The 72,089-nt window shown below is 36.2% G+C and overlaps 2 gene segments (V, D, J or C); both read right to left on the minus strand.

The window, feature by feature from the left end:
* Window positions 1-8,032: 8,032 nt before the first annotated feature.
* Window positions 8,033-26,234, minus strand: LOC120103443 (Ig heavy chain V region TEPC 1017-like). The segment is given in 5 exon segments: window positions 8,033-8,125; window positions 8,305-8,390; window positions 11,946-12,118; window positions 25,712-26,027; window positions 26,144-26,234. Coding segments are annotated over 5 exon segments (708 nt in total).
* Window positions 26,235-43,550: 17,316 nt separating this feature from the next.
* Window positions 43,551-44,083, minus strand: LOC691890 (immunoglobulin heavy variable 3-73-like). The segment is given in 2 exon segments: window positions 43,551-43,879; window positions 43,962-44,083. Coding segments are annotated over 2 exon segments (375 nt in total).
* Window positions 44,084-72,089: the final 28,006 nt, after the last annotated feature.

Genomic DNA, 72,089 nt, shown 5'->3' on the forward strand with positions numbered 1-72,089 from the left:
CCCATTTTAATTGGGTTATTTGACTCTAGGGTAGTGTAATTATTTACTTCTTTGCATATATTGGATATTAGACATTTATCGGATATCGGGTTGGTGAAGATCTTTTACAAATCAGTTAGTTGCCATTTTGTATGATTGACAGCATCATTTGCCATAAAGAAGTTTTGCAATTTTATGAGATCGCATATGTTGACACTTGATCTTAGAGCAAAAGTCATTGGTGTTCTCTACAGGAAATTTTCCCTCATGCCCATGTTGTGATGATGGATTTCCGTATATCAAACCATCCCTACTTCACTAGGATGAAGCCTACTTGATCATAATTGATGCTCATTTTTATGTGTTCTTGGATTCTGTTTGTATGAATTTTATTGATTAATTTTCATCAATATTTGTAATGAAAATAGGTCTGAAATTCACTTCCTATTTTGGTTCTTTGTGTGGTTTAGATACAAGCATAATTGTGACTTCATAGAATGAATTGGTGTAGTGTTCCTTCTGTTTCTATTTTGAGGAAGAGTTTGATAGGTATTTCTATTAGGTCTTCTTTGAAGGTCTCACAGATTTCTGCACTAAACTTATCTGGCCATGGGATTTTTTGGGGGGTAATGGGGGATTTTAATGACTACCTCTATTACTTTATGGGATATGGGACTGTTTAGATGGTTTATCTGAATGTGCTTTAACTTTAGTGTCGCGCCCACCTCGGCCAGCAAGGAAGACGCAACACGATTGGATTCTTCTCAACAGCCTTTACTGCAGGACACCTTCATTGTTGACACAGTGACCACGAGCGGCAAAGTCGCTCGCCTTATATACACAACAGTATGTTAATATTCTTTCAAGGATTGGTGGGGCACAAGTCACCTCACTATCACCCCACTGTCATCCCAGCTACTTGTCCTCCAGAGATTGGCGCATCATGAACCTCCCATTAGCATAGTACCGCCCCGGCCAGACTGACTCCAGGTGCAGTACTGTTGCTCACCACAGGAGGGCGCTGGATCATACAGATGCCCTAACGAGGGGACAAGCCTGCGCATGTGCGGTAAGTTGTTTGCATCCAGATGGGGCTGGCTGTCTGCGCCATCTTTACTTCGCCGCGCCGCTCACTACATCTCCCCCTTTTTTGTTTAATAAAATGACTGGTCTAGATCTGGATGTCATGTCAATCTTGTCATTGCTCCTGTCTTAGGTCGTTCCTGACTATGACTTTCACTTACCCGTCGTTGGGTCACCCTATCACCACCGGGCCCCGTGTCTTAGGTTGGTCCGAGTTCGAGGAAAGTTGCCCATCCCTGGATACAATGACCCCACATGACTGTGACAAAAATGATCTAGGGCGAACTCTTAATCTTTCAAAGAGGCCAGCCATATATTGGGAGAAGCACCATTGTCAATGTCAGTCATAGCCTGGTAAACAACCGCTTTGTGTCTGGCATGTTCTCTTTTTAAATGGCCAATAAGCCAGAGGCATACTCCGCATCCCAGGAGGACAATAGCTCCCCAGGCAAACATGCCCGCCCACTCCTTAGCATTCAGCTAAATAGCAGATTACACCAGAGCTATTACAATGTAAAGCATCATTGCTTACATTAGTACTTATCAGAAAGAAAAAGGGTGATCTAACACATACTGAAGTACTAGTGGCAGTATTATTTGCCTGGAGGTTATTATATTGAATATTGGTCAACCTAGTATCATTTTTTCTGGTAGCTGAAACATTATACAGCACGAACTTCTCACCCATCAACCTAGCAAAAGGGGTCAGGGATGTATATGCCCCTTGCTCATTGGACAGTACCCATTGAAACCAAGGCCAGAGATTATGCTTTCCAGTCTTATTCTCCCCCCAATCATACTGTACATGGCCAATAGGAGGGGAAAATTCAAATCCTGGTAGGAATTGTTTTGGTCTATGGAATGGACTCTGACATGGAGTAAAATCAGGTGGAAACTCTTGATGCAGGGGGCAAGCGGGTAAGACTGTATGACAGGTAGAGTTATCCTGTGTGTAGTTAACTTGCCCTGGGCGTGATGGAATGCTACAATTATGCATCACCATCAGTGTTGTAATTTTCAGATCAGCAGAACTATCAACTGACGTGTTCCCACTGGGTGAAGAGACTCCCTGGGTAATTTGACTCAAAGCAGCCAGGATGATCCCGGTGCTCATTGCACTGTCACTCATAGGATTCAACCAATTAGCTAATGTGGCTCTATGCAACCAAACACAGGGCAGGGAAGAGTCCTTAATGGTAAAACATAAGGTATGCAACAGAGAAACGTTAGTGGCAGCATACCGTTGGGGCATTTCTCTATTTGGCACTATACAGGGAACATCACGCAAACAGGAGGTAGAGAAAAAGGTTGGCAAAACAGTAGAATTGCTATGAACTGGCATGGGTACTGGCCAGGATCTGGCAATAGCCCACAGGGTGAGCGAATTAACCTGTATTACCATTCCCAGTAGTAATAGTAGGGTTCGTAGTCTCATCTTCAGGAAGAGCAGAAAGCAATTTTCGAGTCAAGCGCTCAGGTACCCAAATTGGATTTTCTTGATTCTTCAGAAAAACACAAACAGCTCCCCTAGATCTCGAAATCACGGGATCTGGGCCATGACATTCATCAGTTAAGACATCCTTCCACTTTACTTCTGCATTAGTTATAGGTGTAGTAGCAGCATGGTGATCCACAGCAGAGTGGCCATGCACATCCAAAATTAAGAAATTTAGCGTAAAAAGAGCTAAAGAAAGTTGTTCTTTTGGTGTTCGGCCACTGGCAATTCCCTCTTTTTGTTTTTTTGTTTTTTTTATAAGCCCTTTTAAGGTACGATGTACCCTTTCCACAATTCCTTGACCTTGGGGATTGTATGGCAATCCTGTGGTATGTTTGACCTGCATTGTCTGGCAAAATGCCGGAAAAGACTTTGCAGTGTAGGCAGGCCCATTGTCTGTCTTGAGACTATCAGGCTTTCCCCAGGCTGCCCATGCCTCTAAGCAATGACTAATGGCATTACGAGCCTTCTCACTAGTCATCAGAGTAGCTTGTATAATACAGGAACATGTATCAACAGAAACATGAGCATATTTTAAATTTCCAAATTGAGATATGTGTGTGACATCCATCTGCCAAAGTTTTATTGGGATCAGACCATGAGGGTTAATCCCCACATGAGGTGGGTGGTAAAATTGAACACAATTCTGGGAACTTAGCACCACATCATGAGCTGCAGCTCTAGAGATTTTAAATTTTTGTTGAAGAGTAAAGGCAGGTACATGAAACTTTTGATGAAATTCTCTAGCGAGATCAACCGGAGCGGCATGAAAAATAAACTCTCTACGAGTACTAGCATCCACCAGGTGGTTATTACTGGTCATGGAACCAGGCAAATTAGTATGGGCTCGAATATGTTGTATAAAAAATTTATTTTTTCTGGCCCAAATCAAAATTTGTAATTCTAAAAGAATTTGACATACAGTACTAGTCGACTGAATTGGCCCTGCAATTTCAAGTGAGTGCACCGCATTAACTACATAAGCAGAGTCAGAAATTAAATTAAAAGAATTATGAAATCTTTTGAAAACTTCCAATACAATTTTATATTCTGTAATTTGGGGGGTACCTGGACTGTACTGAATTAATACTGGTTCTTGAGAATCAATCATATAGGCACCTACACCTGTTTTGGAGCCATCTGTATAAATATCTAACACTCCAGACAAAGGCTCTGAGGCAGAGATCTTAGGAAAGATCGCTGGATATTCAGTAAAAAATTGTAGCAACTGATCCTTACGATAATGATTGTCAAACTCTCCATCAAAACTACAGCGTAATATGGCCCAATCATCTATCAAGGCACACAATGTTTCTATCTGAGCAGTTGTATATGGTATAATAATTTTCTTGGGTAAAATACCAAAATGCTGAATACAAGATTTAACGCCTAACACAGCAAGCTGTGCAACAGCAGAAGGGTAATATTCAAGGGTCTTATTAGGAGAAATATGGGGATATATACAAAGAAGTGTACCTTGTTGCCATAATACTCCTGTAGGCTGACGAAAGGTTCTTAGTATACACAAAAGCAGATCCTCCTTTTCCTTGTACCTTCTTAGCATTGCCTTTTCTAATCTTTCTTCTACTTTCCGCAAGGATAATCGTGCTTCCTTGGTTAAAACACAGGGTGAAGTAAGCTGAGAATCCCCTTTCAGGATCTCATAAAATGGTTATAAATCTACATTGGGGATTTTAATCTTGGGTCGAATCCAATTTATGCTTCCTAGTAATTTTTGAAAGTCATTTAATGTTTTTAAATGATCTTTTCATAATTCAATTTTTTGAGGGGAAATACTATGAGGAGTGATTTTAGTTCCTGAATAATCCCCCATTTGGTCCATTTGAACCCTTTCATGTGCTATGAACAATTGATTGTCTTTAAGCACCTTAACCACTTTCGCATAAGCCGCTTCTAGGGTGCCATGATCTTTAGCGGAAAGCAAGATATCATCCATAAAATGAATCATTCTTAATATTGGGAATTGGTCATGTACAGGCTGTAGGGCTTGTCCTACATAAAGTTGACACATAGTAGGGCTATTTGCCATACCTTGAGGCAAGACCACCCACTGATAGCGCTCATCAGGCTCCTCATTTTTCATAGATGGCAAAGTAAATGCAAATCGCACGCTATCTTGCGGGGCAAGAGGGATGGAAAAAAACAATCTTTAATATCAATAATAATAATAGGTCAATCAGCAGGAATGCTGGAGAGTAATGGTAAACCTCTCTGTATGGGACCCATTATTTGCATTTGAGAATTAATAGCTCTTAAATCATGTAATAATCGCCATTTTCCTGACTTGTTCTTTATAACAAATATGGGCATATTCCAAGGTGACCTGGATGGTTGAATGTGTCCCAATTGTAATTGGTCGAATAACAATTTGGCAGCAGCAATTTATTTTTCAGAGGATAGAGGCCATTGAGGAACCCATAAAGGCTCTTCTGTTTTCAACGTAATGGGTATTCCCCCCTCAACGGCCCCTAGGAAAAACCCAGACCCGTCCTGTCATGTTTTTGTTTTGACAGTACTGGGTCAACTCGTCCTTGTAAGTTCATTCCCAGACCCTTTCTAGGCACGTAGTCCATTTTTGCCATCATATCCTGGACTTGTGAGGAGTAATCATTTGTCAGTCTCATATCTAGCTCTACCAAAACATCTCTGCCCCACAGCATCACTGGAATGTCTATAACATAGGGAGTAATCTTTCCTGATCTCCCTTCTGTATCTCTCCACATAAATTCTCTGGAGCTCATTAAAGGAGCTATTTCGTACCCTAAACCACGCAGGGCCTGAGATGATATTTGTGTAGGCCATCTAGGTGGCCAGTCATGAGCAGAGATAATACTACGATCCGCTCCAGTATCCAACAGGCCAAGGAATGAACGTCCCTCCACAGTCAATGTTAACGTTGGACAATCACCCAGTTCCAATGAGATAAAGGCAAATAGGGAACCTGTAGATCCCAAGCCCCTATCCGTTCTAATCCTATTTTCAGCAGGAAAGCACTTATGCAAGCTAGGCAGAAGCAGCGTTTGAGCGATTCTGTCTCCCGGGGGAAATGGGACTGACTCCCTGGGGGGAGGCTACCAGCACTTTTACTGTGCCTAAATAATCAGGATCAATTACTCCGGGCACAATCTGCAAACCTTTCAGGGCAGAGGAGGAGTGTCCCAACAATAGCCCAACTGTATCTTTAGGGAGGGGTCCTCTAAAATCTGTGTCTACAGGCTGCACTCCCATTTGGAGGTTAGTATGAGTCTGGTGGTGGAGTGAAGGTCCAGTCCTGCGGAGCCTTTAACGGCTCTCCTCGGTCCTTCGGGTGGCGAAGAAAAGGCCAAGGCCTCTGTTTGTCCTGTCCCTGTCTGTCGCCCACAGAGCCCCATATATTTGAGAGCCCTGGGGACATGGGCCCCGTTGTCTGTTTTTTGGCCATGCACCACCATATCGTGTCACTAGGGGTCGGCCATCCAAGTCTTTCACAGATCGACACTCATTTGCCCAGTGGTTTCCCTTCTTACACCGTGGTCATAGTGCAGGCTGCTTGGGTCTATCGCTAATTTTCCCCCTACTCCTTTCAGGGCACTGTCTTCGATAATGCCCTTTATGGCCACATAGGAAACAGGTATCCGTGGTGGCGGTTTTCCCTAATTGAACTACAGCTGCTGCTAGGCCAGCATTAGTCAATGGTCCTCCCAGTTCCCTAAAGACTTTCATCCAAATCTCTAAACTTTATGTTTGTATGGTGTTATGGCAGTCCTACATTCTTTTGTACGTTGCTCATACACTAGCTGCTTAATGAGCGGCATGGCTGTATCAGGGTCTCCAAAGATCTTGGTAGCAGCCTCTATCATGCAGGCCACAAAGTCTGAAAACGGCTCTGTGGGTCCTTGCAGAACCTTGGTAAGGTTCCCGGAGACTGGGCCCCTATTAGGCAGTGCTTTCCATGCCTTGATGGCTATTTCATTAATTTGGCTATAAACTTGCTCTGGATAACCAGTCTGGTCCAGAACGAATCTCCCTAGACCCAATAGCATGTCAGTGTCCCAATGTCTCTGAGGGTCTACTCCTGAGGCCAGATAAATGGCAGCCTGAGTATTAGCATGTTCAAAAAGAAAAGATTTCCAATCCAAGTATTGACCTGAGGAGAGGCAGGCTTTAGCCAGACTCCGCCAATCCCCAGGGGTGAGGCAATACCTAGCAATAGCCGCAACTTGAGCCACAACAAAAGCTGCACCGACACCATAAGTCCTAACCGATTCTGCCAATTGCTTTATAGTCTTAAAGTCAACGGGTTCATGATATCATTGCCCATTGGCGTCCAAAAATACTGGGAAACTTAATCCCATTTCTCTGCATACGCCTGGGCAAAAGGAAGTACCTTTTGCAGGCTTCACATTGCTTTTATGTTGAGGGTTGTACGGAGGTGCGGTTGGTATAACCGGTTTCTTGCCTAATTGTCTGCCTCCTTGCCACGTGGCATTAGCATGTGGCCAGTCCGGATCACATCTCTCTCTCTCATACTGAGCAGCCTCTTCCTCAAGATCAGCCTCATCATCCTCATTAAGCTCTGACTCATCTGACATTTCTAAATCAAGGCTTTTTTTTTTATTAACTTGAGTATTTCTTATATACATTCCCAGTGTTATTCCCTTTCCCCGTTTCCGGGCAAACGTCCCCCTCCCCCCTTCCCTTCCTTATGGGTGTTCCCCTCCCAACCCTCCCCCCATTTCTGCCCTCCCCCCCAACAGTCTAGTTCACTGGGGGTTCAGTCTTAGCAGGACCCAGGGCTTCCCCTTCCACTGGTGCTCTTACTAGGATATTCATTGCTACCTATGAGGTCAGAGTCCAGGGTCAGTCCATGTATAGTCTTTAGGTAGTGGCTTAGTCCCTGGAAGCTCTGGTTGCTTGGCATTGTTGTACATATGGGGTCTCGAGCCCCTTCAAGCTCTTCCAGTTCTTTCTCTGATTCCTTCAATAGGGGTCCTTTTAAGGAGGGATATATCTTATTTATTTCCTGGTCCTGATTATGCCCCCTTTTTTTTATCTCTGCCTTCTCTCTGTTCCTTTTGTCTCCTTTTCTTTTCCTTTCTTCCTCTGGGACCTTTTCTCCCTCTGACATATTTTCTTGATGCTCTGCGTGGATTTTCTGACCTGTTCTAATGACTTCCTCACATCGCTTATCCTCTAAGCAGGCACGGACCATCCGCCAAAGAGGCTTTGATCCGGGTTTAAGCTTGCCCTCTGTGGCTTCTTTATCTAGATCTTTTCCCAATTTGTCCCATGCTCGCAAGGTAAGAGATCCCGATACTATAAACCATGGAGCACAACGATCGCATTCATCAAGAAAGCTTGACAGGATTTTCCTTTCAACTTTGAGCTTAGCCTATTAAGGAGCTCCTGGAGAGCTGTCAGGAGTGGGCTGGAATGTGAGCTTCCCATACTCAATGAACTTATTTACAAGCGGTTTTAGGAGCAGGGCGAGCTGGCCTGTTTGTTTACACCCAACTCCGTAGCCTGGCACTTGTTGGCTATTCCGAGCAAGTGCACTCTGGTCCGGGACTGTGGCAATTCAAAAGAAAGCAAATCCACAACACAAAGAAGAAAAGAAACAAAATTATAAATCCTGCCCACAAAGGATCAACTTGAAACAACATTGCTGCAGACTGCAGACCTTTTAGCCTCTAACCCAAGGCTTCCATCTTCTCTGCTTACCTCCAGAGAACTTTATCGTCCATTACCGGGAACTTTCCGACGTCGCTGTACTGGATTCGAAGAGTTCTGAGATCCACGAGGATGTCCTCAGGCCACCACTTGTCCCACCCACCTCGGCCGGCAAGGAAGACGCAACACGATTGGATTCTTCTCAACAGCCTTTACTGCAGGACCCCTTCATTGTTGACATGGTGACCACGAGCGGCAAAGTCCCTCGCCTTATATACACAACAGTATGCTAATATTCTTTCAGGGATTGGTGGGGCACGAGTCACCTCACTATCACCCCACTGTCATCCCAGCTACTTGTCCTCCAGAGATTGGTGCGTCATGAACCTCCCATTAGCATAGTACCGCCCCAGCCAGACTGACTCCAGGTGCAAAACCCCGTGCATGCACAGTACTGTTGTTCACCACAGGAGGGTGCCGGATCATACAGATGCCCTGACAAGGGGACAAGCCTGTGCATGCGCGGTAAGTTGTTTGCATTCAGACGGGGCTGGCTGTTGGCGCCATCTTTACTTCGCCACGCAGCTCACTACACTTTAATACCTGTATTTGTCTATAAAATCGTCCATTTCATCCAGATTTTCCAGTTTTGTTGAATATAGCTTATGTAAGAGGATCTCATGATTTTTTGAGTTACCACAATTTATGTTGTAATGACTCCTATTTCATTACTGATTATGTTAATTTGGACAATAATTCCTGTGCTCTCTGGACAGTCTGGCTAATGCATTATATATCTTCTTGATTTTCTCAACGAAAAAGCTCCTGGTTTTGTTGATTCTTTGTATTCTTCTTTATATTTTTATATTATAGATTTCATCTTTGAGTTTGATTATTTCTTCCTGTCTACTGCTCTTGGGTATATTTATTCATTTTGTTCTCGAGTTTTCAGTTATGCTGTCAAGCTGCTAGAATATCCTCTATGAAGTTTCTCTTTGGAATCACTCAGAGCTATGATTCTTTTACTTAACACTGCTTTCGTTGTGTTCCCAAAGTTTGGATATGTTGTGCATTGATTTTCATTATCTTTGAAAAAGTCTTTAATTTCTTTATTTCTTCAGTGATTCAGTTATCACTGAGTAGAGTATTGTTTAGCTGACGTGCATATGTGAGATTTCTGTCACTTTGGTGTTATTGAAGACAAGCCTTAGTCCATGTTGATAAATTAGGATTCAGGGAATTCTGTTAATCTTCTTGTGGTAACTATTGATTCTTGTTTTGTGACCAATTATTTGGTCAATTTTGGAGAAGGTACCATGAGGTGCTGAGAAGAAGCTACATTTTATTGTATTGGGATGTAAATTTCTATAGATATCCGTTAATTCCATTTTGTTCATAACTTTTTAGCTTCATTGTATTTATTTTATTTTCTACTTCCATGATCTGTCCATTACTGAGAGTGGGATGTTGAAGTATCCCATTATTATTGTGTGAGGTGAAATGTATGTTCTGAGTTTTAGTAAAATCTCTTTTTATGAATATGTGTTTCCTTGAATTTGGATGTGTTTCCTTTCCTTTGAATTTAGTAGTTCATAATTGAGAGTACTTTTTTTTTAGATTTTTCCTATGTTTTCAGTGTCATTACATTTTTGATAACTTTTAGTTGAAAGGTAATATTATTCAAATTGGAATGGCTATTGGACCTTGTTTCTTGGCCCCATTTGCTTGGAAAATTTTCCCAGCCTTTTACTCTGAGGTAGTTTCTGTTTTTGTCATTAAGGTGTGTTTCTTTCATGCAGAAAAATACTGGATCCTGTTCACATATTTAGTCAATTAGTTTATCTGTATTTGTTGGGGGAACTGATTCCATTAATCTTCAGAGATATTAAGGGCCAATGATTGTTGGTTCCTGTTATTTTTGTTGTTAGATGTGGAATTATATTTGTGTATTTATCTTCTTTTTGGTTTATTGAAAGAAATATTTTTCTTGCTTTTTCCAGGATGTACTTTCCCTCCTTTTGTTGGAATTTTCCATATATTACCATTTCCAGGGCTAGATTTGTGGTAAGACGTTGTGCAATTCTTTTTTGTCATGGAATATCTTTTTTTATTCATGTATCTTACCTGAGAATTTTGCTGGATATAATAGCCTAGGCTGGCATTTGTGTTTGCTTAGGGTCTCTGTGTAGGGTCTGTGTGGCATTTGCTCAGGATCTTGTGACTTTTCTAGTCTGTGTTGAGAAGTCTAGTGTATTTCTGATTGGATTTCCTTTATATTTTACATGACATTTTCCCCTCACTACTTTTAATATTCTTTCATTGTTTTAGGCATTTGGTATTTTGATATTTATGTGATGGAAGGAATTTTTATTTATGACCAGTATATGTGGTATTCTAGAGACTTTTGTATGTTCATTGGCATCTTGTTCTTTAGATTAGAGAAATTTGCTTCTATAATTTTGTTGAAGATATTTACTGGCCCTTCAAGTTGTAATTCTTTGCTCTCTTCTATACCAGTTATCCTTGGTTTGTTCTTTTGAGTCCAGAATTTCCTGGATGTTTGTGATTAAGATTTTTTCTTTTTACATTTTCTTTAACTATTGTGTCAATATTTTCTGTGGTATCTTCTGCCTCTGAGATTTCTCTTCAATCTCTTGTATTTTCTTGGTGATGCTTGCAAATATGACTCCTGATGCTTCTTTTCTGTTTCTGTCCAGGGTTTTCTCTCTTTGTGATTTATTTGTGGTTTTGATTCTAACTTTTAGATTCCTGACACCTTTTATCAATTCCTTCCATCCTTTGCCTCCTATTTGGTTGAGTTTTCCTCTAACTATTTAAAGGATGTTTGTGTCTTCCTCTTTAAGGGAGTCTACCTGATTTCCTGTGTTCTCCTTTATTTCTCTAAGGGTCATATTTAATTCCTCCTTAAAGACCTCTTTCATAATCATGATATGTTATTTTATATCTAAATCTAGATTTCAGGTGTGTTGGGATATCCAATAATTGCTTTGGTGGGGCAACTGAGTTCTGATGATGGAAAGTAGTGTTGCTTATGTTCTTGCACTTGCCTCTTAACATCTGGTTATATCTGATGTTAGTTGTTCTTGCTATCACTGACTGGGGCTTGTCCTTTCTGTGGGCCTCTGGTTCTGTGATCCTAGAATTTAGATTACTCCTGGAAGATCAGCTCTTCATTGCAGATTTGTGTTTAGAGGGTTTGTGGGACAGCCTTAGCCCTGGGTACAATAAGATATTGGAAGGAAGGGTCCTGTCCCAGGCTCCTTCATGCAGCATGCTTCTGGTGGGTCTCTCCTTGGACAGTCAGCAGAGTGAAAATGGGGTTGCATCTGTTCTCTAGGAGTCAGAGCACTCATGGGAGACCAGGTCTCTGTGGTTAAGTTTTTCACAGAGGGCTGTGGGAAAGCCCTAGCCCTGGGTGCAGATGAATATCGGAAGTGTCCCATTCCAGGCTCCTACATGGATCCTTTCCCTGTGAACTGCTTGCAGGCCTCTCTGTTTTCAAATAGAAGGGTTTGGTCCTATATTTGTTTTAATATTTGTCACTCGAAAGAGTGAACTCTAAACTTTATTTTTGAGATGTTTTCAATTTCTAGAGCTTATAGTTATAAAATTGAACAACCACCAAAAAGACATCAGATGGATAGTCCAGATACAACAATAAAGTATCAAATATGTGTGCAAGTAAATCACTACTGACCTGTGTTCTGTGTGTACTGAGTGCCCCCTGCAGGTAATGGGTATCTGAAATGGAGATTTCTGTCTATGTTGACAATAGAGTCTTTGCACTGTGCAGACGCACAGTAATACATGGCTGTTTCCTCAGTTTTCAGGTTATTCATTTGCAGGTAGACTATGCTTTGTGAATCATCTCTGGAGGTTGTGAATCAGCATAATATGTTACATAATTATAACTTTTCCTTCTTACTGCAGCAACCCATTCTAGACCCTTTCCTGGAGACTGCTGGAGCCAGCTAATGTCATAGGTAGTGAAGGTGAGTCCAGAGGCTGCACATGAGAGTTTCAATGACCCTTTAGGCTGCACCGATCCTCCACCAGACTCAACAAGCTGCACTTTACAATGTATACCTGCAAACAGAAAGAATACTGATCAAAAAAACTGTCACACATGCTAACTGTCATTCTCACATGTGACAACTCATGCATGAACTATTGTTTGTTATGCATAATTACTTTAAAAAAAAGGCAATAATGAAAACCAAGCTCAGTTCCAACATTATTCTTAATGTTCTGTTGTCCGTGCAGAACACTGAATGGTAAGAAAGTGCTTGAATTTTCTGCCTGGATTTCAGGTAAGGGCTGGGCTAATTTTAATGAGCAGGGGTGGGACTATTTGCATATCTTTCTGCTATTTCTAGGTTTTGCTTTGTGAGCCTTAGGGACCGCAACCAACAGTACAAATGTCTGAAAGAAAATGAAGTGACATTACTATGATTTTATTGAAGTATTCATTATGTATTTAAAATAATATTTTGAAATTATTAATCAGTACTTAATTATTATTTGTCTTTTTTAAAAATTAATTTATGTCTGAAATTTTTTGTGCATTTTTATTTTGACTATATGTGTGAGGATTTCATATTTCTTAGAGGGGACATAGAGTAGAAGACATTTCCAAGATTAGATGTGGATGATAGGAATTGGATGTGGGTCCTGTGGAAGAACAGACCTCACCCTAACCATTTCTTCTAAAATGTGTATATAAAAAGGTTAGCATAGAGCCCCTTCACTCAGTGATTCAATTTATAAATGCTTATTCAAATTTGTCAATCTTTCCATAGTAAATAGCTTACTGAAAGTGAACATTAAAATAATTTTGAATTTGCTGTTATGAGAATTTTAGGACAAAGAGAGTTTATCCACTTCCCTGAACACACTTGTTAGAGAACAGACACCGTTTATTTTTAAAAAAAAAAGATTGTCATTCCTGAACAAGTTTTAAAAGTGACTTTGGTTATATAACAGGAAGCCAGAGCTGTGAAGATAAAAGCAAATAGGAAACCCCAAAAGTCAGCAGGAAATGTGTGCTACCTCCAAAACTGATTTCTAAAAGAAAAACACAGTGCTGAGAACCATTCTCAAATATTGTATAGCTGAAAACCAAGGCAGTGTCAATATCCTTTTAAGCAGAGAAATAAGTGGTAGTATCTGTACTATCTACTCTGGTCATCTTGTAGTAATATCTGATTGTTGAAGCTATTTGAGTAAATTATGAGCCAGGTTTTCATGGAAAGTTTGTAATACTTACCATCATCCCTCCAAATGTATATACGATAGTCCAGACCCTTTTCTGAGGGCTTACAGAATCAGGTCAAATCCATGCTAGAAGTAGTCAGTGATAAATCAGAGAAAATGTAGGTCAGAGTCAATAAGGACTGCAGCATCCTGGAGCAAGAGTCCTTCAGGTTAACACAAGACAAGACAGCTATATAAGGAAAAACATCAGAACAGAAGGTTGAAATAGGATGAGAAAAGAAAAGTTCATCCCTTACAAAGCATGCAAATGAAGGGACAATCAGCAGGAAGAATGTGGAAGTAATTCTGTCCATGGCTATACACAATTGAAAATCCAGGCCCAGCTTAGACTTTTGAACACAGGATCAGATGAAGCCATCAGAGTTTTGCATTCCCTTTTCAGGTGTTGACTCTGATCCCAGACTTAACTTTTATTAACTTAGGAGGATTCATTTTGTGATAGGAAAGACAGAAGATCTCACAAAAGTTCACTTATGATTCCTATGGAAAGTAGTTCTACACTGCAAGACCTAGGTATTTAGTATACAACAAATATCACAAGTATTATATAAATACACCAAGGAAGATTATGTGCCATCTGCAGGTTGGCATTCGATAATTACATGAAAGAAAGTGATATTTCATTAACTTTACTAATGTTAGTTTTCTGTCTCATATTTGAAATTTCTATTTATTCTACATCAGTAGCTTCAACTTTATACTGCCCTCTGTTTCTGACCACTTTATAAACAGCATCAGATAACAAAACCTCTGGGCACAGTAAAATGGTTTTTCTGCACAGTTCTAACAGATGTTAAGCATCTGGGAGTAGGGCCTTGTGGGCAGAGGATGCTGGAAGTCTTCCCTTCCTGGAAATTATCTTTAATGCTTCAGAGATATTAATGCAGAGAGAATTCTTCTTTGTTCTTGTTCACATGGATGTTGTAGAAATTAGAAAGAATATGAATAACATATCTTTGGACAGTGTTCATTGTGAGTTTTCGAAATAAACATGACTGAATATAGGGAAAATTTTTGAAAAAACTGCTGATTTCATTAAACAAAGTTACACAAAAAATAGGCACAATTTTATGATGAAAACATTTTCATATTTTCAAAAATTTAACAGATAATGATATCAAGATGTATCTAAAACATGAACATTTATGTACCACAGCATTGTAGCAACACTGTAATAAAGTAATCTGAATGCAGAATGGGGCAGGTCAATTGATTACACAGAATGCTTAGGGTATGGTATGTATGAATACATGCAGTAAAGCAAGGCTTACATTTTTTTTAAGGTTAAAGAGTTGCAATGTCATTTCATCTACGATTAAATTAAGCATGTTGTGATAAAAATAACACTTGACATGTAGTCCATGAGATTCAAATGTCATCACAAATATCCTCAATAAAGAAAGGATAATAATATTAAGGTTCTACAAGTGGCAAATAATCCTGGAATGGATAGTGTTGATATCTTTTTAGCTACTTTATGACTTATTATATATTTACATACCTTTCAAACTTTATTGTAACCTGATCATTTTCAATACATCAACAATCAATAAGAGAAAAAGAAGGTTAGATGAGAAAGGAGAAATAGATTTCTTTAGGCTATGAACTTTCATGTTGATACAGATTGTAAGGCTCTTGCAGCAGTCCAATACTCATATTTATAATGTTTTCTTCTTCTAATCTCATTGCTCATTATTATTTGACAAACATCAAGTAAAGCAACCAGGAGCAACAGGGACCAGGAGCAGTTCAATGAGAGCAACCAGCGCCCTCAGGGCTCTGGAATTTATTCTCTCCCCGACAGTCTCTATAATTATATCTAAATCCAGCAAAATCATGCCCCTCATAGAGTACAAGAGAATTATTGAAAATGCCTGAGGATAAACTTAACATACCCACATCAAATAATTGGGATTAAAAGAAAACATATTCACATGACAGGGATTAATTAAGAAACCAAAATTCTTAATAAAGAACAATACAGAGCCTGAACTGCCAGATTTAGAAGTGGCCAGAAGACCAGAGGTGCAAGGAATCCTGGTTCCTTCACATTGGAAAGGCAGTCAACAGACTCGACTGAGAAAGAATTTCATCTATAACTAAGATGTTGCATTTTAAATGCTTTCTCCATGGAATACATAAAAGGAAGATGTTTCAAATCTGTGATACAAGATGCAATGAATGTAGACATTTTTCCTGAACATTTTTCTGAAGTCCCTGAGAACAAATCTGGAAATGTGGACTATGTGGTTTTAAAATTATTTGTGTAAATTTAATCCAACAAAACTTTCCACAAAGGTAGATAAAAAGCACTCTGCCAATACAGGCTAAAAAAAATAGAAAATATTACCGTAAAATTGGATCTAAATAACCCAGCACTCCTGAATATTCTACTGAACTGCTTTATAGTGCTCCAAATTGTAGCATCCTTACTAACAAAGAACAAAGGTAGAAATTACTGATCTGCTTTCCTCCCAGGGACTTGATGCCTGAGGACTGTGCAGTATTGACCATACTCAGAGCCTGGATAATGTGTAAGAGCTGGCCCTGGTGGCAATAGGACAGGATAGATGACCTCATGCATGGGAATCTGCACTACTCAGGGGGGCAGGCCCCACACATTGTGGAAGTGGCCAATGAACAGGCGACTAGGATATAAGCATGGGAAAGCTAGCTCTGTCACTTGTCTTCTTTGGTGTGGTGTGAACAAGTATGAGACCTCCTCCACCCACATCACCCCTCTTTCCCTGCAGGAAGGGAGAGAGTTGACACTGTGATTATGAGATCAGGAGCGCTAGCCTCACCATCACCATCTGCAATATTTGGGAGGATGCTCCCTTTACCACACCTTGGCAGCATAGTAGCAGTGGCCCTGTATTTGGGGTTGCAGGTGGGCTGGTACTTAGTGTGAGAGCTAGAAAACTGGTGGCATGACTGGGAAAGAGACCTTTCATTCCCAGATGATGTGATTTAAAGTGATCCACTACAACATATACCCCATCAAAGAACTGCTATAATGCATGGATCTACAGGAATTCCATGACACAGGACAAGAATGGGAGTTATTGCGCCAAAGGAGAGGAGTTCTAATGAGTTTCTAGTGTTTGTTTGTAAAAAAAAAGCTAGAGATTTTACCTCATACAAGGTCAACAAGTAATTGCAGTGAACACTTGCAAGTAGAGAAATGTGAACAAAATGGTACTGTGGGTACCACAACTGCAGCATTTAAACAGAGACATTTTCTTTTTAGAGGAAGAATGTTGAAAGCGCAAAGGGCTTGTATGAAGGTTGAGGGAAATGTGTGAGATTTGGATGCATGACTTGAAATTCACAAACAAACAATAAAAAGGTGTTTTTATTTTTAAAATACAGATATAGGCACTGTGAGATTATATTTAATGTGTATTTCCAATAGGTGTTGCAGGCCAATAGGGTCTTCCTGCTCATCAAATGACATTGGGGACAAATTCAATGCAGAGGGAAAAACTGTTAGAAAAAAATTAAATCATCAATTCATGCTTCATAATTTCACAAGCACCAGCAAACTAAATTGAGAACTACAAAATTTGATATCCAGAGTAAATTGAGAATGGATGTAGAGTCTGCAAGTTGGTAGGATCCAGAAAGTACTCCCTGAGAGGCAGATTAAGTATCCCTGAGGGCATCCAAAAGAGTGTCATGAAAAATCTCCTTGTAGAATGCACAAGGACAATAAAATGACATAAAAATGGGGAAAGAATCACACACACAAACACAAACACACACAAACACAAACACACACACACACACACACACACACACACACACACAACTACACCCATTGTCTGGATGAAGCAAACTTCACCAAAGTCCAATGTGCATGCAAGCTTCAGCAAATTCACTCACACACATAGGTACAGACATAAAAACATACATACATACAAACATACATACATACATACACACACATACATATATAGATTCAAAACATTCACTTTTTGAGTAGACCTAGCAAAGCTTCACACAATTTATATACATGCATCTGCACTCATGTTTGGTAGATGGAGCATACTCAATGATCTGGGTCAAACAACATTATTTCCATGACCACTGCCCTCTTACACAGAGTTTTCATGTCCCAACAAAATCTTTCAGTATTATGGAAATTATAATGTGAATACATTTCATTTTATAACCTAATGAGTGATTATGGAAAAAAAGAGTATGCTCCCTAACAACTTGACATGAAAAAACATTATGTACTACAGGTAGAAAAACAAATTATTCACCATAATACACATGCATGCATAACTAAGCAACTTTTTATAAATTAACAAAGTATAAGCAGTACAAAATTTTGCCAGCCAGGTTTTCTTATAAAAGTCTTAAAAGAATAAAAAAATTAAACTTTTGTATAGAAAAAAATCAGTCACTTCTGCTTTATATCCTCAGAATGCATATCTACTCATCAGTATAACAAGCCAAAGGTCGATCAATAACAGCATGAAGTCTGAAGGACACATAGTCTTCTGTGCTCCTCTAAGCTCCCTATTTCATGTCTTTCCTGTACAAGATCAAAATTATTTTTAAATTATCCCTTAAAATAATAGCACATATTTATAAAATAGCTGAAAACCATCTATCCAAATGTAAGAGATTAGAACAACAGTCTAGTTAAAATAGTTTCCTGCTGAATTGGAGTGGAAATTTTCTGTATGGGGCCCAAAAGGAAATTGAAAAAATGGTAAGTTAATATAAAACTACTTAGCTTTACTTATTTGTCATTCAGTCATAAGGTGTTAAGAAATTGCATGGCTTAATTGAAGTCCTGACTGGAAGCCTCTGTAAAACTGGATGAGCCAAGGTCATCAGATTTTAGCATCCCTTAGGGAAGCTGTTCCCAAAGCAAGTCACTGGAAATAACATCACTGGAGGCAGAATCATGCAGGGACCTGGAGCAGCAGATCATCATACCATCTCCAAGGATAAATCCTGTCCCATCTTCCTTCTTGAGGTTTCATTCTCTGATATGTAAACTTCACAACCAAAGTTTAGTTGTATAAAGGTATTTGCATGGGATGGACAAGCTGCACAGGTCAGCTAAGGACGAACATTTTGCTCCTTGTTTCAGTGGGCAAAGGACTTGTTTATAAGGTAGTTTGATCATATAAGTAAATTGTAGTATAAATCTTCATTAATGTTTTATGAAAGGATGAATTGATGAATCTTGAGGACACTGTGGCCAACATGATCCATTGCCGTTTTATATAAGAAGTTCTGAAAAGAGATATTTTTAGGTCTTAGCCAGTTTCATATAGGTGAATCAGCAAAGCATGTTACCTGTACTGTTTGTTCTTCTAAATTTTTTTCTTTTTGTTTGCAGCCATGGTTTTCAGAAGGTCTTACCCTCATCTATACATATTTCTACTCCTAGAGAACCCACAATACCCCACCACAGCTCTAAATCCATTAATTTTTAACATATAATTACATGAACTATTAGTTTTTTCTGGGTCTGAGTTACCTCACTTAGCATGATGTTCTTTTTCTGGTTCTATTCATTTACCTGAAATATTCATGATTTCATTTTATTTCTTTTATTGAATTTTCTCTTTATATACATGTTTTATAATAAGGACAGCACTTGTATTGGTTTGATCAGTTTCTATACAGAATGCAGAAAACATATATTAAAATCATGTAGAAGGAAATACAAAGTGTCAGTGATTGGTGTACACTTGAATGTGAGACTGACTCTCAGTCTCAGATTCTAATAGCCATTGCCAGCACAGGGCTTAGAGAAATTTCAAATTTTATCCCATTTCTCAGATTCCCCTCTGGAAACCCATGACCCTATCTCCCTTCCCTGGTTCTATATGTGTGCTCTCTCCCCCCACAAAACTATTCTGTCCTGACACCCGCCATGGCTTTCCCCTAAACTGAGGCATAAAGTCTTCAAAGGAGCAAGAGCCTTTTCTCCCACCAATGCCCTAAAAGGACATCCTCTCCTAGATATATGGTTGGAGACATGGGTCACTCTATGTGTACTCTTTGGTTGGTTATTTAGTCCTTGGGAGTTCTGGGGAGTCTTTTTGGTTGATTCTGCATCTCTTCCTGTATGGTTGCAAAACCCTTCAGCTCTTTCAATCCTTTTTCTAACACCGCAATTGGGGACCCCATTACTACAATTGTTTGGCTGCTAGGCTCTACCTGCGTATTTGTCAGGCTCTGGCAGAGTCACTCAGGAGACAGCAATATCAGGTGTCTGTCACCATGCACTTCTTGGCATACACAAAACTGTGTGGGTATGGAGACTGCATATGGAATGGATCCCGTGGTTAACAGTTTCTACATGGCCTTTCCTTCAGTCCCTTCTCTACCATTTTATGTTGCTGTATTTCATCCCATGAGTATTCTTTTTCCCACTCTAAGAAGGACTGAAGCATTCACATTTTGATTTCCCTTCTTCTTGAGCTTCATATGGTCTGTAGAATGTTTCTTGGGTATTCTGAGATTTTGGGCAAATATCCACTCATCAATGAGTGCACACCATGTGTGTTCTTTTTGTGTTCTTGTTTTAAGCTCACTCAGGATGATATTTTCTAGCTAAATTGATTTGCCAAAAATTTAATGTTGCCATTGTTTTAATAGCGGAGTGAACATTGTTTAAATGTACCATATTTTCCTTGTCCATTCCTCTGTAGGAAAAAAAAACATCACTGTTCTTTCAGTTTCTGGTTATTAAAATAAGGCTGCTATGAAAATAGTGGAGAATGTGCTCTTGCTATATGTTGGAACATCATTTGTGTATATGCCCAGGAATGATATAGCTGTGTCTTAGAATAGTACTATGTTCAATTTTCTGAGGAATTACTAGACTGATTTACAGAGAGGTAGTAACAGCATGCAATAACATCAAACCTGGAGGGGTGTTCCTTTTTTTTCCATATCCTCACCTGCATCTGCTGTAACCTGAGATTTTGATCTTAGCCAGTCTGACTGTAGTGATGTGGAATCTCTGTGTGATTTTGATTTGCATTTTCCTGATGACTAAGAATGTTGACATCTCTTTAGGAGCTGCAGGGCTATTCAATATTCCTCAGTTGACATTTTTTTAATTAGCTCTGAACATAATTTTAATAGGGTTATTTGATTCTTGGGAAGTCAAACTTCTCTAGCTCTTTTATATATTGGATATTAGTGCTTTATCAGATATAGGCTTGGTGAAGCTATTTTCCCAATCAGTTGTTTGCTGTTTTGTACTATTGACAGTGTCTTTTGTCTTACAGAAGCTTTACAATTTTTGAGACCCCATTTGTTGTCTCTTGATCTTAGAGCATACATCAAGGGTGTTATGTACAGGAAAACTTCCCACATGCTCATGTGGCCAAGTCTCTCCCCAACAATCTCTTCTATTTATTTCAGTGTATTTCTCTTTATGTGGAGGTCCTTCATGTTCTTTAACTTGAGCATTCCACAAGGAAATTAGAATTGGTCATTTTGCATGTTTCTACATGGAGAACACTGACAACATGTTGAACCAGAACAATTTGTTGAAAATGCTGGTTTTTTCACTGCATGGTTTTAGCTACTTTGTCAAAGATCCAGTGACCATAGGTCTATGAGTTTTTTCCTGCATCTTCAATTCTATTATGTTGATATACTTTCCTGTCTCTGTACAAATACCATATCGTTTTTATCACTATTGCTCTGTAAAACAGCTTAAGTTCAGGGATGGTGATTAGTAGAGACAATCTTATATAGCTGAGAATAGTTTTGGTATACTGGGTTTTGGGATATTTCAAAGGAATTTGCAAATTGCTTTTTCTAATTCTATGAGGATTTGACTAGGAATTTTGATGGGGATTGCATTGATCTATAGATTACAGACAGAGGGGTGGCTTTTTTTTTATTATATTAAACCTGCCAAACCATGAGCATGGGTGCTGTCATCCAACACCTTCAATTTCTTATTTCAGATACTTGAAGTTTCTTTTCATGAAGCTCTTTCCCTTGCTTAGCTATAATCACACCAAGGTATGTTATATTATTGGTGACTATTGTGAAGGGTATAATTTCCCTAATTTCTTTCTCAACCTGTGTATGTTTTGAGTAGAGGAAGGCTAATGCTTTGAGTTAATTTTACATCAAGCCACATTGTAGAAGTTGTTTATCAGCTGCAGAAGTTCTCTAGTGGATTTTTTTTGGGGGTCACTTAAGAATACTATCCTATCATATACATATAGTGATTATTTTGAATTTTTCCTTTCCAATTTGTATTCCTTTGACCTCTTTGTGTTGTTTAATTGCTCTGATTAGGAATTTGAATACTATATTCAACAGGTAGGGGGAGAGTAAGCAGCCTTCTCTAGTCCCTGACTTTAATGAGATTGCTACAAATTTCTCTGCATTTTGTTTGATGTTGACTTCTGGTTTGCTGTATATTACTTCAGTATATTTAGATGCGGGCCTTGAATTCCTGATTCTTCCATGTCTTTTAACCTGAAAGGGTTTTGGATTTGTCAAATGCTTTCTTAGCATCTAATGGGGTTGTTTTAACATGTGGGTTTTTTCTTTAAGTTTGTTTATATAATGGATCATGTTGATGGATTTACATATATTGAACCACACCTACATCACTGGGATTAAACCCTCTTGATCATGATTGATGATTGTTTTCACATGTTATTGGATTTTGTTTGCAAAGATTTTATAATTATTTTTCATTGATCTTTGTAAAGAAATAGGTTGGAATTTCTCTTTCTATGTTGTGACTTTGTGTGACTTAGATATAAGCATAATTTTGTCTTCATAGAATGAATTGGAATGGTCGTCTTTCTGTTTCTATTTCGTGGAATAGTTTGAAGAATATTGGTTTTAGGTCTTCTTCAGAGTTCTGATAGAATTCTGCACTAAACCTATTTGTCCTGGGTATTTCTTGTTGCGAAACTATTAATGACTTTTCCTATTTTCATAGGGCATATGAGCCTGTTCACATGATTTATCTCATCCTGCTTTGACTTTGGTAATTGATATTTCTCTAGAAACTTGTCCATTTCATCCAGATTTTTCAGTTTTGTTGACTATAGGCTTACATCTGAGGATCTGATGATTTTTTGAGTTACCTCAAATAGTTTTATGTCTCCCTTTTCATTTCTGATTATGTCAATTTCGATACTGTTCCTGTGTTTTCTGATAGTTTGTCTAAGGCACTATCTATCTTCTTGATTTTCTCAATGAACCAGCTCCAGGTTTTGTTAGTTATTTATGTACTTCTTTATGTTTTGGTATTTTAGATTTCCGCTCTGAGTTTGATCATTTCCTGATATCTATTCCTCTTGAGTGTATTTATTTCTCTTTGTTATAAAGCTTTCGATTGTGCTGTCAAGTTGTTACTGTATCCCCTCTAAGTTTCTGTTTGGAATCACTGAAAGCTATGAGTGTTTTTCTTAACACTGCTTTCACCATGTCCCATAAGTTTTGGTATATTGTTCCTTTATTTTCATTCAATTCTAAAATATATGTACTATCTTTCTTTATTTCTTTCTTGACCAAATTATAACTGAGTAGAGCTCAATGTATAAGTAAGATTTCTTTCATTTTTGTTATTAATTAAGATGAGCCTTAGTCTGTGTTGATCTGATAGGATATAGGGAATTAAGTCAATCTTCTTGTATCCATTAAGTCCTGTTTTGTGACTACAAATTTGTTCAATTTTGGGGACCGTACCATGAAGTGCTGAGAAGAAGCTATATGCATTTTTTTAAAGATGAAATGTTCTATAGATATCTGTTAAATCCATTTGGTTCATAACTTTTTAGTTTCACCGTGTCTCTGTTTATTTTCAATTTTCATGATCTGTACATACTGAGAGTGGGGTGCTGAAGTCTCCCACTATTATTGTGTGCGGAGCAATGTGTGCTTTGAATTTTAGTTTCTTTTCTTGAATATGTATGTCCTTGTTTTGGGACATAGATGTTCATATTTGAGAGTTCATTTTGGTAGGTTTTTTTTCTTTTTTGAGAATTTATTGGCCTTACTTTTTTTGGATAACTTTTGTTTGAACTTTTATTTGATTAAATATTAAAATGGCTGATCAAGGTTATTTCTTTGCACCATTTGCTTGGAAATACGTTCCAGACTTTTACTCTGAGATAGGACTTGTCATTTTCACTGAGGTATCTTTCCTTCATGCAGCAAGACACTGGGTCCTGTTTGTATATCTAGCCAGTTAGTTTATGTCTTTTTATTGGCGAAATGATTCCACTGATGTAGAGAGATAATTGGAACCAAGGATTGTTGTTTCCTGATATTTTTGTTGTTATAGGTAGAAATATATTTGTGTGACTAACTTTTTTGGGTTTTTTGAAAGAATATTGTTTTCTTGGCTTTTCCAGTTTGTAGTTTTCCACCTTGTGATGGAGTGTTTCATCTATTATCCTTTGTAGTCCTGGATTTGTGGGAAAATATTGTGCAAATTTGTTTATGTCATGGAATATTTTATTTCCTTCATGTATCTTAACTAAGACTTTTGCTAGCTCTAGAAGCCTGGGCTAGCATTCATGTTCTCTTAGGGTCTTTATGTAGGGTCTGTATGATATTTACCAAGAATCTTCTGGCTTTTAGAGTCTGTGCTGAGAAATCTAGTGTAATTCTAATTGGTTTTCCTTTATATGTTACTTGACCCTTTTCCCACACTGCTTTTAATATTCTTTCATTGTTTTGTGCATTTGGTGTTTTGATTTTTACATGACAGAAGGAGTTTCATTTTATGTCCAGTGTTTTTGGAGTTCTGTAGGCTTATTGTATGTTCATTGGCTTCTCTTTTCTTTAGGTTAGGGAAGTTTTCTTCTATAATTTTTTTGAAGATGTTTACTGACCCTTTAAGTTGGAATTCTTTGCTCTCTTCTATACCTATTATCTTTGATTTGGTCTTCACATTGTGTCCTGGATTTCCTGAATGCTTTGAATTCAGAGCTTTTTTGCTTTTGCATTTTCTTTGACTATTGTGTCAATATTTGTTATGATATCTTCTCCCCCTGAGATTCTATCTTCATATTTTTTTTCTCTTGGCTTGCATAAAGACTCCTGACCTTTTTCATGTTATGTATCTCTACAGGGTTGTTCCTCTTTGTGATTTCTTTATTGTTTATATCTCTATTTTAAGATCCAGTATGTTTTTGTTCAATTCCTTCTGCTGTTTGGTTGAGTGTTCCTGTAACTCTTTATGGGATTGTTGTGCTTCTTCTGTAAGGGATTATACCTGTTTATCAGTGGTCTCCTGTATTTCTTTGAGGAAGTTATTGAAGTTCACTGTAAAGTCCTCTTTCACCATTACGAGATGTGATTTTAAATCTAAATCTTTCCCTTACTGTGTGTTGGAATATCCAGTACATGCTGTTGTGGGAAAACTCTCCACTGATGATGCCAAGTAGTCTTGGTGTCTGTTGCTTATGCTATTGCCCTGGACTCTTGACATCTGGGTATCTCTGATGTTATTTCGTCTTGCCCTGTCTGACTGGAGCTTATCCCTTCTGTGGATGTGTGAGCCTGTGTTCTTAGAAGTGAGAGCACTTCTAGAAGACCAGCACTTCTCTGCAGATTTTAGATCTGGAAAGTTGTGGGACAGCTTTAGCTCTGGGCAACATTGGATACAAGGAGGACTGTTCCTCTCTCAGGCCATCCAGACTCTCTTGTATTCTGCATGCTCCTGAAAGATATCTCCTTGGATAGTCAGTGGAGGAAAAGTGGGCTTAATTGTTAGAGCACCCCTGGGACGCCAGGAAACTATGGATAGGTTTTGGGTCTGGAGTGCTGTGGGATAGCCCCTGCACTGGATGCAAATGGACACCGTAAGTGTCTCATCTGAGTCTGCTCCATGGTTCCTGTGCCCTCTGAACTCCTGACAGTACTCTCTGTTGTCAAATAGAAGGATTTATTGATGAATATGGTATAAAATATGATACTCAAAACAGTGAACTCTAAACTTTATATCTCAAGACGTGATCAAATTTGTAAAGTCTATTGCTGTAAAGATGAAGACCCACAAAAAGACATCAGATACAGCATGCAGATAGAACAGTAAAATATCAAATATGTGTGCATGTAAATTGCTACTGATCTGTGATCTATGTTTACTGAGCACCTCCTGCAGGTCATCAGTATCTGAACTGGAGGTTATTGTCTATTCTCACAATAAAGACCTCTCACTGTGCTGCTGTACAGTAATACAATGCTGTGTCCTCAGTTTTCAGGTTGTTCATTTGCAAGTAGACCATACTTTGTGAATCATCTCTGGAGATGGTGAATCTGCCTTTCACGGAATCAGCATAAAAGGTTGCATAATTATAACTCTTAATGCTTATGCCAGCAACCAATTCCAGACCCTTTCCTGGAGACTGGCTGACCCAGCTCATATCATAGGTATTGAAGGTGAATCCAGAGGCAGCACATGAGAGTTTCAATGACCCATTAGGCTGCACCAATCCTCCACCAGACTCAACAAGCTGCATCTCACAGTGCACACCTGTAAACAGAAAGTATACTGATCAAAAAAAAAAAAAAGGAAAAAACTGTCACACATGCTCACTGTCATTCTCACATATGAAAACTCATGCACTATTGTTTGTTACCCATATTTACCTTGAAAAAGAGCAATCATGAAAACCAACTTCAACAACATTATGCTTAATGTTCTGTTGTCAGTGCTGAGTGGGAAAACAGGGCTTGATGTTTCTGCCTGAATTTCAGGGTCAGCGCTAGGCAGGTTTTAATGAAGAGGGGAGGAACTTATTTGCATATATTTCTGCTATATCTTTTGTCTGCTGCATGTGCCATAGAGATTGCAATAAATAGTGCAAATGTCTGAGAGAAAATGAAGTATCATACCATATTTCATTAAAATATTCTTTATGTGTTATGAATAATATTTCTACAGCTTTAATTTGCATTTGTCCTTTTTAAAAATTAATTTAATTTTGAAATTTTATGTTCAGTTTTACTTGGCCTATAGATGTATTTCATATTTCTTAGAGGAGACTTAGAGTGGCAGAGATTTGCACGCTTTCACATGGATAATGGGAATTGAACATGTGTCCTCTGGAAGGCTAACTAGTACTCTAACCACTCAGCAATCTGCCCAGTCACAGTTTTATGCAATTTTTACATGCCCACTTTACTGTTTATCATACCAGGTATTTATGATGAATTCATTGAAGTTTATGGAATGAAAATTACAATTTGATAATTTTAGGGAAATGAATATAAAGACCAATGAATAATGGATTACACAATAAACTAGAGTAGCAAAACTGAGCTTCAGACATAGGATGGTGGGAGGGCATAATATGAAGAAGGCCTCAAGTTTTATATTAATAACTGAAAAGGCAATGTATATTAAATAAACTGTACTAACATAAGGGATTATTATTTGATCTAGAATGACATATTAAACTTTGTTCATTCATATATGGAGTATTTTTCTTTGGTCTGTATTAAGTAACATACTGGAGGTACATGCTATTTTAAATGTCTTCAATTAAGTATATATTCTTTTGCTGTAATTAGAATAGGAAGCAGAACATTCTTTACAGGGTATACAGGCTCATGGTTATAGGACCTCTACTCTCTCCAATTCCTCTAAGGATTTGATGGTTGTGGAACCTCTCTCAATTCTAGCACCATAGAAATAGTTATACCGGTATTATAAAGAAGAATTTGGGACTAATTATTTAAATTTTAAATTAATTCTACCATTAGAAAAACTGAGTTTGTTATGGCTAAGAGGTTTAATGTACAGTGACCTTATTTTTTTCGGCATTTGCGGAAAACAAATTTCATTTAAAACATCAAAACCTATTAAACTGTTGCTCTGAAGTCATTTCTACTGTGGCTTCTTTGATTATATTTCTCTTACAGGTTTTGTTAACTGAGTTATATGTGCCTACATGAAAGGAGTAAGTTCTGCTTGGAAACAGTAATCATCTTTGCTGTCCCTACTTAGCACCTGTTTTTAGGGTCCTGAATGGCTGAGAAATGGAAATCCCCATTAATGTTCCTCCTCATGCATTAAGACTGATCTGTTATGAATATTTGTTTCTAATCCAGAATCTGGAGGGTGGGCAGAAGTCATCCAGTACTAGAATATAGATATTGTAATTCTCCTGTATGGCTTCTTTTGAGCTCTTTACCCATCTTCACACAACCATGTCATCATCTGAATGGATTTCTTCTCGAAAAATTGTTGGACAATACTTATAAAAATCTGGACATATTTGTACTCTAGTAATGATCCTTGTAGTTGCATAACCACTGGAATAAAAATGAATGCACATAATGAACATAAGTCAAAAGACACCAGTGTAAAAACATAGTCCAACATGGCCACGGCAAAATGACATCACCACTGTACAGTTATCCTATGACAGCAAGATCTCAATATTTCCATGCACTGAAACACAGGTAAATGGCCTTAAAACTAAGTTATTGAAGATGGTTCTGAACCTTTAATAGTTTCTTAAGGAAGAAATGGAAATAACAAAAATGGGGAAAGCTAATAAGTTCTGTAAAGCATTAAAAAATGCACAAAAAAGGGGAGGGGGACAAACAGGTGAAGAAATTTTCAAGATTTGCCAATTGAAATAGAAGTAGTAATGAAAACACAAATTCGGGAAATTCTGAAAATGGTAAAGAAAGTAAGTGGATAGGAAGTACAAATACAAATATTAAAAAAAAGAATACCAGCAGGATAAAATTAATAATCATGATATAATATAAATAGAAGGAAGAGCACATTCCTAGCTCAGAGGTCCAGAAATTATTTTCAACAACATCATAAATGAACTAGAACTAGAAGATGAAGCCTTCTTTAATCAGAAAAATGAGATACTTATAAATGAACAGAAAACTTAGAGAAATGGAAATAAAGTGTATCAGGAAGTAATTGCCTCTGCCTAGTAATAATCAAACCCTAAATGAGAAGAATGAAGATAGAATATCAAGGATGCAAGGGGGAAACAAAAAGTAAGATATAAAGAAAGACTTATGAAAATTATTCCTACTTGTCAACAAAAACCTGAAAGACAGAAAGGCTTGACAAATGTATTGCAGACGCAGAAATAGTACAGATCACATCCTAGATTATTAAACACAGCAAAATTTGAAAATTTCAGTCACCATAGATGGTAAAAAAGAATATGCTCCACGAAAAAATTAAATGTAAACTGTATATATCTGCAAATCTAGACCTATAAACAACACTAAAAGAAAAACTCAAAACCAAAGAGGTTAACTGCAATAAAACACAAGAAATAAATAATTGCACTATATCAAATCCAAACAAAAGAAAGCAAGCAAACACACACACACACACACACACACACACACACACACACACACACACGCAAACTGCCAACACAAACATCAAAATAGCAGGGAATATCAATCATAGGTCATTAATGTTTCTCAACATCAATGAATTCAATTTCCCAATTAAAAAAAAAAAAGAAACAACAGTAACCATCACGACATAGCACAAACTAACAGAACAAATGCAAAAATGATCATGCTTCTTACAAAGATCAAACCTCAGCATCAAGAATAGGCATTACAACAGAGTAAAGTGCTAGAAAAAGTTTTTCCTAACAAATGGATAAAAAAAAGTATGCCGGTGCAATCATTGTAATATCTAACAAACAAACTTTCACCCAAAGTTAATCAAAATTGTTGGGTGTATAGGCATCAGATATTCTTCAAAGAATAATCCAATATAACATTTCAATTTTTTTATTCTTATGTTTTCTCTCCATCTTTATTAAATTGGGTATTTTTATTTACATTTCAATTGTTATTCACTTTAATGGTTTCCAGGTCATCATCCCCCTAGCTGCTCCCCCTTTCTCTTCCATGTATTTTCCAAAGGCAAGGGCACCCACATTCATCAAAGAAACATTACTAAAGCTTACAACACACATTCAACCCCTCAAATTATAGTGAGAGAATTCATCAACTTCACACTCACCAAATGACAGTTCATTCAGAAATAAACAGGGGATTAGTGAAACTAGCAGATATTATATCTCAAATGAATCTAACAGATACCTACTGAAAATTCCATGCAACACCAAATAATATGCAGCTTCTTCATCATCTCATGAAACATTTTCCCATGTTAGCCATATACTTCAATACTTGACCACCAATCAAGTCTCAACAGATAATGGTAAACTTAAATAACCATCTGTATCATATCAGATGTGAATATCAATCACATGTGGATTAATGCTGGACTTAAAAAAAACGAAAACAAAAATGGGAGAAAGTCTACAAAGTCAAGGAAACTGAATAATTATCTACTGGATAATAACTGGATCAAAGATAAAATAACGAAAAACTGGAAGACTTAAGAGAAATCAGTACAATTGAATGCAGAACATATCCAGACTCATGGAACACAATGAAAAGACTGCTAAGTTGGAAGATCCTACTATGAATGGCTTCATAGAGAATTTATTAATATCACATATTATATACTTTTGAAAACATTCTGAATCTCTAGAACAAAAAGAACCAAAAATCTTGAAAGGTGTAGTTGGCTGGAAATAATCAACTCAAGGCTAAAATCAATAAAATAAAAACAAACAATAGTATAAAGAATAAGTGAAACAAAGAGTTTTTTCTTTGAGAAAATTAACAAGACTAAAAATTCTCTATTCAAATTAACAAAAAGACTAAACATCCAATGGTTTTCAAAAATGTCAGAAATCCACAAAATTTGAGATTTAAAGTTATTTATCTTTTGTTGAGAAATATCTGCTCCTAAAAGTTCCCCTTTGGCAGATTTAAAGAAGAAATTGTACATCTCTACCTCCAGTTGAGCCAATACTTTGTGGCTAGGCAGCCACTGTACAAAACTGCGTGTTTCATCTGCAGACTAATACTGTCCAGAAAAGGACAAATTATGCAAAATAGTTGACTGATAAACTCTGCAAAGACAGGGTGATCAGCCCTTCAAAATCTGCTTTTCAAGAGTCTGTCAGTTGATTTTCTGCCTGAAGGCTGAAAATTTTTGTTCACATGTTGCTAACAGGGGACTGTGATAGTGGAGATTTGTCTCTACAACCTCTCAGTTCTGGAAGTTCTGTTAGGCTTCCTTTGTTTATACATATTTGGTCATTCTCAGATTTCTGATGGGGTTGAAAACTGATTATAGTCTCATAGCCTATCAATACATATTTTATTAAATAGTTATCAGATAATATACAAGCTAGCCAAGATATGATATAGATTTTAAGCCTTTCTTAAGCTGGAATGGATAACAAAATGTCCTGTTTAACTGATATAGTGATGGACTGGGTGTTGAGCATATCACATGTTTTATAAATTGTCGAATAGTAATAATTGTACTCAATTAATATACAGTGAAAAGGCTTTTTAACTTGACAAAAAGGAGAAAATGTTGTGGTTTGCCCTGTAGTTATCAGTATTTTGATGCTAATTCCACTGCCCCAAGGACTGCTGCCTAGTCAGAACTCAGGAAATAAGTTGACTTCACCAGAAACTTCTCCCCATTGAATTTGTAAAATACAGGTGGGGGGCAGGTACAAGATAGAAGGAAGTCTGTCATTGGAGGAGAGGGAAGAATGGGCAGGAGAGAAGTTTGAAGGTAGGGGAGGAGACTGGAATGGTAAGGAAGAGAGGAGAGAGAGAGAAGCCATGGCAGGATGACAGAGGCTGACTTTAAGATTCTGCTCTCTGTATTTACAGGTAGTTATTAATGTTCCTAAGTGATGGATGGTACTAGGCTTTGTATGTTTAGGTGGACAATTATATCTTATCAATTGGGTCAAAAAATACTCACAAACACTTGCTAACCTGCATAGTCTAGCCATATGGCATTAGCTGGGTATTTTTATCTCAATCAACAAAGCATCTCACCTGCTAAGCTACCAATCTCTATCCCATTCTGCTTACTGCTACTGTCTGAGCACAGCAGCAAACATTCCAGCCATCTAGTTCCCAAAGCAGGTAGCTACTAAGCCAGTCTAATACAGAGCCTGGCAATCTCATGACTCTCTTGCTGTGGACTCTGCTCACACTCCCAGGATCCTCCCACTAAATTTATAGTATCGGCTACTAAAAAACCATTAAAATAAAAACTCCACATCCTTGTAATTCAGCAATGAAATTTATATCTTAATCCTCATTCTACAAAATGTCAAAACAATAAACTCACAACCAATTCATAATCATAAAAAGCACCAACCTAGATAGGTTAAATTGACTTATAAAATCCATCACTTAAGAAATATTCATAACTCCCTGTGGCCATTTCTGGAAACATCGATTTGGGTCGTCCTACTCTACCTCTATCACACTTCTAGTCTTCTTCATTTTTTCTCTCCCACTTTAAAAAAACATTGCTCCTTCCCCACTTTCTCACTGTGCAATTGCAGGACCTGCCGATCCTGGGCCATTCTTCACCTCATAAAGACAACAATATCACATATCAATGAAGTTATAAGTCTATATTACTAACTAATTAGAAGATTTAAATGCATATGATTAAAATTGGAATGTTTTGAAAGACCATAGAGAGATATATCCAATTTTCTTAATGTGGGCATTCAAAAAATGGAAGTGTATTACAATAAATGCATAAAGAATATTTTCATTACAAACATAAAATATAATTTGATAAACATAGAGAAAGAGATATTGATCTAGATATAATTGTGCTACAAATAAAACACTAAATTGGAAAATAAAAGATGCTCCCTGTGAATTTTTATAATGGGAATATTTAAAAACACAGACAGTTATGTTTAATAAAATCATGTGTCAAAGTTGGAGGGAAAACACAAACTTTTCACAATGAAAATGGTTAAAGATACATATTTTTACTAACCCATCTCCACAAAGAAAAAGAAATATTTAACCTGAAGTGTATAAACACACTCAATGTCACAGAGAATAAGCAAACAACTCTAGACTAGTTAAGGCCCAGTTCTAAGAAAATGCCACCAAAAAGAAATTATAGGAATTATTATACTCCTTCTAAAAGCAATAATTTTTATTAAGAGTCTCAATTTTTTCAATGCAAAATTCAGACAACAAAATTATACTAGATAATGCCACCATTTTTGTTGTAGCCTCAGAAACACACTTTACCATTACAGCATGCTTAAACCTTTGTTAATGATTGTAAAAAGCTACTTGAAGCAAACTTAAGCAGCATAGCTATTCTACTGAGAAGTATAATTGACGTCAATGAAAAAATAATTACAAAGTATAAGTAAAATATTCTCACACACATTAAATGAAGAATACAAAAGAGATCATTACCCTTTTAAATGTCCCTGCAGCAAAAGATGCACCAATTTTCATTAAATAGAGAAACTGGTAGTTATAGACCCAGAGACTAGTGCCGATGCTGTGACTGTGCATGAATGCATGTAACTTTAGTCTTTTGCTGAATATTCCACCAACACATTCTAGAATACATTGTCCGAAACTGCACAGAGAATTTTCTTAAAAATTGAATAATGTGCTGTGTAGATTTAATGTCAACTTGTAAACGGCTATAGTCTTCTTTGAAGAGTAAACTTCAATGAAAAAATATTCCAACCACATTTGCTGATGGTAAATATTATGAGGTATTTTTTTATTAATGATGGAAGTGTGTGTCCCCTTTCCATAAAGTTGTGCTACTCCTGGATTGGTTATCCTGGAAGGTACAAATACCAGGCTGATTATATCATGAAACCAAGCCAGTAAACAGAAGTGCTACATGGACACTGCATCAATTTCTACCTACAGTTTTCCTGTCCTGACGTTTCTCAGTGATGGAACGTCACATGGAATTTGCTTTGGCTAGGATGTTTATTCATTGTAGTTGCCTGTGAGGGTACACTGCAATCTAATTGTTCTTATTAATGTTCATTGTCAGTGCTCACCATTGAACAGCAAATCCTGGGGTTCAAAGGCTGGGATTCTCTGCCCTAACTGCCATGTCATGACAGAGATGTTTTGCATGCACACTGCAGATGTCTTGTATGTCCTTTTCCCATAAGCAATTAAGTGGATATATTAAAGGAAAAGATAGACGTGATAAGAGGTTAATTTATTTTCATGAACAAAATTTTATTTAAGAAATGAAATAATTCATTTTAGCCGTGATGTAGGCAAATTTTTACATATCTATTAGCACTAACGGGGTTGATAGAGAGAAATCCAATTTAATATATGAAAGCAGCAAAGATAATTTTTAAAAAAATATGTAAATTGTTTATTGCATGAGTAAAAAATACCCATTCTTAGAGTATAGACAATAAACATTACTCTACTAGTTATACAATTATATAGATAGGCATATGTCAACTGTCTGTGAGCCATATTTATCAATTAAAAACTACAGACAATTTGATAGATAAATAAGGCATAAAATATGGTACATTTACAAATATAGTTCTCTAATCATCACTTAAGAAAAATAACATAATAAAATTTGTAAATAAATGAATGGAATTTGCAAATATTGCATTGAATGTGCAAAGCATGATGTGGAAAGAATACACCACACATTATTTCTTCTGGGTTGATTACATATCCAAATCTTTCAAATTCAGTAAATAACTGGTAGTAACCAAGAGAGTTTAGAGAACTGAAAGGGTCTGAAACTTCTGATGCCTTCCAGAAGTTGAAGATTAATTCTTATTATTGCAAAAACCACATGCCATGGACAAAGATTGGGGGAATTTATTTGGAGCAGACCTGCAAGCATTTCTCCCCGAAGACAGAATCTTCTCGCATTAGAATTTGTTGTACGAACTAGTGGTAGATCAAAGAGATCAATACAGCAATCACACAATGAAGACATTGAAGTACAACAATAGCTGCTCTTTTACTATATTCTCACAATGTAGCAGTGACTATTTCACATTCAGAAGATCCGTTATCTGATTGGACTTAATGCCTGAACAATAGAATGGAAATAATTCCAGTTAGAGTAAGGCTAACCAAGTACCTGTGAGTAGGGAGGTACAGAAATTACTATTACAATTATGGTAGACAAATGCAATATATTTTCTATTTTTATTGAATATAGGAGTTTACATTCAATAAAGTCTGATTATTTTTGTGTAAATTTTCCCAGTCCTCTATATCACCTCAAAACTAATTGTACATCCCTCCTTGTTTTCTCTCAGTAGGAAAAAAAAACAGGCATTTAATCAATGATAAAATAAATCACAATATAATTAAAAATAACATCCTTTCTGAGACAAAAGAAAAAAAATGGGTACATGATAGCCATGGAAACAGCAAAAGGAACACACCCAGACACAGAAGCAGACATATTTCCATGCAAAGCAACCTAATAAAAAACTCAAAACATGAAACCAGAGTGTGTAAGCAAAAGACCTCTAAGGAAATAAAACTTATGACAAATTATTAATGAAAAGATCTTCAAATCTACTTTTATTTTGTATTGTGTTGTTCATATAATGCTGGAAATTAGACTTCACATACGGATATTTTTATAACAAGTGAGACTTTTTTTTTCTTTTTCTTGGAGCTGGGGACCGAACCCAGGACCTTGCCCTTGCTAGGCAAGCGCTCTACCACTGAGCTAAATCTCCAACCCCCAAGTGAGACTTTTTGAAAATATTTATTTTCTTTTCCTTCGACTATGAATTGGTGAAAACTTATTTCTGAGAGACAGTGGCTTGTGTTCATTTCCACTCACAGCACTAGCATCATATCTGACCTTGTGCATATTGGGGCAGTCTTTGGGTTCATATATGCTTTAGTCATTATTTGTTTAGTCAGCCTGTATCCCTTAATGTTCTGTGTCCCTCATGATTCTTAAATTCTTTTTGCCTCAACCTCTGTAGGATTCTCTGTGTCCTGAGGGGAGGTAATTGAATATGATCTCAGTTAAGAATTGAGTGTTCCAAGGTCTCTCACTCTCAGAATAGTTTACAATTGTAATGTGTTTCCAGATCCCATCTTCTGGAGAAGGGAATTACACTGGAGAAGAAACATTACATTCACAGCAATATATGAATTTAGCAAAAAGGCATTAAGAGTCCTTTTATTGCTATATTTCCTTAGCAAAAGATTAGTATGAGTGCTTTTCCTAGGTCACTGAACTATCAAGAATTAGGTTCTTCATTAACTGAAAATTTTTGGAAATGGGATCGATCCTTTCGAATAACCCTGAAATATATTCATATACTGGTTGGTTACTTCAGAAAGCCATTAGGGGTACTACAAAAGTATAAAATTAAACAGCAGCCAACAATACCACAGTGAACTCTGATGGTGTCCTGCATGCAAGACATAAATATAATTTCTAAAAGTAATCTAATATCTTCCATGAAGTTTGGATAGAAATTTCCCATACACTCATCAAAGAAGTGTTTGTTTTTCCAACTGCAGATGAAGACTATCACAGAGATCCACTTCATGGACACCTGTGGAGAATGAATGACCAGGAAGAATCCAAGTACAGTATATACAGGTTCACTGCAAATCTTACAAATCAAACTCAAAAAAAAATCTTGAAGAGGGGGCAGAAATATTGCAAGATCTAGACAACCAGGATAGTACTATGAGCTGACACCTTCTACTCAGAATAGGAATGCTGAACCCAGAAACTTTGATAACAGTGCCTGAACAAGATGTACTTACTGTAGGTGGAGACCTCAAAGGTCTCTATCAGTAAATGAAGAGGTAAAGAAAATCAGTATCTGCTACAAGTCTCAGAATGAGTTTCTTCAAGTTTAAGCTCACTGACTAGTCAAAAATATCATATATATATATATATATATATATATATATATATATAATATCAAATACCTGAGCTCTAAACAGAAATGCATAGCTATAGCTGTGCTCTATAAATATTGAAGGACTGGGAAAGATTTTAACAATTACCTTGTAATCACTGCATATTTATATTTATGATGCACAATAAATATTTCCTTTTTTGTGTTTCTGGCCACAGAACAACCTGTGCCCTATTGCTCTGCACAGAATATTATAATGCATTGTTCATGAGTATAGAAAGAGTAAAAAAAAATGACCATGTTAACTGCTGATATTAAAAATTGTTTTTGGGGTTGGGGATTTAGCTCAGTGGTAGAGCGCTTGCCTACGAAGCGCAAGGCCCTGGGTTCGGTCCCCAGCTCCGAAAAAAAAAGAATCAAAAAAATGTTTTTAAGATTGCAGGTCCATTCTAATTCATACAAAACAGGTCATGTGTAACTCAACTTAAAAAAGAAAAAAACTATGTAAGCTTGAAATAGGGGTATTTTGTAAATGATTTTTTTAAAGTATAATTTTATTTTCCTTTTTATTTATCCTTTTATCTCATCCACATTTATGTAGCACTTCAAAACAGATGGTATATATGTTATAACTGTTTCCATGAGTTAACAGGAAATGTCGGTGACAACTTGGGGAAAGATAACATCCATTCTAAGTCTCTGCTCTGTTTTTTCCAGTTCAGCCTTTTCCCAGTTATAATAATCCATAATAATTGCCGGTGAGCCTCATCAGGAGGAGACTTGAAATTGACTCTCCATGAGAAAATATTGTCAGGTCCTAGTTTTTCTAACTGAAAAATGCATTCTACTATGAGACCCACAGTCTTCATGGGGACTTAAAAAGGGCTTTGGATTGTGTCATGTCTGTTTCTGTAGTTTCCCAGGACTACGACATGGATTTCAGAATTAAAGTGAAGTGCTCTCTGTTAAATCATGTGTCCCCCAAGGAATATGGAATAAGATCTTTGGAACTTGTGTATGATTAAATTGGAGGAATATCTCTGTGCAGACTCAGGAAACACACCTTCTCCTTTTTGCACCTGCTCTTCAGCCTCTGCACAATTAATTTCTTTTGTCCTTTTTCCTTTTCCCCTTTCATAGTACTACAGGTTATATAAACTTGGTGTCATTTGATATATACTAAATTAAACACTAATAACACATAATACAAGGTTAGAGAACATCATGGTAGAACAAGGGGAAAGATTGTGAGAGTCACAATATGGAGACAAAATTTATGAAATCCCATTGTAATCACTCAAAAACTGTGACAAACTGCCCAAAGAAAAGGCATGAAAATACGAAGGGCTAAGGTTCAATATGAAAAGGGACAGCAGGAATAATAGGTGCAGAAAAAAATTGAGTAGAGATGATTATATTCATCATTCTTTCTATATCCAACCAAAATGGTTAAAAATATATTATACGATTTCTTCCAGTATTATTTGTTTCTTTGTTCTGCTTAATAACTTCATTGCTGCACCTCTGTGTGTTCCTTGACATGCTATCTGTATTTGTAAAAATGTTACATAATGTTACCTGTTGTCACAACAGAAATTACATGGATTGTGTTATATCTCTGATTTGTTTAAATGTCAATTTGCTCCTTAAGGCAATTTTTAATATAAATATCTATAAAAATTTTAGAAAGCTCTAATATGTAAGGGCTCTGCTGTTGGTTCAGATGGTTCATGCTCTCACAAACCATTAGATAAGATTACAATTTCCCTGTTTTTTGAATGCCAACAAAACACTTAAGATCACACCCTTCTCAACAATACTGGAAAGTTTCTTTAAATACATCTAATGTGCTGACTAGTTTTAATGTCGACTTTAAAGGGGCTAGAGTCTTCATAGAAGAATAAATCCCATTGAAAAAATACCCCAAACAGTCTAGATGATGGTCAATCTTGTGAGACATTTCCTTGATTAATGATTGAAGTGAGTGTTCCCTTCCTATCAAGATGTGCGACTCCTGGATTGGTTTAACAGGGAGGTATAAAGAGCAGCCTGGTTATATCATGAAACAAAGACAGTAAACAGAAGCCCTCCATGGAGGACTGCATCAATTCCCACATAGAGTTTCCTGTGCTAACATTGCTCAGTGACGTATAGTCACATGGAATTTGCTTTGGCCATGATGTTAATTCATCCTTATTGCATATTAGGAAATACTACAAGGCAAAATAAGACATGTCTACTTAATAAACATGGGGTTGTCAGGAGTCAAATTTAACATATGAAAGCAGCAAGGATAACTTTCAAAATCTGAACGTTGTGTATTGCATGACCAAGTTATACCACACCTTGGCATATATAGAAAAATATTCATGCAAATAATTAGTAAAGTAGAAATGGAACTGCTGGAAATAAATAGACAATATTGTATCACGGGGATACGACGAGGACAGATGCTATGAAGGAAATAGGCACAGTATAAATAGATTCTTGCATAAAAATTTCAGACATGTAAAATTGCCATTTCCCTTTTAAATATTTTTGTTTATTCATTGAAATTTCTAGTCATGATTACTATATATTATAATAATATCCACCCCTACTACCTCCATCTGCATTCCCTTTGTATCCTTCAAAAGAAAAGGTCTCTTTCCCAAAAATTTTATGTTTTGTTTTATTAAAGAGTAAATCATTTATTTCAATTAATTCTATCCACATTAATGTGGATGGCATCTGTTCACTAGGTGATAGACAAATTCCAATGGTCCCCCTTCCAAAGGAAATTTATTCTAACTTACTGAGCAGCAATTTCATTAATTGTTCAGCTGCATGAAATCTAAGGAGGCCCTCATCTACCTGTTTATAATCTTTTTTAAAAATTTTTACAGTATTTTACACGGGACAAATGTTGCCTCCCCAATTACAAGTCTCTGGTACTTCCTGAAAATTCTCCCCTCTCAACCCCCTCCCATGGTTCAGAGTTCCATTAATTCTTCTGTTCCTATGGCCCTTTTTCCCGTCTGTCCCTCCACCTGATCTGCCACCTCCCCGACCTCTTTCCCCCTATGCTCTCCCACCTATTCCCTTCTTCCATCTGCCTCCTATGACTGTCTGTATCCCTTTCTACATGATATACAAACATTCTCACTTGAGTTTCCCTTCTTGTTTAAATTCTGAGAAAGGATCAGGGTTTGAGATATAAATAAATAAATAAATAAATAAATAAATAAATAAATAAATAAATATGCCATATTATTACAATTTGCTTTGACGTGGTACATGGCACACATGTTTCCAGACGTATCTGTAAGGCACAGGGGATATCTTATCAAATTAAGCTTTCTGCTTGCCTGTGGGTCTAAGAAATAAAGCTGATATTGTCAAGTTTGCTGCAGCCACCTTTTAATACTCAGCTGTAGTAATTTTCACTGGTTTAACTTATATGGTTCTTATGCTTACAATTATAGCAACTAAGAGTGCATGTGTTCAACAAGAACTGGTCAGTCCCTGAAGATTGCTCCTCATGGCTCTACAGCCCAGTTTTTTGATCTCATGTTCTTCCCAATTTCAGTTTTCTGATGGTCCCATCAGTGTTTAAGTGAGATTGATACATCTGTGGCTAAGTATTCCTGTCAATCATTCTCAGCACTTTGACTTTGACTCATATAAATAACGTAGGATTCATTGCATATTTATTATACACAATAAATGTTTACTTCATTGTGATTTTGAACACAGAAGCCTCTCTGCCCAGTGTCCCCACAGAGACATTTTAATGCAATGTTCATAATTAAAGTAGTATCAATGTTTGTGAATGTTGGCTGCATTTATTATAGATATAGGTTTAAAGAGTATAACCAGTTATGAAAAATTAAGAGATATATGTATCAAATAGTATTATTTTATTAGATAGTTCTGAGAATATTAAAATTTTGTATTTTCCTTTATTTAGTTTTATATGAGCCACTTTTTATGTAGTAAACCAATACAATGGTAGTCTTGGTTGACGGATGGGGTCACCAACCCACCTAAAATTTTTAACCCAGAAATATGTCTTAGCAAAAAAAGAACAGGGACAAAAAATGTAACAGATACTGAAGGAAGGGCCCACCAGGGACTGTGCTGCCTGGGGATCAATCATGTCTGCAGTCAACCAATCCAACATTATTGCCAAGGTCAACAGGTGCTTGCTGACAGAAATCTAGTGTGGTGTTTCTTGAGGAGGTTTGGCCAGCAACTGACCAATGCAGATGTGGATGCTTAGAGCCAACATTAGACTGTGTTCAGGGACCCTGGTATTGTTACTGGCAGAAGAAATGGTGGAGCAGAGGAAAATTGCAACTCCATTTGAAGAACCACATTCTGGCCAAACCACACAGTTCTGCCAGCATTCAGATCATCCACTAAGGAATGTACCTGTAGGAATCCATGTCTCCAGACACATATGGAGCAGAGTATTGCCTTGCCTTTCAGCAGTGGGATAGGAGGCCCTTGTTCCTTTGAAGGTTTGATTCACAAGTGTGGGGGATTGCAGAAGCAGCGGAGCATGCATGGGTAGGAACGTGTGTGGAGAAGAACTCTCATAGATGTATAGCAGAGATGGGAGGACAAATGTAAGATGAAGGTTTCATGGAGTAGTAACTGGTAAGTGGGATATCATTTGAGATGTCAACAAATGTGATGATTGATAAAAAAATAAAATAAAAATAAAAATAAAAAACCCAGAAGGTAGCTATGTTATATGAGTTTCAAAGCAATAATACATCATGCCTGTGACAACATGGGAAAACTGATCCTCCAATATAGGTGCCTGCTCTGATTTTTTTCACACAAATACAATCCTTCTACTTACCAGGTAAATACTCCATACAAATTGTGGGTGACTCTCAGCATAAAGAACATAGAAACTCCTTCTCCAAGAGAAAATATTGTTAGGTCCTAGTTTACCAATTGAGTAATGCATTTCACTATGAGACACACTGTCTTCCTACCGACTTAAAAAATGTCTTAGAATTGTGACATTTCTGTTTCTGAAGCTTCTCCCGAGGTTAACATGTATTTCAGGAAAGAACAGCAGTGATCTCTGTTAAATCTTCTATCTCACATTGCACATGGAATATGGTCTGTGGGGCTTACATATGGATAAGTGGGAGAAAAACCTATGTGCACACTCAGGAAGAACCCGTACCCTCACCTCTGTCCCTGTTCATCAGCCTCTGAACTATCAATTATTTTTTTTCCTTTTTCTGTTTCATCACAATGTTAAGGAATATATGAAATTTGTGTCATTTGCTAAATATAAAATGGAATATTGATATCTCTTAATCTAATATAAGGGCCCAAGATGTGAGATGAGATGGAAAGGTAGTAGTCAGAAGTATATGTAGGCACTTTAATCACTCAATGACTATAAAAACCTGCATAAAGGAAAGGCACAAGAATAGGATGGGCACAGGTTGAATATGAAAAGTGGAACACGAGGAGTGGTAGGTGGAGGAAGGATGCAATGATGATGATACTGCTTAATTCTTTCTTTCCCATCCAGAATAGTTAAATATAAATTATCAGATTTCTTCCATACGACCTGTTTCTCTGTTCTGCTGAATAGTTTTAGTTCTGCACATTCACATGTTTTTTTGGCATATTATGTGCATTTGTCACAATGTTATAGAAATTTACCTGTTTTCTCCACAGAAATTACATGGGTTTTTGTTATATTTGTGTTTAATTAAAATGTCAGTTTTCTCACCCTAAGGCCATTTTTAGTATAAATATCTATAACAAAATTTTTAGAAGACTCTAATGTATCTGGGCCCTGATGTTTTTTCACATACTTCCTGATTTGATAAACCATTAGATAGCATTAAAATATCCAACTTGTGTGAATGAACAAAAACGTTATTTGAGGCTTTCATGTACATTAGGGATCATATTCAAGCATATTCAGTCTTGTCCTATGGCAAATAAGAAAAATGTTACCTTTACATAATGAGTCTGGTGTTACACAATAATGGATGTATGGAATTAATTAATGGTTTTCTAAATTGTCTACAAGAAAAACGTATGAAGGGATATAGAAAATAAGCACGTATTTTAGAGAAAAAAATTGTTCTCACATAATCTTTGTACTGTATTGATGCCTGTTTCCTACCAATAATGGCATAATGAACTAAAAACAAGAAATAACTTCAAAATTAATTGTGGTGATGGCATTATTGTCACAGCAGTGTCTTATATTGAGAGTCACCTTGGAAATAACTTTCAAGAAGACAAACATTCAGTGGTCAGCAGCTCATTATTAGGATAAGGGTTTATGTGTCTGACAAATAATTGGACACTGAAGTCTGCAGACCACTGCTCAGCAGGAGACTCATCTAACACTGTTCCCAAAGTGGCACAAGTTTGTTGAACAGAACGGTCAGTCCTTCATCCATAGAATATTAATATTTAAAATTAGCACACAAGTATTTTTTTAACCGTGTACTTTTACAGTTTGTAATAGTGTCTATATCAGGAGACAAAAGAAGGAGTCAGGAAAATTTGGACCTAACATTTCCTAACACATTTCCCCAATTCTACACAAGCAATAGATCCTAGGCCTCAGATGAATTTAAGGTAGGTGGCTCTTGTCAGTGTTGAGAACATAGGTTGCATGTTTTTCTAGAAGAACAGAGACAACAAGAGAAAGTCATATCTATAATGAAGCAGATACAGACTAAGTAACTGAGTCAGGTTAAAACACAAATGAGGAAGAAATGCTATTGATATGCAGGGTTTTTAGGAAAAGAAGTATTACTTGAGAGCTCCTTGCATGTACAAATAACAGTGTGTCCCAAATTATTTTCATATTCTATATACCACTAAGACATTGCTGTAAATTTTCTGAAGGAGAAGCCTCACCAATACCGCAAATCTTTTTAAGTTTGATCATGGACATTTTATCATAATCATTTCCAAAATTAGAAGAGATTTTAGGATTCTTTTAGTTTTTACTGGGTGTATGTGAACTATCTGTGTGTGCCTCTTTACTTGTGTGTCTCTGTGTATTTAAATCAAGAAAACAAAAACTGTTTTCACAGAAATTACAATTTACCAAACACAAGTACATGGAACATTGTGTGGAGTCATTAGATGTCATGACAACAAATGTTAGCATTCAATTATGTCTGCACCTGACTCTACAGTGACTCTCATATCCATGTGGAATCTGTGCCCTCTGCAGGTACTGAGCATTCCTGCAGGGAGGTTTGTGTCCTGGTTTACTATCATGTCTCCTCATTGTGCATAGTACAGTAATAAGTGGCAGTGTCTTCCTCTTTTAAGCTGTTCATTTGCAAGTAAATGCTACTTTTGGAATCATCTCTTGAGATGGTGAATCTTCCTTTCACAGACTCCGCATACTCGGTTGCATAATTTGTAGATTTAGGTTTAATTCGAGCAATCCACTCTAGCCCCTTCTCTGGAGACTGGCGTACCCAGTTCATCCAGGCTGTACTGAAAGTGAATCCCGATGTGGCACAGGTGAGTTTTAGAGATTTTCCAGGCTGCACCAAGCCTCCCCCTGTCTCCATGAGCTGTACCTCACAATGGGCACCTGCAAAGACATAGAATCCATTTAGTAAACTGTCACTCACATCCACTCACACACTCAATATATCTTCTTATCTATCAAGTACCTTTCAAAAGTACAAGAAGGAAAACCCAGGTCCAGCCCAACTCCATGATGGATATTCTGAGTTCAAGCCAGCTCACTGAATGGGAAGAATGGTGACCAGAGATGGGTGACTCTGTTAAAGCTGTAGGCATCAGGGCTGATTTTCATGAACAGAAGAGGACATTATTTGCATATAGCCCTCCTATATTATAACATAATTTTTGAGAGCCTTAGAGGAAACAATGAATATAGTCAATGTCTGAGTAGAAACAAGGACTGAAGTTGTGCTTGTTGCATCAAAGTGTATCTAATTTTTCCAGGACACGGGAAAACTGTAGGGGCATTTTCTGATGCCTCCAGCATTGTGGTCAATTCCAGTAAAGAAATATGTTAGCAGAATGATGCATTCGATTAAAACATGGAATCTATGAAGTCCTGTCTCAACAAAGAAAAGAGAAAGAGAAAAGAAACTTCATTTTATTGTGGATTTATAGTCATTAACCAAATGTTTTGCATTCTTACTCTAATACACATGTGGAACTAAACTGCTGTCTTCATAATAATTATAAAATAAATTCACCATACAAACATAAACACTATCTGATATTATTCACTGATTAAGTAAAAAAATTGAGTTTCTATGTTTACCACTTAGCTTCACTAATGATGACCTCCTTATTTTTCCTATCATGAAGTTTTTATCATGAGTCTTCTTGTTAGTACTTGGCACAAGCACTCATGTAAAACACATGTGCGAGGAATGGCCAAGAATACAATGCCTTCCCATTTCAAAGGTAGTATTCCTGTAGAAATAACCTCTAGTGCTATATACAAGCATGACGTTCTAGGGAAAGAATACCAAAAAATGGTTATATCCTGTACAAACAATTCAAGGATATGTGAATATACATAAAGACTACGTTATCTCATCAATAAATACAACACAAAGGAATTGAACAAAATGCGAAAGACATCTAAGATATGAGAATAAAATAAAGGAAAGATATGCTAACTAATTAGAATCTGATATAATTCTTAAATAGAAACTTAATAACTATGAAATATATCCTCAGTGAAAGGACACAGTAATAGAATGAATCATGTCAAAAAACTGAGCATCCACACTGAAACATAATGTAAAGTTACATTGTCACATATTAATAGTCAATTATAAAATTAAAAAATGTAAATGACTAAAATATTGAAATGTTTTGGAACACAATAAAGAGATCAATTCAATATTGGGATTTTGTTTGCATTCAATAAAGGGAATTCCATCAAAAGCATAGAGAATATTCTTACTACAAAGATAAAATAAGATTTCCTAAATGTACAAAAATAAATTCTCATCTAGATAAAATGGTGATACAAATAAAACACCAAAATCATAAGAAATCAGAAGCACCCTGTGACATAATACAGCTAGAATATTTTAAAAAAATGAAATATATTTAAAAGGGAATTATGAAATCTACAAGAGAGGCAAAGTCACTTATTAAGGCAAGTGCATCAGAGTAACAACAGATTGGCAGACTAAAACGAACAATTAGATGTAATAAAACCACATGTCACATTTGGAGGAATAATACAAACTTTCAACAGTGAGAATGTTTAAGGATACATATTATCACTAACCCATCTTCACAAAAATTAAAAAATGTCAAAAAAGGAAAAAAATAGCACAGAGTCGCATAGAATAAGTAACCAACTCAAGAATAGTTAAGGTCCAGTTCTACGAAAGTACCACAAATAACAAAATTCATGAATTACTATATTCTGCTCATAACAAAAGATTGTATTAATGGCCTCAATAAAGAATTCAGACAAGACTGTGTTAGGAAAGAGACCACTCCTGTTGCTGCCTTGAAAACACACCTCACCATTACAGCACATATCATCTTTGATCAAAGTTTGGAAAAGTGTTCTCCAAGCTATTGGAAATAAAAATATAAGTAGGGTAGCTATTCTGTCATGTAATATAGATGTTAATCCATAAGTAAAGTAGACGGAATAAATGTAGGTATCTCACAAAACAAAGGAAGAATCCAAAATGGTCATAATACTTCTGAATATCCCGGTAACAAATAGTACAGCAATTTACATGAAATAGCATACTACAAGTTCTAAAAGCAGAAATTAATATCAATGTTGTGACTTAAAGTGAGAGACAGGTAACTTGAAGACTTCTACTGAACATGCCACCAAAACACTCAAGAATACATCCTTCACAGCAACACTTGAAATTTTCTTCAAATTTGCCTAATGTGATGACTATTTTTAATGTCAACTTGAAATGTGCTAGAGTCTTCTTTGGATAGTAAATCTCAATGAAAAAATTATCCAACCGGACTAGGCGATGGGCAATTTTATGAGGCATTTTCTGTATTAATGATGGAATGGGTGTGCCCTTTCCATCAATTTGTGCCACTCCTGGATTGGTTCTACTGGGAGGTATAAAGAGGAGGCAGATTATATCATGAAACCAAGTCAGTGAACAAAAGTCCTCCAGGGATTCTCCTTCACTTCCCACCTAGAGTTTCCTGTCCTGACATTGCTCAGTGAGGTAAGGTCACCTGGAATTTGCTTTGGCCATGATTTTTATTCATCATTGTTGCATATTAGGACATACTACACCTCTCCCTGTCCTTCTTATTAGTGTTAATTTTCAGTGCTCACCTTTGTACCGGAAACCTTGGGGTTCTAGGTCTTGTATTCTTTGCCATGAATTCTGGTGTTACATAAATATATGCATGGACAGTACAGATGTCTTGTAAGTCCTTTTCCAGTAAGCAAGAAATTGGAAACATTAAAAACAAAAATAGTCAAGATAGGTGGTTTATTTATTTTCATGAACAGTGGTTTTCTTTAAGAAAAGAAATAATTCATTTTAGCCATGATGTAGGCAAATTCCTACACATCTACTTAAAACAAATGTTGTTAATAATCAGGAATCAATTTTAATATATGAAAGTATCAAGGATAATTTTCAAAAATCTGAACATTGATTATTACATGACCAAGCTATTCCACTCCTTGCATATAAACAAAAGACAATATGGGTCTAGTTATACACTTAAGTTGATAGTCATATCATATGTCTATGTATAATATCTATAAACTAAAACAAATGACAGGAACTTTGATTAATAAAATCAGTATAAATATATGACACATATACTAAAAATAATTCTATGTTCATCAGTCAAGGAAGATAATGTAATAACAACTGTCAGTAAATGGACGCAAAATATAAATATTTTAGTGAATGTGGTCACCATGATTTGGAAATAATATACAAAAAATTATATCTTGTTGGTTGATTACATCTTGAAATCTTTCGATTTCTATAAATAACTTGTAGTAGCCAAGAGAGGTTATGAAGCTGAAAGGTCTTTGAGTTCTGATGCCTTCCCGAAGTTAAAGATTAATTCTTAAGTGTATGTATGTAAGTATGTATGTATGTATGTATGTATGTAATCATTTATTTGTTTTATACACCATTTTTTATTCCCCTCCTTGTCTATACTACCAAGGGTTCCATGTCTCATACATCTTTTCTGCCCACCACACTACCCATTCACCAAGTCTCACCAAAGATGTCCCCAACGAATTAGAACTCTAAACTTCCTGGGTCCTCCAATCTCTTGAGGATTAGATGAATCTTATCTGGCCAAGCAAACCTGTGCTCTATTTGTGTTGGGGGCCCCATCTTAGCAGGTTTATGATGCCTAGTTGGTGATCCATTGTCGAAGAGATAACAGCAATCCAGATTAATTAGGATTGCTAGTTCTCCTACACTGTTGCCTTCCTCCTTAGCAGCTTTATTCGTTGGTTGGGTTCACATATCTGCTTCTGACTCTTTCAGAAATTGGTTGGATATCAGTAATGGGAGGTCCCTTTTTGTGAATGCCCCATAACTTCATAACCAAATGGACTGAACTAGAAAATATCATCCTGAATGAGGTAACCCAATTACAGAATATTAGCCCAAAAAGCTCAAGTTACCCAAGATAAAATCAACAGACCGCAGGAATCTCAAGAAGAAGGATGACCAAAATATGCATGCTCCCATTCCTTGAAAGGGGAAAAATTATATATATAGGAGGAGATATTGAACAAAAGTTTGGAGCAGCGACTGAAGGAATGGCCATTTGAGCCTGCCCCACATGTGGCCCATATACACACACACACACACACACACATATATGTGTGTGTGTGTATGTGTGTATGTGTGTATGTGTGTGTATGTGTGTGTGTGTGTGTGTGTGTGTGTGTGTGTGTGTGTGTGTGCAATACAGTGGTCAATGCTAGCAGCAAATCACTGAACTGAGATCTGGCCCCTGCTTAGGGGTATTAGAGGAAGGATTGAAAGAGCTGAAGGAGCTTGCAACCCCATAAATACAACAATGCCAACCAACCAGTGTTTCGGGCACTAAAACAATACCTAAAGACTGTACATGAACTAACCCAGGGCTCCAACTGCATATGTGGCAGAGAATACCCTTGTTGTGGCATCAGTGGAAAGGGAAGTCATTGGCCCTGACAGGGTCGGATGCCCAGTTCAGGGAAATGTTGGGGGGTGGCGGTAAGTGTAGTGGATCGGGGAACACCCATATGGGGGACAGGGTGGTGATGCGGGATCATGAACAGGAAACCAGGACAGGGAATACCATTTGAAATGTAAGTAAAGAAATATATCGAAAAAAAATAACAAACAAAGAAACAACAACAACAAAAAACTTCAGTATTTATGTCAGGTCTTGGGACCTTGCCTTGAGCTGAAACCCAATTTAGGCCTGTTGCGGGAATTTTTTTTCCTCAGCCTCTTCTCCATTTCCATTCCTGAATTTCTTTCAGACAGGAAGAATTATGGCTTAATCACTCAATAACAGTAACAAATTGCCTAAAGCAAAGGCATGAGAATAAGAATGACAATGATTGAATATGAGTAGGTTATCAACAGTAGCGTTACATTGAGAAAGAGTTCAGTGAATATAGTTATTCTCACCATTATTTCTATTCCCACACAGAATGGTTAAAAATAAATTATAAGATTTCTTCCACTATGATCTGTTTCTTTTCGTGTGTGTGTGTGTGTGTTCTACTGAATATTTTCATTGCTGAATGTTTGTGAGTTCCATGACATTCTATCTGCCTTTGTAACAGTGTTACATAAATTTGCCTGTTATCACAACAAAAATTAGATAGATTATTGTTAAAATGTGTTTTGTTTAGATGGCTGTAGATTTCACCTAATATAAATTTTAATTTAAATAACTATAATTAACAAAAATTTCCATAGACTCTAAGGTGTAAGGGCCTGGCTCTGGTTTCAGATCCTTCATGGTCTCAAAAACCATTATATACAAAGTCAATATATAATGACTTTGGGCTGAATAAAAACTTGCCGCTGACTTTTATGTACAGCAGAGATTCAATTCAATCACATTCGGTCTTGTCTTACTGGCTGTCTTTTTATGCTGCACCTGCTGTTACTCAGTAATGGATGTGTACAATTAATTAATTGTGTTCAAATTTTGCTACAAGCATCATGCTTGAAGGGATATATAAGTTTTTATTTCGTTATATAAATCTGTTCTCCCACAAATACTTGTTCAATAAACATGTCTGTTTTCTACCAATATTGACACAAGAAAGTGAAAAAAAAAGAAAAAAAATTATCTGTTATTACAAGGATACGGATTATATGAGAGGAAACTTTTAGATAGAGTGCCACCTAGGGACTGGCTTTCAATAAGACAAAGTTTCATTGTCAGGCAGGTAATTATTAGAATGAGAGTCTACATGTGTGAAAGGGACTCGGCAATGAACTGTCCAGCTCACTGCTCAGCAAAAACTCATCTGTCAGTCTTGCCAAATAGCACAAGATGGTAGAAGTGATTATAGTAAGTACTTCTTCAATAAAATATTACTATTTTTATTTAGAACAAATTAGGAAAGCTTGTATTGAACATTTCTCAGCAAACTTCCCCAAGTCTTCCCAGGCGATATAGGCTGGGCCTAAGCTGGATAATGTAGGTGGCTCTGCTTAGTATTGAGAAAACACTGTTTTTCTAGAATAACATCATCAACAACAACAGCAATAACTAAAGTCATATATATGATGATGTATATACATAAAGTAATTAAATTAGCTAAAAAACACATTGGGGCAGATTTCTTACTGATGTACAGACTTCTGAGGAAAAGCAAAAATACAGGAGTACTCCTATGGTGTATAGACCAGAGTGTGTCCCCAATTACTTCCCCTAATCTGAATACCACTGAAAATTTTCATTGTATCTCTATATGGAGAAGCCTATTGAACAATGTATGTCTTTCAAAATATTTGAGAATGGAAACTTCATATTCATTTCTAGTATAAAAGAGATTTTTAGTAATTATGAGTTTAAACTTTCTCTCTCTCTCTCTCTCTTTCTCTCTCTCTCTCTCTCTCTCTCTCTCTCTCTCTCTCTCTCTCTCTCTCTCTCTGTCCCTGTCTCTCTGTCTGTCTTTCTCAGTCTCGCTCTGTCCCTGTTTCAATGTCTTCTCTCCCTCCCTCCCGCTCTCTCCCCAGGCTTGTGTGAGTGTGTGTGTGTGTGTGTGTGTGTGTGTGTGTGTGTGTATGTGTGTGTGTGTGTGTACTATGAGTGTCTTTAAATCAAAGAAAAATGAACTGCTTTTACAAAAGTTACGTGATGTACCAATCAAAAGCAAAAGGAACATTATGTGTAGTTATTAGATAGAATGACACCAGAAATCCCAGAAACTGCACTCAATTATGTCTGTTCCTGACTCTACACTGACTCTGATATCCATGTGAACTGTGTGCCCTCTGCAGATACTGTGTGTTGCTGCAGGAAGATTTGTGTCTGGCCCCTCACTGTGCCAAGTACAGTAATAAATGGCAGTGTCTTCCTCTTTTAAGTTGTTCATCTGCAGGTAAATGCTGCTTTTGGAATCATCTCTTGAGTGAATCTTCCATTCACAGACTCCAAATATGATATAAAGTAATTATTAGATTTGTCTTCAATTTGAGCAAGCCATCCAGCCCTTTCCCTGGAGCGTGTCGTATCCAGTTCATCCAAGCTGTATTGAAAGTGAATCCTGAGGTGGCACAGGAAAGCTTCAAGGAATTTCCAGGCTTCACCAAGCCTCCTCCTGTCTCCTCAAGCATCTCCTGTCTCCTGTCTCCACTGTGCATCTGCAAACAGAATCCATTCAGTAAACTGTCACAAAATGTTCACTGTCCCTGTCACTCACATGCACTCACACAGTCAGTATTTTTTCTTATGTTTTGATTACCTTTCAAAAGAGCAACAAGGAAAACTCAGACCAGGCTGGACCCCATGATGAATATTCTGTGTTTAATCCTTACTACTGAATGGGAAGACCTGTGAATCCAGAGTTGGGTGTGTCTTAAATCTGTAGTGTCAGCGTTGATTTTCAACAACAGAGTGTAAGATTATTTGCATGTCCTCCTACTATATTATAAACAGAGTTATGGGAGCCATAGAAGAAATATAGAATGCTGTCATTGATTAAGAAATGTAAAAAATAAATTAGGAGTTGTAGCATAAAAGTATTACTAAGTCTCCTAGAACATAGCTAAGTTGTAAAAAACTTTGTTTTAAAGCTCAAAGCAATTTAGTCCTTTACAGTAAAGCAATATATAGTACAAAGTTACATTACACTAACACTTAGGCTTTATGAACTCATGTCTCCAAAATAAAAGAGAAAGAGTAAGGACAGAAACATTATTTAGTATAAATTTATACACATTAGCAAAATATTCCTTGCAGCCTTACTCATTGGGCTTTGTACATCTGAAACTCTTCTCCCATCTTCAAAGAGATCATAAAATCAATTAATAGGAATTTATGACAAAAATCATCTCAAATATGATAATTCTAAGGGGCATGGTGTAATGTTCAGTAAATTACAAATGCATACATTAAATTGAAGTAACCAAGTATAGCTGAACGTGTAGCTCCAGAGTATGATAAATATGCCACATGTAAAGCTCAAAGTTAGGTCCTCAAAAACAAAACAATTTCATTACATAAATATAAATACTATCTGTGATTTTTCATTGATCAATAATAAAATACATTGAAATCTGTGCTTGCCACTTAACTCCTTTAATGAGGAACTCCTTCGGTAGATGTTCTTCTCTTTGATCCTTATTTAATTTATGCAACACATGAGTATTTTAGACTCTTAGTGCCACCAGACTGATTGGTTTTCTAGCATTGCTCATCTTTGGTTTCCTAGCATCATAGCCTCTAACTGTGCTACAAACTTCTCACATCTTAAGATGCCTTAGCCTAAGTTAACATCACAAAGGTCCCAAGCTTTTTAAATCTAAAAGATCTTATTATCACTGTGCTCCCCAGAGACATTGTACAAAGAATGTTATCACACATGGAAAGACACATAAAAATGCAAGGCAGAAAAAGACAACCATGGTTTATTCTGGTACTTGGATAGTGTCTGCCCATGTGTACAATAGCCATGGAAACAAGTTTATCAAAGAATATAATGGTTCAAACCCCTCATGACAAAATTCCCTCCTAACCATTAAATATAAATACACACACACACACACACACACACACACACACACACACACACACACACACTAAAAGAGGAAAATATTTGAACAAAAAATAATAACTCAATGGCTTCAAATTAATGAAGCCATTAAAAAAGCTGTAATTACAACCAATTCTCTGAAATTCAGAACAATATTAGAATTTACTATGAAATTTCTATTCTAAAATACTGAATAATCTTGAAAAGAACAGAAGGACTTCTAAGGTTTTATTTTCTACTAAACTTATGCCCTGGTGATATGAATAGTGTAAACAGGTCCATTGTCAAAACTGTGGGCTTTGTTTGTTAAGAGATTCACCTTAAAGAAAAGTCAGAAGTATAGAAAGTCAATGTTGAATATATAATAATTTAAAGGAAGACTTAATAGGATATTTCCTTTTCTGTTGCATAAGACAGAAAGTGACAGAATACTTTCCAATTTAGTCCATGAAGGCAGTATTATCTTTGTACACAAACAAGGTAAAGATGTTATTAAAACAAAACGAAACAAAACACCCACCCAAAAAAAAAATCAACTTCAGGACAAATTCTCGCAAATTCAGGCAAAACTTCTTATTTAAAACACATGCAAATCATAACCAGTAACACATTAATGAGATTATTCATTATGAACAATTGATCTTTTCTTTTGAAACCAATATTAGTTCACCCTGTCTAATCAATATACAAAAATGAAATATGAATTCATAAACCACATAATTATTTTTCTATGCTAAAGTAGGATATTAGCACTATTTCATACAGCTTCATAAAAATTGCATGTATACGGAATGTATGTCATGATATCCAAATACTAGAGGGTATTTACAAGAAGTCCATGACAATGTAATATTAAGTGGGTATAAACAGAATTTCTTATAAAATTAATAAAAAGACACATATATGGACCCTCATCTCTTTTATTTTGTATAATGCTCTAGTAATAACTACAGCACTTAGACAAATAAAAGGCAGAAAATGCAATAAAATAGATTGGAAAGGAGACAACCTATCCAGTTTGAAAATAACCTGATGCTTTACTTAAAATAAGATATGGAATTTACATCTGGTTCCTGTAAGCCTGCATGTCTTTGCTTCATCCATCTTATCTAGTTTGTTGGCTGTATATGTATGGGCCACATGTGGGGCAGCCTCTGAATGGGCATTCCTTGGAGGGGTTAGGGAGATGTAGGCATGGAAACCAGGAAAGGGAATAACATTTGAAATGTAAATAAGAAATAACCAATTTAATAAAGATGGTAAAACACACACACACACACACACACACACACACACACACACAAAGAATTCATTGTGATCCAGTGTGTCCTACTGCCCCCCCCCTCCAAAAAGAAAGATATGGAATCGAATAGAAAATTCTTGGACCTAAAAAAGGCATAAGTACTTGTGCATAAAAATGTATTATAAATGACCAAGACAACAAGGCCTCCCTATTGCAAAGTTAGTATTCCCACAGAAATTATGTCTACTGATATTTACATGCATGACTTTCTAGAGAAAGTATTCTATAGAACAGTTATAACTTTATTTGACCAATTAGAAGAGGATATGAACATACTCCAAAATAACAATAGTTTATCAACATCATCAGCCTTAAAAGATATCAAGGAAATGGGAAAGTAATCCAAGAAATAAGTAGTATAACAAATGAAAGATATGCTAAAGAATATCAAACTAATGTAATTCTAAAAAAGAATCTTAATAATTACAAAAGAAACTCTCAGTGAAAGAACACAAAAATAGAATGAATCATGACAAAAACAAACATAACAGCTGAAACATATATGTTGTGGTAAATACTAAAAATACAAATCCTCATTAGTCTGCATTGTCTCACCATATGACATAATGGGGTATTTTTATCTCAGTCAGCAAAACAACTCACCTGCTAAGTTCCCAATCACTATTGCATGCTGCCCATTGCTATTGTCTGAGCCTAGCAGCAACCTCTCCAGCCATCTAGTTACCAAGGCAGGTAGCTGCCAAGCCAGTTTCATACAGGACTGCCTATCTCATGACATGCTTCCTATGGACTCTGCTCACATTCCCAGGATCTGCCCACTAATAATAATAATATCAACTACCAACAAACCATTAAAATAAAAATTCAAGATGCTTGTAATTTAGCAATCAGATTTATATCATAATCCTCATTCTACAAAATGTGAAAACAATAAACTCACAACCAATTAATAATTATATAAATCACCGACCTAGATAAGATAAATTGACTTATAAAATCCATCCCTTAAGAAATATCCAAATGTCCCTGTGACCGCTTATGGACACATGGATTTGGGTCGTCCTTCTCTGCCTACACCTCAGTTCTCCTCTTCCTCATTTTTTTCTCTCCCACCTTACAAAAACATTATCCCTTCCCCACTTTCTCACTAATCGCAGGTCTAGCCCCATCCTATGCCATCCTTCACCTTCATAAAGACAAAATATCATATATAAATTGAAGTTAGAGAGTCATATATTGCTAGGTAATTAATGATTTAAAAGTGCATATGAGTAAATTGGGAATGTTTTGAAAGACCATAGATATATCAAATTTTCTTATTGTTGGCTTTCAAAAAAGGGAAGTATATTACAACTAATGCATAAAGAATATTCTCATTAGAAGCATAAAATAAAATTTTCTAAACCTACAGGAAGAGATATCAATCTCAATACAATTGTGCTACAAAAAAAGACCAAATTGAAAAAGAAGAGATACTCCCTGTGACATATTATAGCAACAATATTTAAAAACAAAAATATATTAAGAAGAATTTTGAAATATGCAGTAGAGGGAAAGTAACTTATAAAGAGATGTCCATCACAGTAACACCTGAATATTTGCCAAATCATGATAGTTATATATAATAGAATCATGTGTTAAAATTGGAGGGAAAAAAACAATCTTTCCACAATGAAAATGGTTAAAGATACATATTATCATTAATGCATCTCCACAAAGAAAACAAATATTTAAACTGAAGAGAATAAACACACTCAATGTCACACAGAATAAGTAACCAACCCAAGAATAGTTAAGGCCCAGTTGTAAGAAAATGCCAACAAAAATGACAAGAATTATTATACGTCTTGTAAAAGGAGTTATTTGTCTTAATGGTCTCAATTTTTCAATGCAGAATTCAGACAACAAAATTGTATTAGATAATGCTGTTATTCTTGGTGCTGCCTTAGAAACACACCTCATTAATACAGAAACTTTATCCTTGGTTAAACGTTGTAAAAAGTTCTTCAAGCAAATGGAACTAAAAATATAAGCACCATACTCTACTGTGTAATATAATTGATGTTAATCAAAAGATAATTAGAAAAGATAAATAAATTAATCTCACACACATTAAATGAGGAATACCAAAGAGTTCATTCCCCTGTAAATATACCTGCAATAAAAGGTGGACCAATTTTCATTAAAAAGACAAATTACTAGTTCTAAATGCTTGGTATAATGCCGATGCTGTGACTGTGTGTGAATAGATGTAACTTTAGACTTCTAGTGAATATCCCACCAACACATTCTAGAATATATTGTGCTAAGCAGCACATGAAATTTTCTTCAAAATTGTCTAATGTGCTAACTAGTTTTAATATCAACTTGAAAAGGGCTACAGTCTTCTTTGAAGAGTAAACCTCAATGAAAAAATACTACAACCAGACATGCCAATGGTCAATTTTATGAGGAATTTTCTTGATTTCTGATGGAAGTGGGTATGCTGTTTCCATCAAATTGTGTCACTCCTGGATTGATTGTACTGGGGGGTATAAAGACCATGCTGATTATATCATGAAACCAAGCCAATAAACAGAAGTCCTCCATGTACTCTGCATCTATTTCCACCTACAGATTTCCTCTCCTGACATTGCTCAGTGATGGAATTTCTCCTGGAATTTGCTTTGGCTATGATGTTTATTCATTGTAGTTGGATATAAGGATACACTCCAAATCTCTTTTCTTATTGGTGTTCATTGTCAGTGCTCACCATTGAACAGTAAAACCTGGGATTCTAGGGCTGGGGATTTCTGTCATAACTTCCATGTCATGACAAAGGTATTTTGCATGGGCACTGCAGATGTCTTGTGTGTCCTTTTCCCATAAGCAAATGAGTGGAAACATTAAAGACAAAGATTGCCAGGATAGGAGGTAAATTTATAATCATGAACAATAATTTTATTTTATTTAAGAAATGAAATAATTCATTTTCTCCATGATGTAAGCAAATTCCTACATGTCTCCATAATACAAAAGGGGGTTAATAGTCAGGAATCAAAATTTATGTATTATAGCAAAAAGGATCATTTTCTAATATCTGAAAATGATTATTACATGACCAAAATATTCCACTCTAAGGAATATAAACCATTGACATTATTGTACTAGCTATACAATTATAAAGATAGGCATGTATCATCTGTCTATAAACAATATTAATCAATTAAAAACTACAGTTACTTTGATTAATAAATCAGCCATACAATATGGTATATATGTAGAATATAGCTCTATATTCATCACTTAAGAAAAATAATGTAATAAAATTTGTAAATAAATGAATGGAAATTGCAAATATTCTAGGACATGTGGTAACCCTGCTTTGGAAAGAATACACCACATGTTATTTCTTCTTTGTTGATTCCATCCAAATCTTTAATTTTCACGAAATAACTTATAGTCATCAAGAGAGGTAAGAGAGGTGAAAGGGTCTTTGATTCTGATCCCATCTAGAACTTGAAGATCAATTCTTATTATTGCAAACACCACATGTCTTGGCCAAAGATTACGGGAATCTACTTAGAGCAGGACTACAATCATTTCTCTTTGAAGACTGAATATCCTAGCAATAGAAGTTGTCGTACAAATTGGTAGTGGATCATAGAACAGTAGGTCCAACAAACAATGAAGCATTTGAAGTACAACAAGAGCTGTTACTGTAATGTATTCTCAAAATATAGCCATGGCTCTTTCACATGCGGAAGATCTTCTATCAAATTGAACTTAATGCTTTGACAATAGAATAAAATAATGCCTTTTACTGTAAGCCTAACCAGTCACCTGTGACTGTAGAGTTATGGAGCTTACTGTAACCATTGTGATAGGATAAAACAATTTCTTTTTCATTTTTACTGAACATAGGATTTCATATTCAATATATTCTGATTATGCTCCCACAAACACTTTGCAGTTTTCTCTATATCACCCACAAATAAAATCTATGTCCCTGCTTGCTTTCTGTCAGTAGGAAGCAAACAGACCTTTATAAATAATGAAATAAATCAAGGCATAATAAAAGGAACATCTTCACTAAGACAAAAGAAAAATATGGAAACGTAATAGCCATGGAAAAAACACAGGAAACACACATAGACACAGAGTCACACACATTTTAATAAAAGAAAAAAATTTTGTTTTATAAAAACACAAAATTTGAAACCATAATGTATAAACAAAAGACATATACAGAAAGGAAACTTATGATCAAATATTAACACAAAGATTTCCAAAAGTACTTTTATTTTTTATTGTTTTGTTCATCTCATATTGGGCATTTGACCTTCACATATGGATGTTTTTCAAAGCAGTGATACATTTGAAAAAATATTTTCCTTTCCTTTGCTTTTCAATTGGAGATAATTTCTTGCTGAGGTACAGTGGCTTGTGTCCTCTTCCACTCACAGCACTAGGATCATATCTGGCCTTGTGAATATTGTGACAGTCTTTGAGTTCATATATGCTTTAGTTATATTTTGGTTAGCAGAGCTATTTACCTGGATGTTCTCCAGCCCTCATGCCTCTTAAATTCTACTTGACTAAACTTCTTTAGGATTCTCTGTGTTCTAAGAGGAGAAATTTAAAGGAGATATCAGTTTATTAGTGTTCCAAGGGCTCTCACTCTCTGCATATTTTACAATTTTAAGTGTTTCCATTTCTCAACTGCTGAAGGAAGACATTGTGCTGAGTAGGAAATATGACATTCACAGTAATAGATAAATTTAGCAGAAAGGCATTAAGAGTCATTTTATTGCTATATCCCCTTAGCAAAACAGTGGTATGAGTGTTTTTCTTAGGTCAATGAGTTATGTAGAATTAAGTTCATAGTCAAATGAAAACTTTTGGAAATGGGATCAATCCTTTGGTATAATCCTGAAATATATTCATATACTGTTAAGTTACTTCAAAAAATTCATTGTGCATACTATCAAAGCAGAAAATTGAACCATAGCCCACCACAATACCACTGTGTATTATGTTGGAGTAGTGCCTGCACGACCCAAATGTAATTTCTAACTATGTTCTAATATTGTTTGGATAAGTTTGGATAAAATCTTCCATATATTCATCAAAAAGATTTTTTTTCAGTTGCAGATGAAGACTCTCATAGAGATCCATTTCATGGACACTTGAAGAGAATGAGTCACCCAGAAATTTCCAACCATAGTTTATACAAGTTCACTGTAATACTTACAAGTCAAACTCAAAACAATTCTAGAAGTGGTGACAGACAACTTTCAATTTATAGAGAACCAGTAGAGTACTATGAGATGGCCCCTTATTCTCAGGAAAGTAATGTTGAACCCAGGAAATGTATTATTGCTGCCTGAACTAGATGTACATATTATAGGGGGAGACCTCAAAGGTTCCTATGAGTAAGTCAAGAGGTAAAGAAAATCAATAACCCCTAAGAGTGTCAGAATAAGTTTCTTCAACTTTAAGCATATATATATATATATATATATATATATATATATATATATATATATACACACACACACACACACACACACACACACACACACACACACACACACACACCTGGGCCCGAAATGCATATACATATATGCATAACTGTATCTGGGCTCAACAAATAGTGAAGGACTGGCAATGATTTTAAGAATTACCTTGTAATCACTTCATATTTATGATGCACAATAAATGTTTACTTTATTGTGGTTTTGGCCACAAACCACCTATGCTCTATCTCCCCACACAGAATATTGTAATGCAATGTTCATAACTATAGAAGGAATAACAAAGTTTATCAATGTGAACGGATGATATTACAAAAGGATTTTAAGGCTATAGTACCATTCTAGTTTGTACAAAACTGGCAATGTGTGATGAAGTTTAAAAAAAAAATAAGTGATGTAAGCTTGAAATACTGTCAATTTTGTAAACGGTTTTCTAACTATAATAAAATTTTATATTTCTTTTTCTTTATGTTTTATGTCATCCACACTAAGTAGCACTCCAAAACAGATGGTAAACCTGTTATAACTGTTGCAATGAATTACAGAAAAATGCCTGTGGAAAAAAAATAGGGAAAGAGAACATCCATTGTAAGTCCCTGCTCTGACTTTCCCATATTTCCTGTATAGCCACTTCCCAGGTATAATAATCCTTATTAATTGCAATAATCAGGAATATACTTAAAACTGACTCTCCATGAGAAAATGTTGTCCGGTCCTAGTTTTCCATTTGAGAAATGCATTCAAGGGTTGGGGATTTAGCTCAGTCGTAGAGCGCTTGCTTAGCAAGCGAAGGCCCTGGGTTCGGTCCCCAGCTCTGAACAAAAGAAAAGAAAAGAAAAGAAAAAGAAAAAGAATAAGAGAAATGCATTCAAATATGAGACTCCCTGTCTTCATGGGGACTTTAAAAGACTTTTGGATTGTGTCATTTCTGTTTCTGTAGTTTCCAATGACCATGAGATGGTCTCCATAAATAAAGTGCAGTGACTTCTGTTAAGTCGTGTGTCCCTCAAAGAACGTGAAACATGATCTCTGAGGCTTGTGTATGGATAATGTGGGGGAATATCTCTGTGCAGATTCAGGAAACACAACTTCACCTATTTGGAAGTGCACCTCAGCCTCTGCAAAATTAATTTATCTTGTTTTATTTTCTTTTCCCTCTATTATGACAGTGATACAGATTATATGAACTTGATGTCATTTGATAAATACTAAATGAAACACTGATACCACTTAAAAAATTTGAGAACATCATAGTAAAATGAGTTGAAAGATTGTGAGAGTCAAAATATGGAAACAAGTTCTATGAAATGCTGCATATTGATGTATATTTTATTATTTGGGACTATTATGGAGGGTGTTGTTTCAATAATTCCTTTCTTGGATTATTTATCTTTTTTATAGAGCAAGGCTACTGATTTACTTGAGTGTGACTTTAAACAAGAAAGTAAAGGATCTGTATGAGAAGAACTTCAAGCCTCTGAAGAAATAAATTGAAGAAGATCTCAGAAGATGGTAAGATCTTCCATGCTCATGGATTGGCATGATTAATATAGTAAAAATGGCCATTTTACCAAAAGCAATCTACAGATTCAATGCAATCCCAATCAAAATACCAATCCAATTCTTCAGAGAGTTAGACAGAGCAATTTGCAAATTCATGTGGAATAACAAAAACCCGGGATAGGTAAAATTATTCTCAACAATGAAAGGACTTCTGGGGGAATTAGTGTCCCTGAACTCAAGCAGTATTACAGAGCAATAGTGATAAAAACTGCATGGTATTGGTACATAAACAGACAGATAGACCAGTGCAATAGAATTGAAGACCCAGAAATGAACCCACATACCTATGGTCTCTTGATTTTTGACAAAGGAGCCAAAACCTTTTAATGGAAAAAAGATAGCATTTTCAGCAAATGGTGCTGGTTCAACTGGAGGTCAGAATGTAAAAGAATGCAGATTGCTCCATGCTTATCACCCTGTACAAAGCTTAAGTCCAAGTGGATCAAGGACCTCCACATTAAACCAGATACACTCAAACTAATAGAAGAAATATTGGTGAAGCATCTTGAATATATGGGCACTGGAGAAAATTTCCTGAAGAAACACCAATGGCTTATGCTCTAAGATCAAGAATCGACAAATGGGATCTCATAAAGCTGCAAAGCTTCTGTAAGGCAAAGGACACTTTTGTTAGGACAAAAGGACAATCAACAGATTGGGAAAAGGTCTTTTCTAATCCTACAACTGATAGAGGACTTATATCCAAAATATACAAAGAACACAAGAAGTTTGACTTCAGGGAGACAAATAACCCTATTAAAAATGGTGTTCAGATGTAAACAAAGAATTCACAGCTGAGGAATGCTGAATGGCTGAGAAACACCTAAAGAAATGTTCAACATCTTTAGTCATGAGGGAAATGCAAATCAAAACAACACTGAGAGTTCACCTCACACCAGCAAGAATGGCTAAGATCAAAAATTAATCTGACAGCAATTGCTGGTGAGGATGTGGAGAAAGAGGAACACTTCTCCATTGTTGGTGGGATTGCAGACTGATAAAACCATTCTGGAAATCAGTCTGGACATTCCTCAGAAAATTGGACATTTAATTCCCTGAGGACCCAGCTATTCCTCTCTTGGGCATATACCCAAAAGATTCTCCAAAATATAACAAAGACATGTGGTCCATTATGTTCATAACAGCCTTATTTATAATAACCAGAAGCTGAAAAGAACCCAGATGCCCTTCAACAGAGGGATGGATACAGAAAATGTGGTACCTCTACACAATGGAATATTACTCAGCTATGAAAAACCATGACTTTATGAAATTCATAGGCAAATAGATGGAACAGCAAAATATCATCCTGAGTGAGGTAACCCAATCACAGAAAAACATACATTGTATGCACTCATTGATAAGTGGATATTAGCCCAAATGCTTGAATTATCCTAGACGGACAGAACACATCAACCTCAAGAAGGATGACCAAAATGTGAATGCTTCACTCCTTTAAAAGGGGAACACAAATACCCTTGGGTGGGAATAGGGAGGCAAAGTTTAAAACAGAGTATGAAAGAACACCCGTTCAGAGCCTGTCCCACATGTGGCCCATACATATACAGCAACCCAATTAGATAAGATGGATGAAGCAAAGAAGTGAAGGCGAACAGGAACCGGATGTAGATCTCTCCTGAGAAACACAGCCAGAATACAGCAAATAGATAGGCGAAGTCCATCATTAAACCACTGAAATGAGAACAGGACCCCCTTTGAAAGAATCCTAGATAGGACTCAAAGAGCTTGAAGGGCCTTGAGACCCCCATATGAACAACCATGCCAACCAAACAGAGCTTCCAGCACTAAACCACTACCCAAAGTCTATACATGGACTGACACTGGGCTCCAACCTCATAGGTAGCAATGAATAGACTAGTAAGAGCACTAGTGAAAGCAGAAGCCCTTGGTCCTGCCAAGAATGAACCTCCAGTGAACATGATTGTTGCGGGGAAGGTGGTAATGAGGAGAGGATGGGAAAGGGAACACCCATATTGAAGGGGAGAGGGAGCGGTTAGGGGGATGTTGGCCTGGAAACTGGGATGGAGAATAACATTCGAAATGTAAGTAAGAAATACTCAAGTTAATAATGATGGGAAAAAAAAGAAATGCAGAAAAATTCGGATAAAGAAGACTGAAAGCTAGCATAAAGCCCAAAATATCACATATTAAATAAACCATGTCAAGCAAATAACTTATAACAGGGATATGAATATTGAGTCTAGGTTATTAGAATGAATAGTGTAAAATGAGGAATTCTATTCTCCAGCAATGGCAGATAAAATTATGTGGCTAAATGCCCTGTCTTCTCTCTCAGAAACAAACTGGTATATTGTAGCCTTTTGACAAATCCAGAAAAAGATTTTTAGATTTTGTGACACACACACAAATTAATTATCTTCCTACTTAATAAACTGCTCTCTTAAAACAAACAAACAAACAAAAAATGAAATGCTGCATATCACTGAATGACTGTGACAACTTGCCCAAAGGCATGTAAATAGGAAGGGCAAATGTTGAAAATGAGAAGGGTGTCAGCAGTAATGGTAGATGTAGAAAGAATTCAATAGAGATGATTACTCTCACAATTCTTTCTTTTCCCACACAGAATGGTTATAAATAAATTATAAGATTACTTCCACTATGATATATTTTTCTGTTTTGCTCCATCTTTTCATTGCTGCACCTTTGTGTTCCTTGACATGATATCTGCATTTGTAAATATCTTACAAAATTTTGCAAGGAGTCACAAGAGAAATCACATCGGTTTTTGTTACATTTTTGTTTTGTTTAAATGTCTCTTGTTTTCACAAAAGACAATTTTTAATATAAATTTTATAAGTAAAAAAATCTTCAACAGACTCTAAGGTATAATACCCCTGCCCTGGTTTCAGATCAGTCATGATCTCACAAACCAGTAAATACAATGTTAATTTTTCGGTTGTCAGAGTGAAGAAATCTGTCTGCTGGTTTGTATGTACCACAGAGATTCAATTCAATCATAACCAATTTTGTTTTACTGAAAATGAGGACACACCTGTCTTTTTATGCTGCATCTAATATACTCAGTAATGGATGTGTAAAATTAATTAATGCTTTTCCAAATTGTCTACAACAATGTTGCATGAAGATGCCATTCTAATATCAAATAAAATTGACTTTCAACAAAAAGTTTTTAAAAAATAAGGAAGGACACTTGTATCATCAAAGGAAAAATCCACCTAGATGAACTCTAAATCCTTAATATCTATTCTGCAAATGCAGGGCACGTGCATTCATAACAGAAATCTTACTATAGATTAAAGCAGACATTGCACCTCACACAATAATAGTAAAAAAATTCAACACCACACTCTCACCAATGCACAGATCATAAAACAGAAAATAAACAGAGACATTGAGAAACAAACAGAAATTATGAAACAAATGGATTTAACAGATATTTATAGAACATTCCATCCTAAATCAACAGGATATACCATCTTCTCAGCACCTCATGGAACCTTTCCAACATTGACCATAAAACAGGCCTCAACAGATACAGGAAGATAGAAATAATCCCATGCATCCCAACAGATCACCACACACTAAGGCTTGTTTTCAATAAAAACAACAATGATGATGAAAAGCGCACAAATACATGGAAGTTGAACAATGCTCTACTCAATGACAACTTGGTCAAGTAAGCAATAAAAAAGGAAATAAAAGATTTCTTAGAATTTAATGGAAATGAAGATAAAACATTACCAAACTTATGGGAAACAATGAAAGTGGTACTAAGAGGAAGACTCATAACTCCGAGTGCCTGAAAAGAGAAACAGGAGAGAGCATATGTCAGCAGCTTGACAGCACATCTGAAAGCTCTAGAATAGAAAGAAATCAATAAAACCTAGAGGAGTAGAAGGCAGCAGATAATGGAACTTAGGGCTGAAATCAACCAAGGAGAAATGACAAGGACTATACAAAATAATCAACATAACCAGGAGCCGGTTTTTTGAGAAAATAAACAAGATAGGTAAAACATTAGCCAGACTAACCAGAGGTCACAGGGAGTGTATCTAAATTAACAAAATCAGAAATGAAAAGGGAGACATAACTACAGAATCTGAAGAAAATTAAAAAATCATCAAATACTACTAAAAAAAGCCTATAATCAATAAAACTGGAAAATCTGGAAGATATGAACAAATTTCTAGACAGATACCAGGTATCAAAGTTAAATCAGGAACAAACAAACCATCTAAACCACTCCATGAATCCTAAAGAAATACAAGTAGCTATTAAAAGTCTCCCAACGAAAAAGCACATAGGACCAGATGGCTTTAGTGCAGAATTCTACCAGACCTTCATAAATGATCTCATACCAATATTGTGCAAACTATTCCACAAAATAGAAACAGAGGGAGCACTACCAAATTCCTTCTATGAAGCCACAATTACTCTTATACCTAAACCACACAAAGACGCAAAATAGAAAGTGAAGTTCAGACCAATTTCTAATATGATTATTGATACAAAAATACACAATAAAATTCTTGCAAACTGAATCCAAGAACTTGTCAAAATGATCACCCATCACGATCAAGTAGTCTTTAACCCAGAGATGCAGTAATGGTTTAATATACAATGTAATCCACTATATAAACAAACTCAAAGATAAGAACCATATGATCATTTCATTAGATACTGAGAAAGCATTTGACAAAATTCAACACCCCTTCATCATAAAAGTCCTGGAAAGATCAGGAATTCAAGGCCCATATCTAAACATAGTAAAAACAATATGCTTTTAACCAGCCATTAACATCAAACTAAATGGAGAGAAACTTGAAACAATCACACTAAAATCAGGAACTAGACAAGGCTTCCCACTCTCTTCCTACTTATTCAATATAGTACTTGAAATCCTAGCCAGAGCAATCAAACACCAAATGAGTTCAAAGCAATACAAATGGGGAAGGAAGGAGTCAAAATGTCACTATTTGCCGATGATATGATAGTGTATTAAGTGACTCTAAAAGTTCCACAAGAGAACTACTTAACCTGATAAAAACCTCAGCAAAGTGTCAGGGTATAAAATTAACAAAAACAAATCAGTAGCCTTGCTCTTCTCAAAGGATAAACAGGCTGAGAAAGAAATTAGGGAAATGACACCTTTACAACAGTCCCAAATAATATAGTATATCTTGGTATGACTTTAACCAAGCAAGTGAAAGATCTGTATGACAAGAACTTCAAGACTCTGAAGAAAGAAATTGAGGAATATCTCAGAAGGTAGAAAGATCTTCCAAGCTCCTGGATTGGCAGGGTTAATATAGTAAAGACAACCGTTTCATGAAAAGCAATCTACAGATTCAATGTAATCTCCCTTAAAATTCCTACTCAATTCTTTATAGAGATAGAATAGGAAGTTTGTACATTCATTTGGAGTTACAAATACCTAGGATAGTGAAAACTATATTCAGCAATAAAAGAATTCCAGGTGGAATCACTATCCCTCACTTCAAGAAGTATTACAGAGCAATAGTCATAAAAACTGGATGGTATTTGTACAGAGGAAGACAGATCAGTGAACAGATTGGAAGACACAGAAAGGAACACACACACACACCTATGGTCACTTGATCTTTGACAAAGGAGCAAAACCATCCAGTGGAAGAAAGATAGCATTTTCAAGAAATGGTGCTGGTTCAACTGGAGGTCAGCATGTAGAAGAATGCAAATAGAACTATTCTTCTCACCACATACTAAGCTTAAGTCCAAGTGAATCAAGGACCTCCACATTAAACAGATACACTCAAATTAAGAGAAGAAAACATGGCAAAGAGTCTCAAACATATGGGCATTGGGGAAAATTTCCTAAACAAAACACCAATGGCTCATGCTCTAAAATAAAAAATCGACAAATGGGACCTCATAAAACTGCAAACCTTCTGAAAGTCAAATGACACTGACATTGGGACAAAACGGCAACCAACTGGTTGGGAAAAGATCTTTAATAATCCTACATCTGATAGAGGTATAATAGCCAAAATATACCAAGAACTCAAGAAGTTAGACTCCAGAGAGCCAAATAACCCTATTAGAAATGGGAAACAGAGCTAAACAAATCATTCTCAGCTTAGGATAATCAAATGCCATAAAGCAACTAAAGTAATCTTCAGCATTGTTAGTCATCAGGGAAATGCAAATCAAAACAAACTTGAGATTCCACCTCACACCAGGCAGAATATCTAAGATCAAGCTTAAGTTGATAACGGATGCTGGCAAGGATGTGGAGAAAGGAATACTCCTCCATTTTTGTTAATATTGCAAACTGACACAACCACTCTGGAAATCAGTCTGGAGATTCCTCAGAAAATTAGACATTCTAATACCTAATGACACAGCTATACCTCTCCTGGACATATACCCAAAAGATGCCCCAACATACAACAAAGTCACATGCTCCACTATGTTCATAGGATCCTTATTTATAATAGCCAGAAGTTGGAAAGAATCCAGATGCCCTTCAACAGAGGAATGGATTCAAAACATGTGGTACATCTACACAATGGAGTACTACTCAGCTATCACAAACAATGACTTCATGAAATTCATAGGAAAATGGAATGAACTAGAAAGTATCATCCTGTGTGAGGCAACTCAATCACAGTAAAACACATTTGGTATGTAATCATTGATAAGTGGATATTAGCAAAAAGCTTGGATATTACCAAGAAGCAAGCCACAGACCACAGGAAGCTAAAGAAGAAGGATGATTGAAATGGGGAGGTTCCCATTCCTTCTTAAAAGGGGAAAATATAAATAGGAGTGGATATGTAAACAAAGTTTAGATTAGCAACTGAAGGAACGACCATTAAGTGTCTGGCCCACATTTGGCATGCATATATATATATATATATATATATATATATATATATATATATATATATATCAAAACTAAATAAGATTGATGAAGAAAAAATAGCTATAGAACTAAGATAAAGAAAAGATACAAAAGTGAACTAAAATAGATTGAGAGAAAGACAAACTTTCCAGAGTTTAAAATAACATTTTGATTTACTTAAACTAAGATATGGAACCTAATAGAAAACTCCTGGACCAAAAAAAAGGCATAAGTACTTGTGCACAGATAAATGGAATATAAATGACCAAGACAAATAGTACTCCTCATTGAAAAGTTAGTATTCACTCAGAAATGATCTCTAATGATATTTAAATGCATGACTTTCTAAAGAACGAGTTCCATAGAATGGTTATAAGATCCTATAACCCATTCAAAGAGTATATGAATATAATCAAAGATAACAATAGCTTTGTCATCTTCAACAGCTCAAAGAATATGAAAGCATTTTTAAAAAAAATTCCAAGAAATAATAAGTATAATAAAGAGAAGATATGCTAAAGGATAACAGATTAGATAATTCAAAAATGGAATATTAAAAATTTACAAAAGAAATCTTAAATGGAAGAACACAATGGAATGAATTGTGCCAAAAGCTGAGCATAAAGGATGAAACATATATGTTGTGATGAATATTAAAAATACTCACAAACACTTTCTAGCCTGCATTTTCTAGCCATATGTCATTATCAGGTTATTTTCTTCTCAATCAGCAAAGCATCTCACCTGCTAAGCTACCAATCTCTATCCCATGCTCCCAACTGCTACTGTCTGAGCAGCAGCAACCTCTCCAGCCATCTAGATCCCAAGTTGTGTAGCTGCTAAGTGAGTTTCATTCAGAGACTGCCTGTCTCATGATTCTCTTGCTATGGATAGTGCTCACATTCCCAGAACCTGCCCCCTAATGGTTATAGTATCAACTACCTACAAACCATTAAAATAAGAACTCCAGATGCTTGTAATTTAGCAATCAGATTTATATCTTAATTCTCATTCTACAAAATGCCAACCCAATTAACTCAGAAAATATCCATAATTATATAAACCATAATTATATAAAAAATCATCCCTTAGAAATATTCATAATTCCCTGTGGCCATTTATGGGCACATGGATCTGGGTTGCCCTTCCCTGCCTCCATCTCAGTTCTCCTATTTTTTTCTCTCTCACCTTACAAAACCTTTGTCCCTGCTACACTTTCTCACTGTCCAATGACAGGCCCTGACCCATCCTATGCCTGCATAAAGAAAAAAAAAAAACTGCACACATAGAGTGATGTTATTGAGTCATATATTACTAGCTAATTAGCTCATTTAAAAATGCATATGAGTAAAATGTAGGAATGTTTCGGGATGTCATAAAGAGATATATCCAATTTTCTTACTGTGGGCATTCAATAAAGGGGAGTATATTACAGCAAATATATAAACAATATTCACATTATAAGCATAAAAGAAAAATTCTAAACCTACAAAAAGAGATGCCCATCTAGATAGAGTAGTGATGAAAATAGAACAATAAATTGGAAAAGAACATATGCTCCTTTTGACATATGATAGCTAGAATAGTTAAAGACAAAAATATAGTAATGAAGATTTTGAAATATACAAGAGAATGAAAGTAACTTATAAAGGGAAGTCCATCACAATAACACGTGAATATTTGAAAAACTAACACAATTATATGTAATAAAACCACATGGCAAAATTGGAGGAATAATGCAAACATTCCACAAGGAAAGTAGTTAAAGAAGCATATTATCATTAACCTATCTCCACAAAGAAAAAAAATTTAACCTGAAGAAAATAAACACACTCAGTGATAGGGAGAAAAAAACTGAATAAGGCTGAACAAAATATGGATGCTTCACTCCTTCTTTAAAAGGGGAAAAATATCCATGGGAAGCAATAGGAAGGCAAAGTTTAAAGCCTAGACTGAAGGAAAGGCCATTCAGAGCCTGCATCGTATGTGTGCAGCTACCAAAAACTAATCCCATCAACATAGGAAAAGAATAACACTTTCCCCTTACCCATGCCTACATTTGCTGCCATTTATTTTAAAAGTGGTATATTGTCCATGCTGTGACTGTTGTTCAATGGCATTTAACTTATCGACTTCTACTAAACCTCACACCAGAACACTAGAGAATACATTGTTCTAAGGAGCACATTAAATTTTATTCAAAACTGTCTAATGTGATCATTACATTTAATGTTAACTTGAAAAGGACTGTATTCTTCTCTGAAGAGTAAACTTCAATAAAATATACTGCAACCAGACTAGCTGGTGGACAATTAAATGAGGCATTGTCTTTGTTAATGAGTGAAGTGTGTGTGCCCTTTATGTCAAGTGCTGCCACTCCATGATTGGGTGTATTGGGAGATATAAAGTGGAGGCTGATTATATCATGAAACAAAGCCAGAAACAGTAGAATTCCATGGATTGTGTATCAATTTCCACCTGCAGTTTCTTGTCCTGCCTTTGCTCAGTGATGTAATGTCTCCGGCAATTTGCTTTTGCAAAAATAAAGAAGTAAAAATATCACTATTTGTAGGTAATATGATAGTATACTTAAGTGACTCCTAAAGTTCCCCCAGAGAAGTAATAAGCCTGATAAACAACTTCAGCAAAGTGGCTGGGTATAAAATTAACTCAAACGAAATACTATAAATTCCTCTACTAAAAGAATAAACAGGCTGAGGAAGAAAATAGGGAAATAACACCCTTCATAAAAATTCCAAATAATATAAAATACTTAGGTGTGACCTTAACCAATCCTAGAATAGTTAAGGCCTAGTTCTAATAAATCACCACAAACAAACAAAAAAAGGACAGGAATTATCATATTTCTAAAAAGAATTATTTCTATTAAGGGCCTCAATTGTTCAATATGGCACTCAGAAAACAAAATTGCATTACAAAATGGCTCCATTTTTGATGCTGCCTCAGAAACACACCTCACCACTATAGCACACTTAACACTTGATTAAAGGTTGTAAAAAGGAAATTCAAGCAAATGGAACTAAAAATATAAGCATCATAGCTATTCTACTGTTTAATATTGATGTCAAGTGAAAGAAAATTAGAAAGGTTAAATAAAATATTCTCCCACATATTAAATGAACGATCCAAAAGAGATCATTACACTTTTAAATATACATGCAACAAAAGGTGCACCAATTTTCATTAAACAAACTGCTTCATTTTATTATTTCATTATTTATTTATTTATTTATTTATTTATTTATTTATTTACTTGCTTGCTTATTTTTTATTTATATTTCCATGTCTTAAAATTGGGACTTACATTTCAAATGTTATTCCCTTTCTGCATTTCCTGTCCATCAGCCGCCCAACCCTTACCCTTACCATTCTACAAAGGTGTTCCCCTCCTCATCCACACTTTTACTGCTCTGTCCCCTCACATTCCCCCACATTGGGGGTCCAACCTTGGCAGGAACAAGGGCTTCTCTTCCTTTGGTGTCCAGCAAGTCCATCCTTTGCTATATAGGAAGTTGGAGCCATGGGTCAGTCCATGTATAGTCTTTGGGTAGTGGTTTAGTCTCTGGGAGCTCTGGTTAGTATTTTTGTTCACATGGGGTTACAAGCACCTTCAGCTCTTTCAGTCCTTCCTCTAACTCCTCCATCGATGATCCAGTTCTCAGTTCAGGGGTTTGCTGCTAAGGTTCATGTTGGTATTTGACAGGTTCTGGATATTTCTCTCCGGAGGGATCTATAGCTGGTTCCTGTTAGCATGACTTGTTAGCTTTATCCATTTTATCTAGTTTTGGAAGCTGCCTCGATATTCATAAGGGAAAGAAGTTAGACAGAAGGGAGACAAATAACCCTATTAAAAATGGGGTTCAGAGCTAAACAAAGAATTCACAGCTGAGGAATGCCTTATGGCTGAGAAGTACGTAAAGTAATGTTCAAAGTCTTTAGTCATAAGGGAAATGCAAATCAAAACTACCCTGACATTCCACCTCACACCAGTGAGAATGGCTAAGATCAAAAACTCAGGTGACAAAAAATGCTGGCAAGGATGTGGAGAAAGAGGAACACTCCTCCAGTGTTGGTGGAAGTGCAGACTGGTAAAACCATTCTGGAAATCAGTCTTTAGGTTCCTCAGAAAATTGGACATTGAACTACCTGAGGATCCAGCTATACCTCTCTTGGGCATATACCCAAAAGATGCCCCAACATATAAAAAGACACGTGCTCCACTATGTTCATCGCAGCCTTATTTATAATAGCCAGAAGCTGGAAAGAACCCAGATGCCCTTCAACAGAGGAATGGATACAGAA

The sequence above is a fragment of the Rattus norvegicus genome, chromosome 6, assembly GCF_036323735.1.
Source record: "Rattus norvegicus strain BN/NHsdMcwi chromosome 6, GRCr8, whole genome shotgun sequence".
Classification (NCBI taxonomy): Eukaryota; Metazoa; Chordata; class Mammalia; order Rodentia; family Muridae; genus Rattus; species Rattus norvegicus.